General features: G+C 34.9%; 1 protein-coding gene across 1 annotated transcript; it reads right to left on the bottom strand.

The window, feature by feature from the left end:
• Positions 1-24,312: 24,312 nt before the first annotated feature.
• Positions 24,313-62,827, bottom strand: Trat1 (T cell receptor associated transmembrane adaptor 1). Its single transcript, XM_004835833.4, has 6 exons — positions 62,667-62,827; positions 49,847-49,957; positions 41,785-41,821; positions 36,805-36,866; positions 32,329-32,417; positions 24,313-24,943 (listed from the first exon to the last, which is right to left on the bottom strand). The coding sequence occupies exons 1-6, from the start codon at positions 62,671-62,673 to the stop codon at positions 24,686-24,688; spliced, it is 564 nt and encodes a 187-aa protein (XP_004835890.1). The 5' UTR covers positions 62,674-62,827; the 3' UTR covers positions 24,313-24,685.
• Positions 62,828-69,967: the final 7,140 nt, after the last annotated feature.

Genomic DNA, 69,967 nt, shown 5'->3' with positions numbered 1-69,967 from the left:
TTGACACCAGTTATAATTGCCTGGCCTCCAAAAAGCGGAGTCTTATGCTCAGGATTAATTTGACTGAGGGTTAAAAGAAATATAGTACTACTAATTTATACTGTACTTATCCTGAATTGGCAAAAAAGATCCTCATTAAATTGGAATTTTCTTTGACATTTATATGGTCCAAAATTATTGACTAAACATATAGTAAACTGGAATTGTTGATCATTTACAGAGGAAATTGACAAAATATTGTGATTATTTAATTCTTGGCTTCCATGTAGAAGATTCAGAAATCAATTCTAGCTCAAGGATACATAGCTATGTTGGTTGACACTTCTAATGTCTATTTTTTTCTAAATGAAAATAAATAACCTAGCATTAGACTTGGATATGAATTGTAAGTTGAATGGTAAACTAGTTCTTTTAATTATTACAACCATCCTTCCAATGATTATAGAACTGGCTTTTTATTTTATGTTTATGCCATAGTCTCTTGTACTTAGTGTACATTTTTCTGTTTCATTGAATAAAATTATTTTGCATTGAACTAAACAAAATAATTTGTGAATTTTTAGGTACAGATTTCACAGGACCTCCTGTGGAGATTTTGAGGAATTCTGGAATACTCAAAATACAAAATGTTTCTAAGACAGTGTAGCAGTATGTCTTGGAAGGTTAACAAATTAGTGTGTTAATTTAAAAAAATCTTTTTAGTAATAAAAGACTATACAAAATATTTACTAATTTAATGTAATAATCATTGACTTGTGATAATATATAAAGTGAGATTTCTCTCTAATTCAATGTGGCTTCTCTTAAATGGCCCATGGCAGTAAAATTTCACTGCAAAAAAATCACTTTAATAATTGTAATTACCATAAGAACTAAGTTTTAAAACATTATCAACTAAAGTTAAATTTGAAGAAATAATTGTTGAAATTCCAGGACTTATTTTATATTATACTTTAAAACATTATGAAATCAGAGGTTAAATATCAAGTGAAAAATTCATAAAAATCAGAAAAAAAGACAAGCAAACAAATGGAAAAATGTACAAAGTTTGAAACACAATAAAAACATATATGAAAAGATACCCTTTCTAGCAATCAGAAAAAAAATACAAAATAAAACAATAATCGTTTTATTGTCATATCAGGCAAAAATACAAGGTAATAATATCAAGGTGAGACTCTAGGCTGGATGAGGATAAAGACACCCCCTTCTATCTTTCTGCCTTGCCTTAACTCTTGCTTCCATCCCTCTGGTCAAAGGAAGCTCCTCACCTCCAAGCCATCACAACTGTGTTCCAAAGGGAAGGAGGAAGGACCTGGATATTCATGACAGCTGAATTGGTGGCATTTAAAGAGCTTTCTTAAAAGCTGCACATAAAAGACCTTTGCTTCCATATCTTGGCCAGAATTGAGACATGTCACCACCCCCACACAAGGAACTGTGGAAAATGTAACATTTTATTTGGGCACATTGCTACCCTAGGATGCAAAATTTCACGTAGGAACCAATAGAGCTTCAGTGTTATACTGACATCAATCCCTGACTCATTACAAATAAAAGACATGAAAGCAATAAGACTGATAATGTTAGATTTTTTTGAAAAGAAAATTCTATTTGCATATTAACTCTATTAAGATTTTTAAAATATATTAATATGGAAGAGGAATACTAGTGAAAGGGAAACCAAGTATAAGGAAAATATTTTGATTCAAACTTGGAATAACAGTCATAGTACAATTCCTTCAAGTTTCTAAGTCTCTTTGTACAGTGATCCCTGTTGTTGGAATCGCTCATCTCTCCATAATTAATGTTATTTGTAGGTTTACTGATCAGCCATCAACTGAATTAGTCTTACCTACTGCAGTGGTCTGAATGTATCACATCCAAACTTGAGGTGCTGCCAATATGATAATAGTAAGAGATAGGGCCTTTAAGAGGTGGTTAGGCCATGAAAGCTGCTATCTCAATAATGGGGTGAAGCCCTGTATAAAACAAGATTTGTGGAAACTTCTACTGATCTTCCCTTCTGCTTCATATCATACAAGGAGCAAGCAAGAATGCCTTCATCAGACCAAATGCCTGTGCAGTGGTCTCAGACTTCCCAGACTCCAGAACTGGAAAAGATTAAATGTCTTTTTATAATAAAGTCTATGGTTTTCTGTGATAGCACAAAAACAGGTCAAGACACCCACTCTTCTCATACTCTCAGTTCACTTGGAGAATAATTTTGTTCTAGGCAGAGGGAGGATTCTATTCTATTGGGCTTCCCAAAATTGTTCTCTGGTATCCCATATTGCAAAACATGATTAAAGGCAACAATTAGGCACCAGCAGAAATAACCTTGATTTGAAGAAAACAAACAAACAAACAAACAAAAACTTTGAATTCTTTCCTCACAATGTAGCCTCACAGGTAAAATGAAATAATGATTGTAAAATAGCAAGATCAATGAGTGCCACTTTCTGTGATGCCTAATAAACACCAGCCTGTACTCCTGAAATTCCAACCTCACCAAATATGTTCCTATTTTAATTTCTACTGGATGTTCTCATGCTTCCTTCACTAGTATTTTAACTACTTGACAAAAATATTTAAAAGAGTAGAAAGACATCAGGGACCAACCAGATGTGGTTATGGAGATGTGTGTGCCTGCTTTGGGGATGTGTTTTAGTTGAAATGTTTCTGACAGCTAAGCAAAGAGGCAGGGGACAGCTTGCCACTTTTCTCTGATTTAAAGTGACTACTGTCAGTTTCAAAGAGGATCATGGTCAGGCTGTTCTACTCTGATGAGCAGTTTATTAGCTTTGAGATGCCTGTGAGAACTAGGCTATGACTTTGGTGAAAACTTTATATAAAACAAAGAGCATCCTTGTCTAGTTTTGACAGCTAGATGGTATTCACTGGGAGTATTAAGTGGATCAGACTGTGTGTCTTTGTTGTTACTTAGTTCTACATATTTATACTTTAAATGTATTTTGCTCTCAGGTAATTTTTCATCTTTTATGGGGAATAGATTTCTGTTTTAGATAGTGAACAAAGTTCTGCTTTCGCACTACCAGTCTTATATTCACAGGTGTCTCAAAAAGTCAGTATACTTGAAAAGCCACCACTGTGGGATGCTATGAAATCTGAGGAGCAGATGTGTGTAACTCTCAGCTCACACAGTTGGTGAGTAGGGAATAAAACATTATTCCCCATAACTGAAGTTAAATTCTATCTTGAGGTATGATGGTTAATCTTGATTGTCAACTGGCTCAGCTTGAAAGAGTCCCAAGAGTCCAGTAAAGGACACTTCTAAGTATGTCTTTGTGGGCCATGGGGGCATGACCTTGAGGGCTATATCTGGTCCTGGCCTCTCCCTCTCTGGTTCTCTGATGCCACAAGTTGAGCAACTTTCCTCCACCATACCTTCTGCCATGATGTTTTTGCCTTGGAACAGCTGACCAAAACCTCTGAAACCATGCATGAAAACAAATTTTTACTCCTTTAACTTGTGGGTGTTGAGTATTTTGTCCATGCAACAAAAAACTGACCAGTACATTAGTTTACCATTCTCCTGGGAAATGCAAGTATCATTCATTTCAGGAACTCTTTTCCCATTTTGTATTTTTACTTTCCTAAGGAATTTATCAAATACCAGTGTTAGAATCTGGTATTGCTTGCTATATATCCAGATGACTTCAGTTGTGATCAAGGGTAATTATCAAAATACACTTTTGAAGTGTCTAAAAATAAAATAGCATAGGCAGGGACAATCAGAACAGATGTCTGTAATAACTAATTAGCTCAAGTGAACAACAGATACTGAAGTATGGTCTTCAGCTGTTGGTCCCAAGCTTTAACTGTATCTTTTTTTCCTCATCAAGCAACTTTTTCAAATTTCTATGCTATATCCAAGTAATTCTCTAATGTATTAATTACATTATGTTACTCATATCTAACTACTGGCTATGGAAACTGTCTTCTACCCAACCGCTCCTTAGAACTTAGGTAAAATTATCTAAACATCTACCTTGATTCTACTCAGGAATCTGGGGGTAGAATGTATCAGAGTTGTGAGCTCTTCAGTTCCCCATTCTTGTCAACATTTAGGATGGGTTTACACCAGGTTAAAGGAAAGAGTTAGAAACTAAAAAAGTAAAAATACAGATAACTTTCAGAATTACATCCCAGTTTATATTCAACTTTCTCCTCATTCCCCAGTTTAAAGACTCATTATGTAATAGAAGGTATTGTAGGCTGACATTTCCTATATATTCTCAAAGCTATTGTTTAAGGGCAAAGTTTTTGTGGTCTGAGTCCTTTCAGTCTTTTAGGCTTTGGCTATTCAAAATTGACAGTCATTTTTTAATTCTTATGTTGTTTCCTATTTAGCAAAGCAACAAATGCTGCTACTAAAGATGAGAATATTTAAAGCATAGTGAAGAATGACACAGTATATTTCAATATTTATCCACCTTACCTGCACAAGCACCTGACCCATCTCTCAAGCCTATGTACAAGCATTTCAAGCTCAAAATGTGTCTTCCTCCTGGAAAGCCCACCCAGTCTTTGAATCACGCTATGAGGAACTTCTTTGTTACAGTAGTGTGAACTCTCTGCATGACTTCCACAAGTACAGACTCATTTCCGGAGAATATTAAACTAAAGATCTAAACTATCACTTTCCTCTAGGACACCTCAGATGTCATCTTTTGTTCCCCATCTAACACCCCAAACACAGAACTCCACACCAGTATGTAAAATGAAATGTTGACTGTTTGGAAACACAGTGTTTTCTGTAGATTTTCTGGCATCCAACATGTGGGCAACATACTTTTAATCAGTGATATGGTTTAGATCTATAATACCCCCCAAAAGTGAATATATTCAGAGGTGAGGCTTTTGGAAGTTGATTGGATCATGGGGCACTATAGTTATCAATGGATCGATCAATAGTTAATATGTCGTTAAGAGATGGAGACTGATTGAAAGAGTGTGTCACTGGGCTGTGCCTTAGAGGGTAAATCTCCTTCTCCAGCTCCTCCCTTCTTTTTTTTTTTTTTTTTTTTTGGTACCAGGGATTGAACTTGGGATCTTGTGCTTGTGAGGCAGGTGCCAGAACAACTGAGCTAAATCCCTGGCCCTCATCCCTTCTTTTGCTTTCTGGTTTCCATGAGGTGAGCAGCTTTCCTCCACCATGTCCTCCTACTATACTATTTTGTCTTGGAACCTTCTGACCATGGACTGAGTCTCCTGAAACATGAGTCAAATCAAACATTTTCTCCTTTAAATTGTGGATGTTGTGCATTTTGTCCCAGTGACAGTGAAGCTCATTACTACAGTAATGTTTATCTTCCAATGAAGAGAATTGGGCCAAATGGCGCATGTGTGAGGGAGGTAGTGTATGGGTCAGTACAATTCAAAACTCTACATGGGACCATAGAACAACGTTCTACAGGCTCCATGCAGCCTGGCTTTGCCATGTCTCCAGCCTCAGCTCACATTGAACTTTCCTGTGCTTTTTCTGTCCTAAATATGTCACCCATCTTAAATTTCCCTTTGTCGTGCTTCCTCTTAACATAGGGTATTTGGTCTGCTGTATCAAATCACAGAAATGATTTTTCTTCTCTTTGTCAAAATTATTTTCCTTCAGTTTTTGCTTCAAATAATATGTCCTTGGGGAAATTTCCTCAAGTTCCTTCACAAGATCATTTGCCTCTCTTTTTCCAGAGTCACTGATTTTCACTTCTTTGTATGATCACTTATTTCTCCCATTCTATCCCTAGGGCTTACAGACAGTTGGCAATTGATGGGCACTGCACAAATAATTATTGAATATATGATTGACAAACTCATGCCTGTACATAAAGTGAGACCCAAGCCCTCTTACTCAACATGATCCTCCATTCACTCCTGTTTTATTGCTACATGTTTCTTTTTCCTTCTTAATTACAATGCCTGCTTGTAGCAAGCACTAGAATCAAATAGATGGATAAATGCATGTAGTTTTCCTTTTTCTTCCTTAAGGCCAATTACAGGCTGTGGTGGTGATTATCCTGTAGAGTCACCCATAACTTGTTTAATGAGCAACATGAATCTGTAGGGAAATAATGTTTTCCAGGATTGAGGCCAAAGATTGCAAAGATGGGCTTCAAAACAAAACAACAACAACAAAATCACAAAACTCAGGTGACAATTTTTCCCCAAATGTCATGTTTTCTGCTTTGTGGTATTTACAGTATGTCTTGTCAATGTAGTAGCACACCAATTAATGAGGAATGGCAATTTCCTCTGAAATAATATAGCATTTAAGTTGACTAGATATTCTCAGAAGTTTATAATTACAGAGTTTTCTTTTGATTATGTTTTCTGACTGAAATGTAGCTTATCTTCAGGTTAGATGTCATTATAGATCCTTTGTCATACATCTTCCCTTCAGATGCTGTATCATAGTTTATTTGTAACTGAGCAAAAACAAATAAGACATTTTATTTATGATGTAGACATTTTGCTTATAACATAATCTGTGTTGCCAAGAACTCTTATATGAGTATGAATATGGAAAACTCTCTTGCAAATAATTCAGTTACCCAAAAATGAATCGAAAAGGCATATAATCATTATTCAAATTATTAATCATTTTAATCTTTTTCCAATACTGTACATTTGGAGGGAAAATCTCTTTTGATGGTTTCTATTTTGCTCAACAAAATGTATAAAACTTATTATGTAAAAAGAAATGGCAATTGGTTCAGTGATCTTTTTCAGTGATAATTTAAGAAGGATACTATTGCAAACAAAATAGATTGTTCAATGTATGATTTCTGCTATTTAGATTTTCCCAAAGTAATCTCTAAAGGCCAATTGTGATCCAATCATAAATTTTGAGGGTCTAAATCTTACAAATTTTTAATTGGTTCTCTAATATGGGGTGGGTTAGGACAGGTGGTCTAAATTAAGACCAGAAATAAGAGGGTATGGGGAGGTGAAAAACAGCAGAGCATCTAGAGGATATGCAATTAGAAACTCTAAATTGCTGTTGTTTGCTCACAAAATCTTTTGCAAAAATATGAAATGTGTGCACTACCATTAAATGTCCAACGTAATTAACATATTGTAGATAGTTCAATAACCTGTGTGTGAAATAATTAATGTCTACATAAATAAAAATGAATAGTCTACGTTGCCCTCCATTCTAATTAAAGTTAGGAAAAAATTTTTTCCATAGGACAAGGTTGTCCATTAAAAATATTGTTTGATTCCGGCTGTTAAAATTGTTCAGTACTTTCAATTACATTCTTTCATGCAGAAATTTCAGATATAGGCACATATTTTAACAAGCTAATGTTTTCATCATAGCTAATACATCTTGTATACTAACTGAATAACAACTTAAAACTCTAAGGTCACATTAAGTGAGAAAAAGAGAATGTATGACTTGTTTTGGATCATAAAACACTAAAATGCAGGTACTAACTACATAGAAGAGCAGGTATTTTCTTTATATTTGTCATCCTGATTTTTTTGTCTGAAGAAGTCATAAAGAATACCAAACTAATGGACTTGCAGCTCAAACAAAAAGAAGTCTTCAGTCAAATCTAAATTATATAAATTTGGGTACAAAATTATTTTCCACAATTCCATTATTTCCAACTCACTTGATACCAAGTAGGATTTTCCCCCCTTTGCTTCAACTGTTAGCCATTCCTAACATGAATAGATGATATTAGAAGCATCCCCTTCCCAACAGAACTGGATACCCCTTAACGTTAAAAACTGGAATAGAGAAGGAAAGAGGCCACCACAGCCTTCTGCCCATAGAGCTCCTACCTACTGAGTTCTCTATACAGAAAGATAAAACTACGAGGTTCTATCCTACTACAACAGCAGAACTAGTGAAGTGGCCAAGGACAGACAGAGTCATTTGTGAATTTATTATTTAATTCATAAAGTATGAATCACAGATTTCTATGCATCAGACTCTGAGATAGACCATAAAGAAATAAATAAAAGCAGACATGGACCATGCTCTTTTGGAGTTTACAAGCCAGTAGGAGTTATTAATCAGTTACTTTGCCTTTAAAATTTAGAATACACTTGTTTTTAAAATAAAATCTTGCAGGGATTTTGGCATTCCTTATGAATATAGATGTAAGAACCTCATAAATATATCACAGAATTCAGCAATATATTAAAAGAATTACATCACCACCAAGTGTAGTTTATTCTAGGAATTTGCAGCTGGCCCAATATTTGGAAATCTTTATAATATATCATATTAAAAGACCAAAGAAGAAAAATCACACAATTATATCAATCAATACAAAGAAAGTAGTTGACAAAATTCAATACATATTGAAGACATAAATGACTTTCAGTTGATCCTGTTTCTAGTTTGATCAGTTTCTTAAGTATGAAAGTTTATGTCTCTTGCCAAATTTGAGGAGTTTCTAGCTATTATTTCTTTGAATATTTTTCAGCCTTATTCTATTATTCATCTGCTCTCCTTTGGTAATACAAGTGATATAAATGTTAGCCCCTCTGTTACAATCTCACAGATCCACAACTCTGTTCATTTTTTCCAGTCAATTTTCTCTCTTTTTTCACATGGAGTAATTTTTATATTATTAAATCTTCTGAATCACTAATATTCTTGTCTTCTACATATTATTATTGGGCCTGAGATTTAGGTTACTATTATTTTTATTTTAGCTCTAAAATTTTCCTTTGATCCTTCTTTATATATTATATCTATTTACTGAAGCTTTCTACTTTTTCATATGTTTCAAGCATATTCATAATTGTTCATCTAAGTATTTTTATCATGGTGGTTATAAAATCTTTTTCAGGTCATTGATATGTCTCTATTATGTTAGTATTGACAATTATTGATTGTCCTATTTTCATTCACTTAAAATCATCCTGGTTCTTGTTATGATGTGATTTCTTATTTAGACCTGGACATTTTTATATTATGTTATAAGCCTCTGGATTTTATTTCTACCTTCTGTTTTAACTGGTTTCCTCTGCCTGAGCATTGAAAAAAGTAAGAGGGGCACTTTCTTGTTACTGCTAAGGTGGAGGTGTAAGTTTTGGTTCTCCATTCAGCCTCCAAGGGCTCTGAGAATGGGTGGGAAGTCCTTGTTACTGTTGGGTTGGGTGGGAGTTTCTGCTCCTTAAGGAGCCTCCACTGATACTAGGGTGAGAATGTTGTCATTATTACTGGATGATGCTGAGTGTCCACTAGGCCTCCTCTGATCCCTCACCTTAGTCACATTCCTGCAAGGTGATGGGTGGAAGTTCAGGTTCACTCTTTGATCTCCACTGACCTCACTGGGATGGATGGTGGGAACTCATGACTTGCTGGAGTAGTGGTGGGATGAAAGTCTTGTCTTGCTACTTGCCTGTGGTGGGTACCCTAGTGGGGATTTGGGGAGACCTCATTATAGCTTAGCAAGTGTGGATATTTAGGATCTCTCATTGGCCTTGTTTGCATAGGTAAAACTACAGCAACTGTTTTCTCTATGGTATTTGACTGTAGTAAAGAAGATATTGTCTAAAAATTTTCTGTCTTGCTAGCCTTCCCCTTTCCTAGTCCTTCAGTTAGAGGTAGTAGGGTTTTTTTATTGTTTGTTTGTTTCTTTGTTTTCCTATAGTTTTGTTTTTGTCTGTGCTTATTGGCATTTTCAGATTGCTGGCTTCTTCAGTTCCAAATATGGGATATTTGTTACAAAAAGAAAAGGAATTCACTGCTTTGTTGTTTTTGTAGTTTCTAGTTTCCTAGCTGGTTCTCTGTCCACCTCTCAAATCTTCTTCTGCATAGTGCCCAATATTTTAATTGTATTTAGCATAAAGAAAAGGGCAGATAATTTTAGTTAACTTCTTAGGAGTAGAAGTTTGTCAATATATTTTTTGATTAATGCATTGTTATTCAACATATGCTCTTTTCTTGAGTTCAGTAAATAAATGATTAAATATTTCAGAAACATGAACATATTCAAAATACATATCTATAACCTAAACACTTTCCACTTTAATCGCTGCTGCTTGGGTCGAAGCCACCACCCGCCTCTCATCTGAATCAGTGTGATAATCTTACAATTGCCCCCTCCCTTGAAGCTTCCTGTCTATGTTCATTACATAATCCAGAGATACCCTGCTACAAGTTTATGCTTATCACTATTGAAAATCTTTCCAGGACTCCCATGACCTTCAGAATAAAAACAAAAAAATCCATGCATTCTCCACATATCCATCTCTCTGACCTCATTTTCTGTCCTGTTTCTCTCACATTAGGCACATCCCCACATCAGGTCCCTTGTACTTGCTCTTTCCTTTCTCTAGGTATTCACATGAATATCTTCATTACACCCTGCAGATATGTGTTCAAAAGTTACCTTCTTGGGCCTTCCTAATTCCCATGTTTAACACTAGAACCACCTGTTATTCCTGTGCATCTCACACAACTTCCCCTTACTTTTCATCCACAGCAACTTCTCTTTCTAATATACCATATAGTTTACTAATTTATTTTGTTTATTTTCCACCTCTCTTCATTAAAATATAAGCTCATGTTTAGCAACACTAAGAACTATAAGTGCTTACTGGACTTACAGCAAGGGCTTAAATATATGCCTGCTGAATGAATAAAAGACCTACATACTTAGGGTTCATTGGGCAAGAAATATTTTATGATACAGTAATACCAACTTTTGTGGCCTAAAATGAACTCTATTACATGTTTCTTTGGAAACACTGATATATGGATTTCTGTTTTAAAGTTATACTAGTGCATTTATAAAAAGTCTGTCTTCCTATTTCTTTCTACCTTTCCCATTCTAGACTCACTACTAACTATATTGTTTTCTCAGTAGTTTCCAGATTTTTAAAAACTGGAATCTGTTAAGTCCATTGAATTATCATCAGGCCTTGTCTTGATAAAATTCTCATAATATCCCAACTCTCTGAGAGCCTGAGGTAGAAGAATCACAAGTTCAAGCCCAGCTTGGGCAATTTAGTGTCTTCAAAAAAGAAAATATATTTTTAAATATCTGGGATGTAGCTCAGTGAAAAGGTCCTGAGTTTAGTTCCCAGTATCACCACAAAGTAGAAAGACTCTTGTAACAAGTTACCGTATAGGTCAGCAATCATGGATCCTTGTTCATGGATCAAGCATTACATGATCATCCCTGCTAGACAAAATTGCCTAGGACAATTTTCTCAACAGCAGCAATAGACAAGGCAGATTGCCAAAGGGGAATAGATTCTGCTATAATATGCTAAACAACTCTGGAGATCTTTAAAAAGTTTTATGCATTTAAAAATTGGGATGGTTGATTGATTGTGTTAATTTGAGTAAGCAATGCCCAACTAAATTGGTTCAGCATAGTTCTGGGTGTGGAAGACCAACCCAGGGAGGATTATCACCAGAATGTTATAAAAAGGAAATGAAGAAGGATGGATTGTTTCTGTTTTCTTCAGATGAGCTCCAGTCTTTGATTTCACCTTGAACGTAATCTGCTGGCTTCTAGCACAGATTCTTCAGCCTTCCGGGGCAGACCCTTCAGTCTTCTGATATGGACTCAAACAGAGTTCAGGCCTTCGACTGAATTCTTTGGATCCGCCGTGTGCAGACAACCGTGTGCAGACAGACCTGCTGCACTCTTCCACACCTGACTCTGTAGGCAGTCATTGTAAGCCAATCTGTAAATTCTTATATATTTGTATATGTTGTATTATATCTGTTTCTCTTGAAAACATTGATTGATACAAAAATAAAATCTTGAAATCCTTCCTTTATCTATTCTATCTGTATACAAGCTACTTATTTGGGACACACCTTAGAAAATAGAATCAATCATGTTTCAACACTTATCAACCATGACCTCATAGACATTTTGGCAAGGAAGGGACTTTGTTCCCTAAGATGTTAAGAATCTATTCAATAGGTATCTAAGAGTTTGATTCCACTCAACTTCTACTTCTGAAATGAAACTGAACATGCAGAAAGCTTTCCTCTAGGGTTTAACATGTCAGAAAAGTGACAAAGCCCTTTGCTTTGAAGCATATCCTGGAGGGAACTTATAAGACCCCCTTGAGAGTTCTTGGGAGTGGGGGATTCAATCTCAGATATTATGGCTCCACTACAGTGCTTTGCTGAACTCCCTTGGAAGTTTACAAAAACAAAAGGAAAATGCCAGACCAACTGCTGCCTAGCTTGACAGGTAAGTGACACAGTTCACAGTTGGTGTGGATTTAAGATTTTTGGTAAGCATTCTGTTCTTGTCCCTACTCATAGGAAAATGCACACAACACATGGGGTAAAATCAAGCTCATAGTTTAATCTCTCATTTTTTATGTAACATGATAAACATATCCTAAACTTCAGTGACAAGAAACTTTCAAAACACAACCAAAATGCTGAGAAAAATAACATTAAGCAAATTTTCTTCCCTAGAAAATCTCTAATGCATCCAACAGCTATTTGTCATTAGGTTGTTTGGTGGGCTTTTCCCCTATATGTAGAGATGAAAGTAAAAAGCCATTATGAATGAGCCATGATAAAATTACTGAGCCCAACATAACAGGAGGATGATTTAATATGGGTATATTTAATTTTGAACAAGTGGGATCAATTTTAAATTTCACCAGAACCTTTTGTTTTCTTCAGATTTCTCTTTTCCTTATGAGATGATTTTTCAGGAAACCTTTACTTTTCATTGCACAATTCCAAAAGTAGAGTGAAAGTTTGTCTTATGTTGGAGACACATCAGCAGGTGCTATTAGGCGAAAGGGACATACAAATAGTTAAATTTTCTCTGTTCTTATACCTCATAGAATATTTTTTCTAATTGACTAAGCTTTTAATTCCCATGATTAGAGTACAACATTACCTAAATTGAAAGGAAGTAGATTAAATGGTAGCATATCTGAACTAGATGAATTATCTGCTGATGAGAATAGAATGACAAGCAATTACCATGCTTTTTTAATCTTTATTTGCCCAATTATCTTTACTTGTTTAATTATTTTAGATAGAAAATGAGGCCAATAAAATTTCCAAGACAGAAATTTGCATCATTTTAGTACAGCTAATGATAAACAGCAGCTAAGTAAAATAACCAAGAAGCAATGTCTACATTTAAAAAGTCAATTTTATAATATCTTTTTGCTAATATTTGATCCACTTACTGTCAGAGCCATATGAACTATGGTGAATCTAGGGCAATCATTAATCAAAAGACCTGAAAGGGCTTGTGCCCTATATTTTTATTTTCCTCCTTCACTCTGACCGCAATAACACATTGGGGCTATAAATTTCTGAGAAATGAAATGCCAAGTTGCCCAGCTGCCAACATCAGAGACTAATCCAGCTCTGTCAGTTGCTGCTAAAGAAGGACCCAAGACTTCTTTGACATAATGCAGCAATGCCCAGCAGATGGGTCTGTACTGAATCTAGGCCTTCTTGAAGTCAATGCTGTTCCTTTTTTTTCCATCATAAGTCTAGTGTCTAAACTATAGGCAGAAAATTAAGTTTTGGCAAAAGTAAATACATGTAGGAATTAATTTTTTTCCACTGCACATTGTAACATCCTGTCTTTCCTTCTGCTGTCTTCCAGAAAAGAAGGGTTTATTTTACATATATACTCTAGTATAAAACTGGAGTTTGGAAAGCCACACTGTTAAGGAAACACATGCTGCTATTTATTTCTGTAAGGGAGACCATGTTCATATGGGACAGTGTTTCTAAGCAGACCTGACAGTATAAATGTCGATCTTTGCAGGTAGCAGGTACTAACCATGTGATTTTGCATAAAATACTAGCTGATCTCATTTTTAAGTTTATTTGCACACTAAATGCTAGCCTTTAAATAAGATAATGTAAAATCAAGCAATTATTGAAAACATTAATTTACCATTGTCGTATAATAGTAGATATGAATTGTTCTGTCATGCTTTAGTACAAGAAACTTTACACTGCTTCATTTGTGTTAATCAAATTAATTCTGTGTCATGTCCTAACTTGTAAAATTTGCATGAGATTCAATTATGAATGTGCTTTAAGAGGCCCCTCTGACACCTTGGAAGCAGTCTTTTATGTTAACCAGAAAGTGAATCCTGTCACTATATATTCTCTGTGTTGCTGTTGATCTGAGGATCACTGGAATCCTCCCCGAGTTTCTGCTGCAGAGATCTTTGACCCAGCTCCCAAAACATCCATGCTGAAAGGCCTGCCTTAATGGACATTTCACAAACAACATCCAAGGTGGGGTACCAAGTGTATGTGGGGTGCACATATCCCCCCTTACATGTACCCACCGATAACCACTATCTGCCCAAGGTGGAAAAAGCGGGTGGGTTTCCTCTTTTGTCTCTGCCATCCTACCTTTTCACTTCTCTGTCAAGATTTGCTTCTTCAGCTCTTAGCACCAACTTCTTTTTTCTTTGTCATATATAATTCAACTCCCAAACAATTGAAGACAAGGAAATGTTCTGGGATAGGGTTAAGAGGGACTGGAAATGTTTATTTTCAACTTTGAAGACCCAATGCTGTAAGCAAGCCTTGGAGACAAAGGAATCCAGACTCAAGAGAGAAGTGCTTGACTGCATTTTGGAATAACGGAGTACAAATACCTCCATACCTATAGGGAAAGGGTAGTGGGAGTTGCCAGAGACCCCTACAGTGGTCCTGCTCTCTTGCAAGCCAGTACAATATCCAAGAGATAGGAAAGTGGGAATTAAAAGAATCAGAAACAGAGACTTGAGAGAAACTGAGTCTTGGGCTGATCTAAGCTGCTCTGGACAGCAAAGACAAAGGACTCCCAGGACATCAAGTGTTTATTCATTACAAGTGTGGGAAAGGGGGAAACTGGGCAGGCCTTGGGACACCTGCTGATAACAAGTATCAAGCAGGCAGGACTGTAATATGAGAACATATCTTTGCTGAAGAGAACAAACGGTTAATTCAGAGAGGAAGAATTTAGCTAGAGTCAGTTGACCCTGACTGGGAGTGAACTCAGGAAGCTCTGCTTCTTCCAATGTAACAGATGAATTATGGAGGGACAAGAAGCTTGTGCCACTACAGCCTGCTAACACTGGACAAAGGTGTCTGCTACATATTCCTACTACAGTAGCAACAGCCAAACACTTGTATTTTAATAAATTGTGTAGGCATATAAACTATTGTTTCTGTTGGGACCTCAGCTGGTTTCTTGTTTAGGGTTTCCCCAAAGGAGTCCCACTGTCTGTCCATAAAGAAGATTCTTATCACAGCATGGCCTTCCTGGTAATTTCGCAGTGATGACTCAGAGCCTAATCCTTCTCTGCAGTCACAGCCTGGATGCTAATCCATGCTACAGATACCAAAGATTCTAATTAAAAAAGCAAAATGTCCATCAATTAATTTTAAATCAGAAATTAAAGTGGCAACCGGACCAGATACTTACTTGAATAGACTAATAAATTCACTCCCTCTAAATAGCTTTCACAAGAGATCAAAAGAGGACATCACCTGATGACGATGAAGTTAGATCAGTGAGTCCAGTGGATTTCTTCACCATACACATCAGTTTTAGAAACAGGGAAGTGCAGCCCAGAACCTGGGCCTATGTTAGGATATTACTGGCCACTCTCCATGATCCACCTTTGCCTCTTAGGCTTCAGTGCTAATCTACCTTCTTTTTTCATTTACAGTTATAGTCTTCATCCACTTAGAACTGATTTTTCTGTAGCATCTAAGGGAGGCTTTGCATTTTGTTTTGTTTTGTTCTTTTTCTGTATGGCTAAGCAATTATGCCAATACAACTTATTTAACTATCCATAATGTCACTATTGATCTTCAGCACTGCCCCCTTGACCCAATGCTGTTCTAGATCTCTTCCAGGCTCTCTCTCCCTCTATGCTGTGTCACTGCCATGGTGTCCTTGTACATCTAAGGTGAGAAGGGCCAGTCTCCCCAACTCTGTTCCTTTCCTTCAAGAGTTATTTTGGCTGCCCTTGGCTCTCTATCCTTCTGTGTAAATTTAAGAATCCATTTTTCAGCTTCCATGGGAGAGCCTCTTGGGATTTAGACTGAATTAATTTGAGCCTATAAATGAATGTGGAAACAATACCATTAGAATATTGGGTCTTCTTATCCACAAGCATGACATTTCTCACTATTTATTTAAATCAACTTTTTAAAAAATTAAGTTTGCACATCTTTGCTTGATTGTCATCATGACACCATTTGTTTATTTATGTTATAAATGGTAACTATTTTAAATTGCACTCTAAATTGCAAAAAATGCAGTTTCCTTTTATGTATTGATTTTTACATTTGACAACCTTACACAGTCTTTAATTCTAATAGTTCTGTAATTTGGGGGGGACTTTTGAATAGATTCTAATATTATCTGAGTAATTATAGTTTTGTTTCCTCAATTTTTTATAGTTCTGACCAAAAACCTATAGAATCTTGTTGAATAAAAGCAATGGTAATATGTATCTCCCTCTTGCTGTTGATTTCATGTTCTTGCTTTTAATATTTCACCTTTATGTATCATGTGTGCAGTAGGTTTTGCTTTGTTTGTGATTTTGTAGTTTTGGGGGATAATTTTTCTGCTCTTAAGAAAGCTCTTTTTTAAGATTCAGTTTCTTTAAAGGTTTTGGTTTTGTTATTTGTTTTTGATGAATAAATGTTGACTTTTCTTGATTGCATTTTTCATCTGTTCAGATCTATAGTGTGGTCAAGCATTGGATACCTCTGGAATGCAAATTTTAGACTAGTTTTGTGAATGTCTTTCCTGGAATTTTTAAAGTCTGTATTCTTGATTGGATTGGCTGTATGTTCCTTATTTTCTTATGCCATTGTTTTCAGTTGTTTTTGTTATTGAAATTATCATATCTTCATAAAATGAGTAAGGGAGATCTTTCTCTTCTCTGGTTGAAGGGTTTTCAGAACCCAATATACCCACCAATCCATTTGACTTTTTGAATGTACTGATTTTTCTTTACACAAATACAGAAAGATACATATATTCTTATTTCTCTACCCCTTCCATTCTTGCATAAAATCAGCCTTTTTTTCCCTTTCCCTTTCTTTCTTTCTTTTTTGGTACCAGGGATCAAACTCAGGACCTTGCGCTTGCGAGGCAGGTACAGTGCCACTGAGCTAAATCCTCGGCCCCAAATCACTCTTTTATTATACACTATTTTGCATGTTTTTCTTAAAATTTTAACATATATCCTAGAAACCTTTTCTCATCAGTATGTAGGGTGATCTCATTCTTCTTTATAGTTATATAATATTTCATTAAATAACTATTAATCAGATTTCAATTCTTTTTAAACTTTTGCGGTTACAAATAATACTGCAATATATGCTATGTTAAAATATTTTATATGGGTACAAATATATCTACAAAATGAATTCCTAAAAATGAAAGCACTATGTCAGAAAGTAAATGAGCTTGTTAGTTTTGTAAATATGCCAAGTTGCTTTCTGTGTATATACTATATTACCCTTTTTACCAGCAGGATCTATTTCTGTAGCAAGATTTTTAAACTATTGAGTCAATTTCTTTCATGGTTTTCAGCTTTCTGTTTCTTCTTGATTTACTTTTGACAAGCTTCCAGGAAAAGATATTTTTCCAGGAATTTTTCCATTTCATTCATTTTTGTATAAAATTGTTAATAATATTCTTCTTTTTGATCTCTGCTTGCAGGCATGGCTTCGTTTCTTCATAATTATTGACTTGTGGATAGTGTCTGTTCCGGATTCACCTGCCTAGACAAGATTTCTCAACTTTGTCATCATGGATCATGTGATTCTGTGTTGCAGGGGCTTCCTTGTGCTCTGTAGAATGGTTAGCAGCATCCTGCCCTCTACTCACTAGGTGACATGGCCCTCCCACAGATTGCATCTCTAGGCACAAGACTTCTCCAGAGATTCACGCTTATCCCCTGGGAAAGAGAGATGAAGGATTGTGACTATGCTGGAGGGGTGAGCGGAGACTGCCCTCAGTTTCTAACTACTGATCTAGAAGTTTGACAGTAGTCTTCAGTCTTCTTGAAAAATTAACTTTAACACTGTTAAGCATGTCTTTCTATTTAATTCATTATTCTTTTTTTGTTTATTTTCATATGTTGGCATTTTGGTGCTTATTTCCTAACTTTTAATGATTGATTTTACCCATTTCCCAAGTATCACTTAACTATGACCTAAAAGTAAATGGTATTGTAATTTGGTTTTAACTTTCATTTTTAATTTTAATTATTTCTTACTTATTCATGGGTTAGTTAGAAATATATTTTTATAGCTCCCAAATCAATGGGCTTTTACTTACCTTTTAAAAACTGATTTCTAATTTAATTATCAAGGACTGTGTCCACATAGTTCTGACTCCTTTACGAATATTAAGTTTAATTTATGATTTAGAAGATGGTCAGTAATATTCATAAATTTTCTATGTATGCTTGAAAATAATGTCCAGTTGTTTAATACAGTCTATTATATCAGTTCTTTTCAAACATTTTTGTATCACTCCATACTAGGGTAAATGATGAGGCTCCTTCTGGTCACATGATCTGACGTGTAAGGCTGATGACCCCAGCTTACTTTTAGTGATCCCCGTGATGAAGGGAATTAAAATTAGAACAGACTTCTAACCTTTTAACAGTATAGTAGTTTGCCAGAGCATGGCAGGTTATAAGCTTTGCACTGAGTCAAAATGAATCATTAATCACACTTTCTAAATATTCCAAACACTTATTAATTTCTATCAATCTATTAATTATAGGCCTTGGTCTCTTAATTCAACAAGAGGAAAGGGTACAGGATAAGGAAGATGGGTGAGTAAATTTCCCAAGTATTTTCTGTTTGTTTTTTGTCTCACATAGTCTCAGTATTGGTTTCATTGTTAAACTAGTAACAAGATGGCTTGAACAGTTCTCGGTGTAACATCCGGGGCAAAAATGCTCTCCAGAGTAAGAGAAACTGCTTCTTCCAATGGCTCTGTTATAGTATTGCTAAACTGATTGTGTCCTTCCTTGATTTCTTTTCCTCATCTGGGAAAAGACTCAATTTCCCATAAAGCATATGGCTGAAGGAGGTCATGAAGTACAATCATAAGCAAAATCAGGGTGCTGATTTCTTGAAAACAAGAAGAGCTTTCTACTGGTTGGTCATTGCACTAGAAGAATGACTAGTGCAAAACAAGGCATACAGAAATATCTGTGGGGACAATGTCTTAGAGGGTCATTTTGAAAAAATCAGCTCTTCACACTTTACATAATGCTCACTTCTACTTTTTATTGCCTCTATTGCTTCTTATAATAGCTCTGTAAGGTAGATTTTAAAAGATATTATTCTTGATAAATTAGCAACAAGTAATAGACTTTTCATCTCTTTGTTAAAACAAAAAAATTGGTAGCCATAAGCTTTAACTTTTCCCAGCATGCCTATGAGAGAAAAGTGCCAATGAGTCTTTTTCTGTTATGAGCTAGTAATCTTCTAAGTATTTATATTCTTTCACAACACTGAAGTGCCAATTATAATACTACCAGGTCAAGTAAGATAACCAACCTGAATTGCAGATTTCCTGGGGTTATTTTTGCAGAGCATGGCAACAATCTTTAAAGTCTTTAAAATGTTAAAGACTTTCATTTTCTTTAAGACCAGACTGAGGATCTTCATTACTTAGCATAAAAAGTGAAAAACAGGCCCAAGATTTCATTTTTATTTGTAGAAATGGCATAAGACATGAATGAGATTTTACTCATTAATACTGAAAGGAGGTACATACAGCATTAATCTTTCCCATTCTGATTTTGCAAATGAGGGATGTGTTATTGTCACAAAAGTGGCAAAATTGACACAAACACATAAAAAAGGCATCAACAAGCATAGGAAAAATATTTCTTTCTGAGATATTTGAGATTTAGAAATCTAGGAGATGGAACACATGGCACTCCCACCAAAGGGGCGATTTTCTCTGCTTTCCAAAGGCCCCTAAGATGCTGCGGCTCTTTTCCCCTTCCCCATATCTAACCTGTACACAGAGTTAACTCTGCAACCCACATGATTACACACCTTTGTTGCAATCTTATCTTCCAGGGTCTGCTAATGTTGAGTGAATTAGGTAGAAATGCTAGCAAGTTGACAACTAAATATCCAGTAAGTGATACTGTCCTCAAAAATTTGATGGTAAAATTTAGTGAATGAAGTAATCAAGAGATTAATTGTTGAACTTTTAGAAACAGATTAATATTTACTTAAAATATCTGCAAATGTCTTACTAATATTTTCTTCGAAGGGATGTACTTAAAGTGCAATTTTTTATTCTTTGGATTTCTTCTGAACATGTGAATATTATATTAATTGTTTACAAACTTGATTTTCACTGTTATGTATAATATGTTCTAAAAGTCAATGGAAAAAAATAATTTTATGTATTTATGATAAATTTTAATATTTATCTTATAGAAGACTGCTTTTATCTCGAAGAAAATTCTAAATGTTATGGAACAGTTTTTCAGTCCATACAAAACACCAACAGGTCTCAATTCTACCAGCTCCTAATTTTTGTGTGGTATCAGGTTAGTTATTCATTATCAGTCTTGGTTTCTTCATCATTAAGATTAGGACTATAAGATCCATGTTTTAGGATGACGTGTGATTAAGTTTGGTATGCAGGTAAGCACTTATTCTGTCTTGTGCTTAGCAAGGTCTTAATAAATATTAGTTGTCATTGATATCTGGTTAGTTTAATTACTTATGGAGTTGTAAACCTCATTCTCTCCCTTCTTGTGCTTTTTCTTAGTTTCTGTTCCATGTAATTGTGCCTCGCTTTCCAAAAATTTTATCTTATGGTATCTTCTGGTATCCTTTTGGCTTTTTCCTCAATGATCGCTGTCCAGTCTATTACAAATATATTGCTCAAAAAATGAATTTATATTCTTGATTCAGGTACTCACCCATGATTCAAGCTTCCCTGACTTTCTAGGTAGTAGGAGATTTGAGTAAGTGGATGGTTTTCCTCAGAAGAGGTTAAGGCAATGACAAACATCGTGCCCCTGTTTAATTTATATTCTTTCTCCCTTCTCTAAATTTTTATTTTCTCTTTTTTTCTGTCTTACTATAAATTGTCTGTTCTGTTAATCAAATGAAGACAAAACCTACTCTACCAGAAATAAGCCATATAAATTATATAAATAAATGATAAAGGGAAATGAATCATTGTTCCTATTCTTGCTGAGTTGAACTTTTTGAGACTTTAAGATATTCTAAGACAAGCTCAAGATTTTGGAATTCATCTGTTTTCTAGTCATAAAGTTTCTCTTTAATTTCTTCTCTACATTTTTTTCAGCTGAAATTGGAAGGTTATAAAGATATTCATGCTGGAGCATAAGCCCTGAGAACTGCCACAGTTAAAGTACACATATTCTTTTAATCACTTACATAATGGTCAGTAATTCATAGCTTATTAGCATTCCAAAGTTCTAGCTCATAGATTTACACTAAATTGAACTAAAAATATGTTGTAGAATTGTACTACGGTGCTATGAGTATTTTAGACTTCTAATTCTGGTCAAGATGAAATAACATCTGGGACTTAACCATCTATTTGGATATACTCTCCTACCTGAAACAACTAAAGACCACACAAAATTTATGAAACAATGAAACTCAAGGTATTGAACATGAAGCAATGAAGGACAATGGTCCCTAAAAGATGCAAAATAAATAATATGGACCCTCCTACTGCCTTATTGTATGTCTGGAGAGTTTCCAGGCCTTGGCATAGGTAGAGGGAGCCCATATATATTCCACTGGTCTCCTTATTTGAGGAAATGGAAGTACAGGTCTGGAGAGGCAAAGAAGAAAGAGTAGTAGACAGGAGAATGCTTGAATGAGAGAGGAAATAACAGAGACACATAGATGGCACCCCTCAGGTATTCAGTTGAACGCAAATTGGTGCGTGGAAGTAACAAAACTACCCAAACTTGGGGAAAGATCCCCCTGAGAAAGGTAGAGAAATAGTGCTGGAGCACACACAATGATGAGAATAGTGCCCATTTCCAACAGCCAGAATGGAAAACCTTGTAATTCATTGGTGTTGGTGTTAAGTACTAAAAAGGGTCCTGCCTCAGTAGGAGGCTAAAAAAAATCAAATTTTATCCGAATAACTAGACACTGTTAAAGGTCAAAATTTTTATAGGAATACACAAATATCAACCACCTAAAAAGTAAAATTCACAATATCTTTGTCAGTCAAAAATTAGTAGCATTAAAAGAAGCAGAAAAATAAAACCCAAAATGGGGAAATCAGTTGAAAATCAGAATGACAGAAATTATACAATTCATTATAAAAGCATTTAAATTTTTGTTATAACTACATTCCATATGTTCAAGAAGTTAAGAAGAAAGATCAAGTATGTTTGATAAAGACATGAATGAAAGGGTAAAAGACTCAAATTGAATTTATAGACATAAAAACTAAATTTTCTGAAATTTAAAAAATACCCCATTTGAGGCTATGGTATACTACTCATTTTTTTCAAAAAGAAAAATCAGTGAATTTGAAGATACAGACATATATCATCAAAATTAAATACAGAAAAAAGATGGAAATAAAATAGATTAGATAAATATGGGATAATTTGAAAGTCTTTTTGAGGCTATGGTATACTACTCATTTTTTTCAAAAAGAAAAATCAGTGAATTTGAAGATACAGACATATATCATCAAAATTAAATACAGAAAAAAGATGGAAATAAAATAGATTAGATAAATATGGGATAATTTGAAAGTCACTGAATAAAAATGAAGTAGGGTACAGAAAAATATTTTTTTAAATATTGATCTTTTTTTTCTATGTTAGAAGAAACTGTGAACACAGATCCAAAACAATCACCAAATTCCTAATTTAAGGCAGGTGAAACACACACATGCATACACACACGCACACACACATATCCCTAAACACATTATAATAAAATTAAAACCAGTGGTAAGGGAAATTTTAAGACAATCAGAGAAAAATAATGTATAACACACAGAGGGGCACAGATAAGTTTGATAGTGGATTTTTCATCAGAAACAATGCAAGTGGAGCAGTATCTTTAAGTTATTCAAAGAAACATTATTACATGCAAGTGAAACATTGTCAGCTCAATCCTGTAATTTTTTTACCCAATGTAAATATCTTTCACAAGCGAATACAATTTCTTCAGATGTAAAAGTTCATCACTATTTGACCTGAGCTACAGTAAATATATTAAGAAAGTCCTCTAACCACAAAGATAATGATACTAGCCAGAAACCTCCACCTAACAGAGGATTGTAGAGATATAAAATTGCTATCTACATGGATGAGTATGAAGACACATTTTAGTATTATCTTAATCTAGATATTTGATCATCTAGAAGAAACAATAACCATATGTAAAATATAAAATCCATAGCACTTGCCCAGAAAAGAAGAAATACAATCTCACTATTTAAAGGTTCGTATACCAAAGTAACATGTCATTTGAATAGAGATTGTGATCATATTAAAAATGTATATTATAAACCTCAATCAATTCTTCTTTCCCAATGGAAAAAAATGATAGACTTTTAAAAAATAACTTTTTGGAAGACAATTTTGAAGCATATTTTAAAGAATTTAAATTGCATACATATTTTGGTCTAACTCTTGATCTTTCAGAAATCTATCCAACACAGGCTCATAATATGAGTACCTTTTAATACAGAAATTCATCTTTTTAGGCATTCAGTCTAACAAAAATAGGCATATGGAGAAACATTCCTATTACAGAATATTTGTAAAAAAAGAAAAGTAAAACAAGTTGTAAATAAGCTTAGTTTCTTTCAAAATTATTTAAATAAATTCAGATTTAGTAATTAATGAGATGTCATGCAGACAATAAAAGTACGACATATAACTGTATTTTGATATAGTTCAATGTAATAGTGAAAATAATTCCACAATATATTGTTAAATGAAAAGAATTTAAATTATATGTATAGAATAATCCTTTGTCTCTTAAAAAAATAGAAATGATGCATCTTGGGTCCGCCCAGTAAAATAACTACAAGTATTTATAATAGTTGCTTGTAGTTATTATATCTGGTTAGTGGAATTTCTAAGTTCTTTATTGTTCCAAGGAACCTGGATTAATTTTATAATGATTTTTAAACAAATTGGGTAATTTGCATTTGCATAAAATATTTCTTAAGATTATGACTCTTCTCTTAGTAATGTATTTTAATATCTTCTACATCTTTCAATCAGAAATTTCTTATAATTAAGGGGTGTTTCACATTGATAAATTAGGAAAGATTCTTTTTAAATCATTGGTTTTATTTTTCTTTCAACATGTTACAGAATATATTTAAGCATTAAAGTATTTTTTATTTATCTCCCCGACTACTAGGTATTATTGAGGAATTTTGTCTTGGTATAAAACTTAACTTGCAAATTGTATTTTATTTTCCATTTATTACTTTGGTACTTTTTAGGTAAATTCATAAAACTGATGTTAATGGCATTGCATTTAGTGTGTATGGAAGACCTCTGAACAAGAGGTTAGACACCATTCCATCAACAAATGATCAGATCATCACCCTGCCAGGTCATTCTGTGTCATGTGGGGACTTTGCCTTTTTAACAATCATCTCTAATAACAGCATTATCAGTGAGCTAAGTCATAGTCCTGCTAGTCCATAGGTTCTCTCTTAGCACGAATCAACCCAAAGAGCCTGATGGGATCATCATGAATGTTTTCCTCTATTTCCTGGCTTTCTGGTAAGGAACTCTCTACCAAGTTGGATTTAGTCATGTTGTCATCCATCGCATACAACTGCTTCTCTCTCTCCTTGTCAGATGAATGAGTATTCTGTTTCCTGGGTTTTCTGTACTTCCCCTTGAAGCTATGATCAAGCGAGGCATAGCACATCTGCACTTCAGCAGGAATCTGAAAAGAAAGGTTTGTTAATTTTTCATTGTTCCTCTGTTCTGTAACTTTGTGACTTCTACAAATTTCCATGGCTTAAGAAAAGTAAATTGTTTTCTAGCTCCAGCTACCTCATTTTGCCAAATTTGTTAGTAGGATGATGGAATGAAAATCAATAATCAACTTAAGGCTTTTGAGTTGAAAAAGAATGTTTAGATGAAAATTTTCCTGGATTTTTATTTCTTTCTTACAACCAAAATGCCCATGAAGCTAGTCACAGTGTTTGTTATGGTTTAGATAAAAAGGGTCCCCAAAGCCTTATGTGATCAGACGTGGGACTTTTTGAAGGTGATTAGATCATCAGGGTGCTATCCTTATCAATGGATTAATACACTGATAAATCCATAGCTGAATGTTAGAAGGTGGGGCCTCGTTAAAAGATGAGGATTATTGGGGGTGTGATCTGGAATAGCATGTCTCCTTCTCCAGCTCCTGCCTTTGCTCTCTACTTCCTGACCACAGTGAGGTGAGCAGCTTTCCTCCACCTTACCCTTCAACCATACCCTTCCTGCTTTTGAGTCAGCCAACTATGTATAGAGACCTCTAAAAACTGTGAGCCAAAATAAACTTCTCCTCTTTAGTTCCAGATGTTTAGTATTGTATATAACTGATGAGAAATGACCAAGACAGATTTTGGTGCCAGAGAAGTGCAGCTGTTACTGAACCTGACCATGTGGTTTAGAGCCTTTGTAACTGGCTCACAGGAGTGTGGAAAGGTTTGGAGATGCTGGCTTGAGAATCCTTAGAATGCTTAAATTGACCTTGATGGGAGATTCTGATCAGAACTTAGAAACTTGAATGTTGATAAAAATGTGCATAGTAAAGGCCAGGCTCAGGAGGTTTCAGTTTGGAACAAGGTTTCCATTGGCAATTGGACTCAAGGCCACATGTGTTATGCTCCAGCAGAAAATTTGTCTTCATTTTTCTCATATGCTGAGACTTTGAGGGAGACTAAGATTAAGGATAGAAGGCTAATTAATCAAGCGGCGGAAACTTCAAAGCATACCACATTCAGACTGTGGCATGGATATTGCTTGCTGCTTTTAGCCAGGTTCATAGTGAGAATCAGGAGCAAAAGTTAGAGCCAAAGATGTAAAAAGTGTGCAGTTTCAACAAAATGGAAGTGCCTACAAATCTGTGGCCATGGAAAGCATGTTTGCTGAAGAGATTAGCATTAAAAAAGAGCTAAGTACTTTGCATCAGGACCATAGGAAAGATGTCTTGAGTGCATCTCAGGAATCAGCAACATCCCCATTTCATTGGCTCAAAGGTAAGAAAGAGTAAAAGGAAACTCCTTTGAAAAACTTTGCTTTAGGAAGAGAGCCCCATGGTAACTAGCTTGACAATGATCACTTAGGGAATTATTTCCCTAGGACTCAATTCATAGTAGCCATCAGAGGCTGCTGCAGCCATCATCCAAGGGGACCCAAGGACTGATCAAGCTGGTACAGACATTGGCATAATTCATGTGGTTCTGGTTTTTCAGAGATGCAGAATGCAAGAGTTATGGAAGAATATATGCTTCTACCCAGATTTCAGAAGAGCGTCTTGAAGGTGAGACAGGGTGCCCCGATAGACCAATGCATAAAGCTGTGAGGCTGAAAGTGCAGTGAAGTCTCTAGAAAGTTGGAGAAATCAGGAATGTGCAATGTCTCCTGAAGAAAGCCACAGGAAATGGACAAAGTGAGCCCAAGGCAGAGGCCAGGAGGTTTGCAATCAGCACATTGTAGAGGTGGGGCTGTCCAAGCCTTTTGGAGCATATATCTCACCACAGCTTGCCGTTGGTATTAGACATGGAACTACACAATTCAGTGTCTGCCCTGTTGGGTTTTAGTCTTACTCTTGTTTCATTTTCTTTCTATCTTCCTTTCTTCTTTTTGGAAGGGAAATGTTTATCCTGTGCCATTGTATGTTGTCAGCATTTAACTTTCTATTTGATTTTTATAGGGGCTCATAGCTAAGAATATGCCTTGACTGAGTCTCAGAGGAGACCTTGGATTTGGACTTTTGCCAATGCTGGAACTGTTAAAATTTGATAATTCTTAGAGATGGACTAAAATCATTTTTGCATTAAGAGATAAATATGAGTCTTTAAGAGGTGGTTTTTTGTCATATATTGTTCTTACCAATTTGTGGGAGATCACCTTATTGTTTATGCCCAAAGCAGGCTGTAAGCAGTACAAGCTGTAAAGGGTTAACCCTGAAAATGGCTTGTTTATAGAAGTGAGTCTGGCTGAAACCTACATGGCAAGGTCAGAGTGACTCTTACCCAAATTCTTTTCCCAGGGTTAAAACCTTCTTTACTAAAAAGACAAGGTTAATTATTAATCACAACCTATATTTTGTCTGTTCTATTCCTAATTCAAGAATGCTTTGTCTTTTCCTATACAAGCTTTTCCTGCATCGGCAATATATTCATAGCAACTCCATGTGGTCTCTTCACATAGCCCCTTTACTCCAATCTAACTGAGATGTCACCAATAAATATTGACAACTTTGGATGTTCAGGGCTTTTGCTTGTTCAAGCCTCTGACTGTTCAAGCCTGGTCATCCCAGTCTCCCCATATCTGTCTCTTTACCTCTGTCTCTATGTCTTTCTTCTCAGCATGCATCATAGTACTGAGCAGGAGGTTGGAACCTACTGTAGTGGGCTCTAACTCATTTAGGTGGGAACAAGCATGATAGGAAAGAATTTAGCAAATCCAAGATCAACTTTGCACATTCTTATTAGTTGATCATTTACTGGTACCTACAAAAGTTCTCATTTGCTTCCCTACAGTTTTATGTATAAAGTAGATGAAAATAACTCTATCCACTTAACTGACTGGCATCTGGCAAACAATTATTTTTTATCTTTCTTGTATATCTGTGCCTATGTCTTTAAAAAAAAAAATAGGACATTGCCATTTAGTCCCTTGCTGGTTTTGAACTTACTATGTCATCCAAGCTGCCTCAAACTAATGATCTTCCTGTTTCAGATTCCTGAGTGCTGGAATTATAAGGTGTGTAATGCAGGATCATCTTAGAGATCATTTTAGATTGATCTTGAAGGTATCCATCTACCTCCAAGAGGGTCTGGTGGTCCCCTCTAGCCTACAGATGGGTCAATACTAGGATAAGAGACTAGTGCAATGTGGCGGGAGAAATAGGCTAAAGTCAAGACCATAAATTGGGTATTGCAAAGACTAAGGTTGAATCCTAGCTCTACCATATACTGATCAAGGGATGTTCCCATACTTTTAAAGACTATATTGAACTTCAGTTTTCTTATTATCAAAATTAAAGTAGTAATATCCCTCTCAAAGTATTGTTATGAATAGTAAATAGAGATAATGCATATGGAATCTATTAACTACCATCTAAAACTAATGTAGTAATGTGGTTACTAGAACTTTGAGCTAAAACTTAAGCACAGCCATTAAATAAACGAAACAGTTCTGTATTCAGGAATTACCTTTAAATCTAAGCCAAAATTGTAACAACTTCTGGGACTCAAGGGTGAGGAAATAGCATTTGTATTAACAAAACCCTTAAGTGTATGGATAAGTACCCTGCTAGTATTCATTTTCATGCTAAGAGTAGAATGTCATGTTTTCTATCAGGCAGAAGAGATGGTTTCTTCGTCTGATTATTATTCATAGTATGATGATTATTCATAAAATAATCATAACTGAAAATTATAATCACTGCTGAAATGACATCCTTGCTCTTGTTTCTTCCCTCTACCATTTTTTCCAAATAATGCCCTCAAATTATCTTAGTAAGGCACAACTTTATATTTCACTATCTTGTTTTTAGTTCATCAACTAAGTCTGAATTTCATATCCTGAGTTTCAGGCAAATGGAACATTCAGTTTCCTGTGCACACACTGTTCTGTTGTCTGATTTGCCTCTGCCCAGGCAGATAAAACAACAACTACAACAAAAATGTTAGCAAAGTTTGAAAGATACTGAGTAACACAAAGGCTCTCTTTTTTTGGTCTGTCCAGCACCTTCTTTTATTCTCCTCTTTGGTGAAGACTTCCAGATCTGGATACCAAAAAGCTGGCAATTAACAGCTCTGTATCTGACACCCAGCAAAAAAAGTAAGCATGTGACTTAGGCTGGACCAATCATCATCTGCCTCTCAACCCTCTGGAAACAAAAGGTGACTCAGGAATGGGCATGTGACTTTCACCAGAGCCAATCAGATGACAGTTTTAAGATATATAACATATATGATGTCTATATTTGAAGTATATAATAGGTATCTTTTTCCTAGAGTTGAGAAGAAAAATAATCAGGGGCTTCCTAGATCAATTGCCCAGTCTCACTGGCCTCAAGTCTGTTGATACTAGAGGAGAATAAAAACAGTAACTTCATGAGAAAAATGGAGAGCACCTCCATATTCAATCATCTCAGAAACAATATACATCCTCAGATCTCTCATTCAGTTATAGGAGGCAATATTTTCCCTTATTCCAAAGTAGTTTGAATTTAGTTTCTGTACTTATTAGAAAACATTCCAAGTAATACAAATCTGGTCAAAACTTAAACAATTTTATCAAATACTGCAGAGTTGAAAGATGCAGGTCCTGAGGAAGGGCCACAAATTACACATTTAGTAGTCACTTGAGACTTCTGTAGTGCTGCTGCAGTTAGTGCATGGGTAGGATGCACATAGCTGGGAGTAAAGAAGTGTGTATCTATGGAGGGAAATGGAAGCAACTGAGGACAGTAAGAGTCAGTTCAGAAATTAGAGGGAAAAATGAGTTGAAAGTAAGGGTTTTTTTCTGTTTTGGTTTTAAAGACTGAGATTTGTGTGAATAGCTAGGCAAATAGTAATGGTTCAATAATGAAAAAGAGAAAATGAAAATAAATTAAATAATTGAAGGTATAATGCCCTGAAAAAGTTAGGAGAAATGATTAAAAGCATAAGTAAACATTTGACTTTGGAAAAGAGAGCGGTTATCTCTGCCATGGGAAAGAAGAGAGAGATTGATTCGAGATTTGGATATAAAGATAAAAGTTCACAACTGAGCCCTTGAATTTTGTTCAGTGTGAACTCTCTTGTGGACTCATTTTATTTCTAGGTTTTCTGATTAACTTTTTCTCATTGAGAGTAGACTGAAATATTGAAATTACAATCTCTGAACCATATATATCATTTTCAAAGGGCAAAGAGGTTATTTACATTTTCTCTCACACTTTCACCCTTAGGTTTTGTGTATAATATTGTAGATTCCTTATGCCTTTGGAATGGACCAGAATTACAAAGTATTATAGTAGCAAACTGAGTGGATCATGATTATTCTAATGAAATTGAATTGAGCATATATAAAGAGATTATTTTTAATACATAAAATTAAATTTATAAGAAGAATGTAATAGAATAAAGACTAATTTTCTGAGTAGGACCATATCTTTAAGTATATAATTTATAAAAGTGAAGGCTTAAAGACATTATAAGGCTTTGCATAATTTCCACTTGAGTAAAATCCAAATGCAGCTCAAAGCTGGCCTGTAAAATTCTTGTGTATTGAGTGGAAATTTCTATTCAGAATTCTCAGTACTTTTACAATTAAAGTACCATGAATCTCTGTACTTTACATGGTGTGGTTATATGTTAACCTTTTTAAGTAGGTTTTCCTTTACTATCATAGGTTTAGCAGATCATATTGTATCATGTAGTTTTTCATATTTTTCATCTAATACATATTTTAGAATTAACCGAACATCAGATGACATATTTGATGAATTTATATTTTTCTCAAACCTCTTCACATCATGGTTTCTTAGAAATGTCAAGAAATCTGATTTCTTAGGGGATTCATATAAAAAAATTACCCTAATGGGAAATTTCCAAGATGTGATCTATTTCAGGTGAGAGAATACTTTCCATTAGACAGATCTAAGTTTGGATTCTTTCTCCATAGTTCGTACTTAAGTAGTCTAGACAAGATTTCCATCCTTCATCCCACTTGTAAAATAGGAATACTAATTCTGCCCTCCTCATAGAAATCTAAGGAGATAATGCCTGTATAGCAGACAACATGAGGCCTGACACAGAACAACTGCTTAAGAAATGCTGTCCCTATTACTGTTGCTTGATACTAATGAGGATATAATTAAGAGACAGGTTTGGGAGAGAAGAAAGAAGACTTTCAACATAAATTTATGGCATTTCAGGAGCACATGGTAAGAATTTTGAATGGTATTTAATGAGGTGAGAATTAAGGCTGATGAAGTTGAATTGATTATGGAAAGAAAAGGAGAATCTTTCCATTTTTGGGTTTGCATATGTCTGCTTACGTTGCCCTGCCTGTCCCCATAAAAGGTGTGTGTGTATTTCACAATTTCATATCATACAAGCATGGCATAGCACTTGTATTAAAATTTATATACATTTGCCTTTTAGAGTAAAGCTATGATGTTTTATATCCAGCTAAGTTATAACTAAAGTCTCGCTCTCTCTCTCTCTCTCTCTCTCTCTCCCCTGCCCCCCTGGTACCTGGGTCTATGAACATTATACATTTCTCACATTTTAAGGAAAAGCTTAATTATTTAGGAATAACCCCGTTTTTGCTTTCAAATCCCTTGCCTTTTTAATTATACATAATTTTGGCTCTGGGTTAGATTTGAGTTCTGTTCATTGTCCTCTGAATTTTCCCATAGAGGTCAGGTCCTGCAAGGGACCACAATATTGATTATGCCCAAAGCAGGCTGTTAACCCCACAATTGGCTTCTTTTGAGAAGTGAGTCTGGCTGAAGCCTACATGCTGAGGTCAGAGTAACTCACCCGAATTCCATTCAAAACAATTAAAACTTTCTTAACTAGAAGGACAGTGATCTAATTACAACCATATATTTTGTCTATTCTGTTCCTAATTCAAGAATGCTTTGTTTTGTCCTATTTAAGGCTTGTTTACATTAATTTCCATAGAAACTGCATGACTGTGTGTCCTTGCACATAATACCGCCCTTGTATATAGCTCACCTTTGCCCCAGTTGATTAACAACAAAAATCAGGGGCTTGGACTGACCAGCGCCTTTGTCAGTTGTATCACATTGGTCATCCTAACATCCTACTTTCTGTCTCTCTGTCTTTCTGTCTGGCATCCCTCTTCTGTGTTTTAGTTTTTTTCCTCAGGCCTGCGTCATACATTTGGCAGGAGACTGGAGTCAACTGCAGAGGTTTCCAGTAATGTTTTAGAAGTCCCCAGAAAGTTCCTAAAACTTGACATTTGGTTCAGGGTACAATATTTCTAACAATGTATATCAGAATGTACCTATCCTACACTCTGGAAATATCCCATGTGCTTCAACTTAGACTGAACTTGACCTTGGGTACAGAAATCAAAACTCACCTGTGCAGAGGGAGTGGCTTCTTGCAAATTATTTATAGATCTTTCTGGCCGGGCTTTCATTTGTTCATAGCAGTCTTCATCTATCGGTTCTTGAGATTTGAAAAGATTGTGATTTACAATGGCATGAATAAAAGTACACAATCCAAATAACATTTAGTTGTAAATAAGAATCCCTTATGATCATGCTAGTCTTATTGGTAGAGATATTGATGAGGTTATGGAAGCACAAACTGTTACCTTCAGATCTGACATTGAAGTCTTTCTCTTCACAGGATTAATAATACAAAAAGAAATCCTTAGGATAAGGATAGAGCATATTAAGTTTTTTACACTGTTGCAGAATATGATAGTCCCATTTTAAACTACCATTTAGAAGCCCTGAGTTACAGGATTTCCATATTCTTTGCTATTTAGGTATGATTGCAAACAGCGCATGGTGGAATAAAGCACAATGATAATATAACAGTGGCAACAATTTTGTAATTTCTATGATGAAAGAAGTTTTACTAGGAAGCATTTAAAACTCAACATTCTAAGTTCAAAAATTAAGGTTTAAATTATGATTTTTGCATCATCAATCAGTGACAGAACAGATCACCTAGGCTATCTTAAGGGACTGTAAAATGCTGGTCCCAGCATTTGGAGCTTTTGTACGTTATCTAGAAGCCAGCAAACCTGCAATCATCTCATCCTGTGGGGATATGTTTATTGAATCATTCATACTTTTCTTCCCCTAGATATGTCCCTAGATAGGCTCAGTTAGAATGGCTGGTAAGCTGACCGAAATATGGAATACACGAACTTGACCTCAGAGAGAGAAAAAAATATTATTTTTAATAACAAAAGGTGCCTAAATAATCTTTTAATCCTTTTGGTAAAGCAGCTTTTTCTTTTTCTTTTGGGATATAGAAAATCTGCATCACAGAAGATCATCAAGAAGATCATACACCCAGATCAAGTGGGATTCATCCCAGGGATGTAGGGATGGTTCAATATATGAAAATCATTCAATGTAATACACTATATCAATAGAGCCAAGGACAAAAACCATATGATTATCTCCATAGATGTAGAAAAAGCATTTGACAAAATCCAACATGCATTTATGATAAAAACCCTACAAAAAATTGGAATAGATGGTCTCTACCTCAAACTGATAGAAGCCATCTATGAAAACCCAACAGCCAGTATTATACTAAATTGTCAAAAACTGAAATCCTTCACACTCAAATCAGGAACAAGACAAGGATGTCCACTATCACCACTCTTGTTCAATATAGTTCTGGAAACATTAACCATGGCAATTAGACAAGAGAAAGAAAGAAAAAGAATAAAGATAGGTAATGAAGAAGTCAAATTGTCATTATTTGCAGATGACATGATACTCTATATAGAAGACCCCAAGAACTCCACCAAAAGTCTTCTACACTTAATAACCAAATTCAGTCAAGTAGCTGGTTACGAGGTCAACACACAAAAATCAATAGCTTTCCTCTACACCAATGACAGACTCACTGAGAGAGAAATAGGGCAAATAATTCCTTTCACAATAACATCCAAAAAACTGAAACACCTAGGAATCATCCTAACAAAAGAAATCAAAGACCTCTTCTCTGAAAACTATGGCACTCTGAAAGGAGAGATTGAAGATGATATCTGAAAATGGACAGACATCCCCTGCTCCTGGATAGGAAGGATTAATGTAGTGAAAATGCCATACTTCCAAAACTGCTATATAGATTTAATGCAATTCCAATTGAGATCCCAGCAGCATACTTCATAGACCTTGAGAAAACAATCCAAAAATTCATTTGGAACAAGAAGAGACCCAGAATACCAAAAGCAATTCTAGGTAATGGAGACATGGCAGGGGGTATCACAATCCCCAACCTGCAACTATACTACAAAGCTACTGTGATAAAAACAGCATGGTACTGGCAAAGAAACAGACTTGAGGACCAGTGGAACAGATTAGAAGATGCAAAAACAACGCCAGACAAACTCAGCCATGTCCTCTTCAATAAAGGAGCCAAACACCCTCACTGGAGGAAAAATAGCCTCTTTAATAAATGGTGCTGGAAAAATTGGGCTTCAATTTGCCAAAGATTAAAACTAGACCTGTATCTCTCACCATGCACTAAACTAAAATCAAAATGGATTAAAGACCTAAATATTAAAATAGAATCGCTGAACCAGTTGGAACAGAGGTTAAGTAGAACCCTTGAAGACATCGGTGTAAGAAAAGATTTTATGAACAAAACCTCAGTTGCCCGTGAACTAGCACAAACAATCAACAAGGGGGATCTCTTCTTATCAAAAGGCTTCTTCACAGCAAGAGAAACCACCAGCAGTGTGAAGAGACAACCCACAATGTGGGAAAAAAATCTTCAGTCTGGAAGTCCCATTTGACCCCAGTATTCCACTGCTGGGGATCTTCCCCAAAGAATTAAAAGCATCATACCACAGTGATATATGTGCACCCATGTTCATAGCAGCACAGTTTGTAATAGCTAAAACTTGGAAACAGCCCAAATGCCCATCAACTGGGGACTGGTTAAAGAAAATGTGTTTTTTTAATAAAATGGAGGACTACTCGGCCATAAAAAAATGAGAAATTAGAGACATTTATAGCTAAGTGGATGCACATTGAGGTGATACTCTTAAGTGAAATAAACAGGTCACACATGAATAAATACCTAATAGTTTCTCTGGTGTGAGAAACTGAAAGTGTAAATAAGGACTAAATGTATAATAGGTCATGTGAAATAGGAAGAAAAGGGGCAAAGGGGAAGGAAGTGGGAGGAATAGGGGAAAGGATAGAAGGGAATGAGATTAATATGAGAAAATGGAAAAATAGGAACAAAATCTTTTTAAATAGGGAGGGCTGGAGGGGTTGAAGGGAGGGCTGGGCAAGGGTGAAAAATAAGAACCAAGAGAGACTATGTAAAGGTGCAATTTTCCATCGATGAATGTCATTATATTATATACCTAAAATGTACCATTGATTAGAATGAATAATCAATAATGCAAAATAGGAAGAAAAGGTCCAAAGGGGTAAGGGTAGTGGGAGGGGCAGGGGAAAGGAAAGAGGGAAAGGAAAAATGCTGAGAAATGGAAAAATGGAAATAAAGTCTTTGTAAATAGGGAAGGGTGGAGGGTGTGAAGGGAGGGCTAGGAATGGGGAAAAAATAAGAACCAAGATGCATTATGTAAAGGTACAATTTCCAATGAGAAATGTAATTGTGTTGTATATCTACAATGTACCAATAAAAGAATTTAATAAAAAAAAGAGAAAATCTGCATCAGCATCACCTGTTGATTTATAAATAATAGATTCCTAAACTCAATCTAGGAGCAAGTAACTCAATATAACCTCATAGTTTATTAAGTAGCATATTCCTAAGCCCCATCTAGGACATACAAACACAAAAATCACCCATTTATTTGTATAGTAGAAGATTCCTAAACCTCAGTATTTGGGGAAGTAACACCTAGGTGCACTTAATGAAAATTACAGATATGGAACATATTGAGCTACCAGACTACATAATGTAAGCCTCAAATGTTACAGGTGGGCATCACAGTTCTGTAAAGTGAAACAGGAGGGTGAATTATTTTAACAGTATAATCCTGAAAAATAGATGCAGAGATTAAAGGACAGTTTTAAATGGAAGGAAAGACATAATTAGATAAATTACTGGAACCTATAAAATTACCATATACCTAACTTTGGGAGGATTCCATACTGTTTGATACATAGATAGTCAGATACATTTAGTATATTATAGGAAATCTCTGTGTTTGAGATGCAGAATGCAGACATGATGACTCCAGACTCTCTGCTCATGAATTATTTGAAGGCTTGTAGGGGAAGAGTGGTAGCTTCTCTCATTAGCTCTGGGATCAGAACAAGTTTTTCCTGTTTGGAAGAATTTAGAGTGATTTGTTGTTAAGGTGGTTGGGATGGTTAGAGGAATATGGGATAGGAGGACTTGCAAGAACAAAAAATGTATGATGATTTAGTTCTTCTTCTCCCACTTGCCATCAATGCAGCCTCAGGTTCTCCACTTAAAAAGATCCAATTAGAACACAGGAAACAAGAGAGAGGGTTCATTGTTTCTGATTATTCACTGTGGATTTGCTTTTGTACACAGAACACAAGTACTGTTCTAGAAATAGCTGTATTTCATGGAATGCTTTGTGTGTCAAAATTCATGATCACAGACTCTTCCTTTAGTCTCATTATTACTAGAGTAAAATGAAGATAATATAGAAAAGCAGGATAGTGATTTACAATAAATATCATAATATAATTTACAATATAAACCTTTGGAAGCAAATCTTAAACAATATACTAAATATATTTGAATTTATATTTACTATATATTTAAATATGATTGTGTTTTAAAAATAGCCACCTCAAATGGAATTATTTAATCTATTGATACATTTAACTTATGAAAGAATAAAACTTACCTGGGATTACCTTATCTAAATTACCATAAATTGGTGTGTCTTCAATATCACATTCATCAACCCTATAACCAAAAAAACCATTTATCTAATTAGAGTTCACTTTACACATAGTTCATAACTAATATTTAGCTAAATTTAGTATTGAGATCAAACCATTGCATGTTCTTATCCAGTTGCAACTAAGCAAGGTTAAATGTGTTCATGAGCAAGGACGTCGGTGAACGCATGTAGGTGTGTATATGCATGTGTGTGCAGGTGTGTAAATTTAAATAGTTGGGCTTGCAGATTTTTTTAGGTAATAATAGTAAATGATTATTTAGCAATGATTGTGTATCAGATTCTACTCTTAGTGTGTTTCATGACTTTTTTCATTTAGTTCTCATAAAAATTCCAATGGGCAGACACTATATCATCCCCATGTTACAGATAAGTAATATGAGGCACATCAGAATGTCATCCCCCCAGTGTCATCCTACCACTGACAGTGGTCCAAGTAACCAGCTTTGACAATGGCAGCCTGGGAACAGAACACAGGTGGTGAGAGTGGCATTTTATAAAATAGTACCAAGTACTTTTACATTGAGATTATGTCACTGTGAGATGGAGGGAATTGTATCAAAAGATAAAAGAACTCTTATCTCATACCATGACACCCATGTTACTTCTCAGCTTCTGAAAGAGGAGAGAATATATGTAAACAGTAGGTGTCAGTCCTTAAAAAAATAATAGCTCAAATGATGCCTGCATGAAATGGTATGAAGGGTTCAGGAGTAGCATGTATTTTGCTTATCTGATAACAATAGAACTCATCCGTAACCTTTGTTTCCATCCAGTAATGTAATACAGCTTAATATTGGGGTATGTGGTGGTCCTTGTTCATGGCTTTTCTCTGGCTACTCGGAGAATATTATAGTAAAAGGTGAAGAATTTCTAATAAGACAATCCATCCATTTTCCTAGCCCACATAGCAGATAAAACCAGCAAATGATAAATCATGTCTAAAAAAGGAATATCATTTCATTCTCTATGAATGAAAATGAGATGTGATTTATATTACAGGGTCCTGTGTCTACAAGCAGGTCTCAGATGATTAATCTCTCAAATAAACGATTATTCAGGAGCAGTTGCCTAACAAACAAATTAAAAAATGCATTTTTTACTTGGCAATGCCACATAGCTCTAGTTTATTACAGACATGTAATTTAACTTTAACAACAAACATTTAGCAGTGTTTTATGTGGAAGATTACTGTAATTATTTTTCAAAATAAATTTATAAAAAAGCCCATAGCTGAGAGGATAAAAGCTCTCTGTGGATTTAAATAACTCAATTCAATTTAAAAATAATTATTTCTTCCTAGATGCTTCTGGACCTCAATTTTCTAAGTTTCAATTGCTTTATTCATAAATCAAGAATATTAAACTTGATCTCTATTATTCTTTTAAGTTCCAAAATTCTGTGGTATAAATATTAGGTTCTAACATTCAAATAAAAATGGCATTTCTACAAAACTAAATAAAGTTGGTTTATGGAGGTGAGAGGTTGTCAGATTGCAGAAGGAGCAAGCCTAGGAGTCTATCAGAAATTGGTTTTGGCAAATGTTAACTTGATTTGCTCAGCAGCCATCTCTTTAAATAGGTAAAGATATAAGTTTGGGTTCCATCAACACAGAAATGTTATTTAGTCATGAAAGACTATGAAATCATTTGTGAAATAAGTATAAGTAGAGGAAAAGTTCACTAGAGGAGCCCTGGGTTCTCTGATGTTGAAGGTTCAGGAGCCAGCAAAGAAAAAGGAACTGCTAGAAAGAAAAAAGTAAAAGGGTGTTGGTGGTGGCCTCGAATATAGAGGAGCAAGTGTCTCAAGTAGACAGTGTCAGTGTGTCAGATGCTACAGATGGACCCAGTTAGATGAAACTAAGATTCATTGGTGACTTTGATGGGAGCTGAGCCAGTGCAGCAAAGAGGACTGAAGAAGACCAGTTAGGTTCAAGATAGAATAGGAGAAGAAACAGATCATTTCCTTTTATGGTTATTTGTGTGTTAAAACATACAGGAAGCTGGAAACCTTAGAGGTACTTTGGGACCATGTGAGGCAGCGTCATAGGAAGGGCCTCACCTGTGTACCCACTTAGGAGTCCTTATGTCATGAAGGACACCCAGGAATTCTCTTGGTTTAAGGACTTTCAATCCTGAGAACAGTAGGTCAAGAGGAGAGTTGAGATTAGTTACATATAGGGCACTATTTATATTTTGTTAGATCTGCCTTCTTGCAGATCTAGACATCCAAGAAATCACTATACAGTAGAAAAGTGGCTGAGATAAAATAACACTGTGTGATAAAAGCACCTCTAGTGCTACCCAAGAACAGACCACGAGAACCTAGTGGGAGCATGTACCAAGCTCTGTGAGAGGCTGAAATCTGAAGGGCCAAAATAGCTTAAAGTAATTGTAAGCCAGAGCTGCCTTCCTAAACTAGGGTGAACAAGCTGCATGCAGGCAGAATTTTCTTAAATCTTAATTTTCATCCAGTTACACAGCAACTTTTTCATCAACTGATTTCTGTAATTAAAATATATTATCATCAGTATTTTTCAGATGTTAAAAATGAATTTCACCAATGTTAAATCTCTTCCCAATACAAATATACCATTCCAAGAATTTGATTAAAATTCTAAATTGTCTGGATCCCAAATACCTGGTATGCCCACTATATTAACTTCTTTACACAAATAAAAAGACAATAATTATGTAGAATTGCACTTTAGGGGAAAAATAAATTGGACCAAGGGTCAATATCATGAAACACATCTCTAACTATATGTTAGATTTAGATGCTATGCCCTTAAATTGGCTGTAATTCTCACCTACTAGTACAGGAAGGGCAGAGATTTGGAGAAGGAAGCAAATAAAGATCAGAGAAAAATTTGTCTTCCCTCTAGCATAGCGTCTCAGCTAAACAGGTGTTATATAGAGTGTAATGGGGAACTCATTGTGATGGAAGCGCCTTCCTTCTACCTGGCTGTGAGCCATTTTGGAACCAAAGAATCACCTGTAACTCTAACTCCACCTTGAAAAGATAGATTTATTTCCACTTGCTTTGTTTTAAGGCTTTAAATTTAATGACTGAAAATAATTTCATATTTGTTGTTGGAGAGTCAATGTCCCTCTGAAAAAGCGATTTTGGATCTCAAATCACATAATCAAGAGAAGCAGACAAGTTAAGAAGTATAAACAAAATTTGTAAATATGACTTTATGGATAACATCTGTATCTTACATTCAAATGTTGCCTAAATAGAGATCTATTACTATAGACTATTGTCTGCTGAAATAGACAATAAATGAGCTATTCTTCATACAGTGGGAGTCCACCCTTGGAACTGGCAGCCAGTGAACTTGTTTTACAATTGTCTAGTACACTGTTTTTTTTATTGAATGAATATTTATTGGATGAACATTATAAAAGAACCAGCCTCTTTCCCACATTTGCCTACAGCTAAGGACCTGCTTACATAGAGATGGATATTTTACCAATTTTCCCATCCAAGTCTTCCTGTGCTAATCCCCAAACCATCAACTTTGTCTTTAGCTAAATGATCAAATCACAAGACTTTCTATCACATTGCATCTTAATTGTCCTTGAAATGACAAGTATCAAATCAATCATCAAAAAGATTAGTGTCTACTTTGTGTTTTAGGATCTTCTTTGTCTTGTTTATTGTAACAAACAAAAAAGTGATCAGCAAATAATTCTTGACATGAATTGATGACTTGAAAATGACCTCATGCTGAAGCATCCAATATTAATAGTGATCCTAAAAATAAAAATTTTATGTGGGACAGCCTGAAGCCCAGATCTTAAATGAACCAGAGACTTTTTAACATGAAGAATTTTTTTTTAAAAAAGACCTTTTAGAGTCTGGTGTGGTGCACACATTTGTAATCCCAACACTCCAGGGGCTGACACAGAAGAATCGCTGTGAGTTCAAGGCCAGCCTGGGCTACATAGTGAGTTCAAGCCCAGCCTGAACTACATAGTGAGACTCTGTCTCAAAAAACCAAATAAAAAAAAATAAAAAGAATTTTTAGAGGTGAAAAAGGCATGATCTTTTCCTATCCAGTTAGAAAGCTCAGTATTTTCCAAAGATCCTTCTGCCTACCATTTCAGAAGATCTGAAAGGACACTAGAAAATTCTCTTTATTTAGATTGTTTTCTTACCTGAAATGGACTCTCCAATATGATGACACATTTGGGTAGCATATACTATCTAAAAATAATTTTTTACTAGGTTTATTCCATAAATATTCTTTTAAAACATATCATAATGCACATATACAAATTCTGCAACTACATTAATATATTAAAGAGAACCAGTATTAAAAAGAATCTATATTATTTATATTATATATTATTTTGGAGCATATTATTTTAGAGTTGAGACTCTATAGTGTATATATTGAATATTATTTTAGAGTATAGACTCATTGGATCTCCATGTTTATTGTCATTACCCCTAAATATGCACTAAGCATATTTGTACATATGTGTATACATGCATATATGTGCATGTGTGTATATCTTAAATTTTTAAAGTATTGCCAGATTTCTTCCTTCACTAGACTCTGAAGTGCAGTATAATTTTATATAAAATTGTACTGTACTCTTAAAATTTTATCTGAATAATAATCTAGGATATCTGCTTCTGAAATAAATGAAATTCTACAGATGCTAAGTTTAGAGTTTCATTTCATTCTTCTCCCAACTCTTTGCTTGACAGAGGACATGTTAATAACTAGGGCAGATAATAATGTTACACCTGCTTATCTTCAAATAAGTATAAAATTAATCAAAATTATTTTTTATTTTATTTTAACCCAAGTACAACAACCCTGAGCTAAATCTATAAATAAATACTACAGCATTTGTTACTGTCTCTTATTAGTTGGAAGTCATAATAAATGACTCAATTTCAACATACCTGGGAATGTAGTTATCAGAATATCTGTACATTTTATCTGAAAGATATTCAAAACATACAAATTAAAAAAAACTTTGACATACATTTGTTAAGTCTCCCACCGTGTTCTGGGGGAGCTTAGCATCAATGTAAGTAAACATATTTGACTACACTCCTGAGCCTGACTATACTCCACCAATGATTGGACTAGAGATGTGATGGTTTGGGTATACCCCAGGAGTCCTTGTGTTGAAGGCTTGGTCCCCAGGATGGTGGTATCAGTAGGTGCTATTGAACTGTCAAGAGGGGTGGGTGCTCAGTGGGAAGATCTTGGGTCATTGAGTATGTTGCCCTCCATGAGGTTAAGTGTTTTCTCATAGCATCCCTTGGTAGTTCCCTTTCTGTCTCTGCTTCCTGGCTGGAGATATGATTGTTTACTTCAACCTGTGCTCCTGCTGTTGCTATCTGCCATAGGTGATGTAGTCGTGGGGAGGCTTTCTCTACAGAAACTGTCTGGACTTTAAACTTCCAGAACTATAAGCTAAACAAATTTCTGCCCTTTAAATATTGAGCCACCTTAGGTATTTTTGTTGTAGTAATATAAAGCTGACTAATACAAAGATAAAGACCTTCTCCTGTATGGGCCAATCAGATTCTGTCTTGGCAATTTGAGGTGGAAACAAGCAAGTTCAAAATTATATAGAACCCAGATGCATGGCCAATTAATGCACAAGAAACACAAGGCAGTGAAAGCCAGGACCACTACTCATGCCTCCCTTATGGTTCCTGTCCATTGTGGAGTGTGGATGTGCTTTTTGCCTTTGAGTTCTGTGGGTCTTTCTGCATTCTTCTGTTAATTTCCTCCTTTGCTCATATTGGTTTGAATATTCTTTTCCTTCTTATATAACAATCCCTAAGAGCTCTCTCTCTCTCTCTCTCTCTCTCTCTCTCTCTCTCTCTCTCTCTCTCTCTCTCTCATCTCTCCTCAAAGTGTTAACATTTCTTGGCTTCTAAGCAACAATATAAAGCAATGTTAAGGAAGTAGCTCAGGCCATAACTCCATTTATCCATATGGTGCAAACAATAGTAAGTGGTGGAAATAATCTTAGGGAGAAGAGACTGGGAAAATATTGGAACTCAGTCCCTAAAATTAGTCAAAACAGTAGTATGGCTTTAAAGAGAAACATTTCTCTTTGGTTTGCAAAGACAAGACTGACCAGGAATATAATTTATGACAATAAAACCAAAAAAATTATGTCCAAATCTCATTATGTTACCTACCATTGAACCTTGTTGGTAGCTCAAAGCCAAATTACTTCTAGTTAAATATGTATATGAAAGAATTTGGAAAACTACAACTTTAAGAGTTTTCAGTAGTGAAGGTAATAGAATCATAATGAGTTATTGAAATAAATTAAGAAATATTCAGAATATAGCTTTGATCATTAAAATTAATATTATACAGAAATCTATTTTATCCATTCATAAATCAATTTTCTTTGACTTGAATGGATATATATAACATGTTATTTATTCTATTTGAATTGCTTATTATGTAACCAGACATTAAACAAAGTTAAAGCCTTCCAGAAGATATTACTTAGAAATAAAGATCAGTATTAGCTAAATCTCTGGCAATGACCCAGAGATAACACTTACCAATCTTTCAACTTTAACATATGAAAAACACAATTTTGGTAAGGAACTAACAGTAACATTTTAAAATAATTGAGTAAGTCATAAAACAACTATGAAGATTATTTTTAGTTAAATTTATATGTGACAATGTTGAGTTATTCTCCAGAGAGGTTATGAACTGCTAAAGAAACATTAGTGGGGAAATTTATGGAGGATGAAATGGTCATGGAACCCAAACTGATGAAAATAATCCTGTCAGAAATACACTTGTTCCAGCCCACAAGAAATGTCCTACCACAAACCTCATATAAAAGATGCAGTTGTTTTCAACTACTTTCACATTAGTCTTGTGAATATGCATGCACACGAAGGCTGGGGGAAACCTAGAGAGGTCTTAAGAAAGTTTCACAGTACACACAACTGAATAGAATTCTGGCAAAAACAGAAAAACTGAGAAATATAGATATAAGCATAAGGAAAATTAGTTAATGTAGACCAGAATATTGTAAACTGGAAAATGAAGGATATACAGTATATTTTTATTTCTTTCTATTTGGGAGAAGATGTTTATACTCAGGCCATCATTATTCAGTTTTGTTTAGAATTAAAGTGAATGCATAAGAAGTTGGTCAAATCATAGCCTGATGTAGCATGGAACAAATCCAGGTTAGGAATCAGAAAATATTTGATTTGGTTCCAGTTTTGCAATACATTTGCTCTGTGATAACATGGAAATTATAGAAAACTATGATTATCAATTTGTTTACAAAGTAAGAATAATATTACCATATTATGAAGCAGATATGGAAAATGAGATAATTTCTGTAAAAACAATTATAAAATGGCAGTTACTTATTGATAGAATACATTCTGAATCTGTATCATATAACAAGCCTTACTCCAATTATGCTCATTTCAGTTGGGAAGTTTCTTCATTAAATGAGTTAACGGAAAGAAAGCTCATGTTATTAAGATGGTATTTTAAAGTTAAAATATAAGTAAAGCTTAAGTTAGAATGAAATTACTAAAATTTCACCTTTGATAAGAGAATTGTCACCAGATGAGTGATGGTTTGAACTATTATTATTTTTTTTTTTTTTTGGTACTGGGGATTGCACTTGGGACCTGGGCTTGTGAGGTAGGCAGTGGAACCACTGAGCTAAATCCCTGGCCCCTGAAATTTTAAAAAAAGAATTTGAAAACAAAAATTTTTAATGCCACTATTTAATAAGAAATGATAGATGTAGAATACAAATATTTCTCCAAACCAACTAATCTTTTTATAATATAATATGGACCTTTCAAATGGAAGTGCTTAAAATATAAACATCAGTACCTGGAAAGTATACTCATGTGTGTGTAAAAGAATAAACTATAAAGAAGAGAAATGTAATTGGATGTATTATCAATAGAAAAAAGAAAAATAAAAGTAAGACCAAAAAGCTTTGTAGGGAAAAGGGTACAGAAGCAACGGTATAAAGGACACAATATAATAATATATATTGCTTAAATGGGAGAAAAAGGGGACTAAAAATGTGGGAAGGAAGAAAATAAATAATAGGTAAGGGAGATTATATATCAAGACCAACTGTATTGAAATATACCCTGAAAGAGGACTTAAAAGGTTCAAGGGCACCATATTCCATGCTCTTTGTAGAATGAACATGTGGAACCTGGAGCTGGGCCATCAGTGCTTGGGTGATTTTAGTTTGACAGTTCCTCCTCAGAAGGTTAGTAGCATGTGATCACTTTAAATGAATAGCAATAATGAAAAGTTCCAAAGCTAGAGTTAAGAATGAAGATCAGCGTGCCTCGGCTTCTGAAAAGAACTCGCTCCGTCATGAGTGCTCCCCAGTTTATTTAAAAATAAATGACATGATTCAAATGCCTCCTAGTCTTTTCAAGGACATTTAGCAAAACTAAAAACTATGTGCTTTGATATAAATCAGCTAAGTGTGGACGATTGCATATGAGAATGCTTGTATGCTAGATGAGTTTTTATAATCCTCTCCTATGATTCAGATGCAAAACTTGCGGTCAGGTATATAGTTCAGAGGGTGTATTACAAATGTATTTGCTTTCATGCTTTCCCCTTTTTGAGTGTTCACTTTTCTGTACACAATATGCTATAGCAAGAAACAACAGCACATTGTTTAAATGCTATAGTGGAATCTCTCTGATTTATTTTCAATGTGAAATATGAAAAATGTGACACAACTTTCTACTGAATAGGAGATACACGATAAGACTGATATATTCACAAATTATGCTTGCATTTATCCTTTTCAAGGCAGAGAGGATGAGTTGGATAAATAATGTTCTTTGGATTTTAAAGAAAAGAAAACCTAATGCATTCCACTCAGCAAAAGAAATATAATCCTCCTAAAGAACAGATTTGGACAAAAATCACATAAAAATGGAAGATTTATTTTAAGAAGAAAACAGAACTTCATTTCAAATCTTCTACCTGGCTGCTACAGAAAACATCAAGAAAAAGGCTTATCTTTTGTATCTGATTGAATGTGTAGATACTGTTGCTGGCATGGAGATTTTCTTTTGTAAACTATTTAATACACCAGCAAAACTTACTCAAGACTGTTGACCAAGGTGGAGTCAGACCTTGCAAGCTTCTTAGCCACAAAGAGTAGCACAAAGATGCAAACATAAAAAGTTATGTGAGGCCGGATGCAGGAGCATTGCACTCACAGACTGAGTGGAAGAAAAACTGCCATATATGACAGAATCTCTTCTAGTTTCTCTGCAGGAGGAATGAGGCAGAGGGGAGTCTGCAGGACACTGGGGCTGCTTGAAGAGGGAATCCCAAATCTATCTGATATCTCTGGATGAGAAAGAAAGTGCTATGTGTTCATATGAAATGGAAAGGATGGCATAGTTATTACTCATCCTTGGGAAAAGCTGTCAGGAGGAGTTGGGCAGGTGAAAAAGTGTTGTGGAGAGAAAGAGTGGGACGAGAACAAAGCATAACAATGAATGCTGCACCAAGGCTAATAATCTTGGGTTTATACACCAATAAAGTGCAAGGGCTAGGGCTGTGCATGCCAACTAAGGAGGATATGTGAATGCTCAAATGAAATGATTGTAGTTGGCTAATAGTAAGAACTAATTTCACAGAAGCTTACAGAAAGCTCACTGGAATGGATCTGAATATGACTTACACAAACACAACAGCTACTGCTAAACCTTAGGGCATTGTAAGATTTGTTAAATAATACTGAGATGAGGGCAAGAAGTGGAGTGGAAATTGGAGTGGAGCGTAAGCATGGTGAGAGCACCAAAGAGACCAGAAGAACTAACATTCACTGAAATAACCAATGTCAAAGCTTGGTGGGAAAAAATGCAGCCATGGTAGGCCCTTAAGATTCGTGGAAAGTGTAGAGGTCTTTTACTTCCTTTGTTAGGTTGATTCCTAGATATTTCATTTTTTTAGATGCTACTGTAAAAGGAATTATTTCCCAAATTTCTCTCTCAATGGGTCTGCTATTTGCATATAAGAAGGCTATTGTCTTTTGAGTGTTGACCTAATATCCAGCTACTCTACTGAATCTGTCAATTAGGTCTAGAAGGCTTTTGACCAAGTTTTTTGGGTCTTCTATGTAAAGTATCATATCATCAGCAAATAATGACAGTTTCACTTCTTCCTTTCCTATCTTTATTCCTTTTATTTCTTTCTCTTGTCTAATTGCTATGGCTTCTCCATTGTTGGTGGGAGTGCAGACTGATGCAACCACTGTAGAAATCAGTATGGAGACACGTCAAAGAACTAGGACTACAGCTCCCATTTGACCCAGCTATTCCCCTACTGGGAATCTTCCCCAAAGAATTAAAAGAATCATACCACAGTGATATATGTGCACCAATGTTTATAGTGGCACAGTTTGTAATAGCTAAGGTTTGGAAACAGCCCAAGTGCCCATCAACTGGAAACTGGATAAAGAAAATGTGTTTTTTTTTAATAAAATGGAGTACTACTCAGCCATAAAAAATGAGAAACTAGAGTTATTTATAGCTAAATGGATGCATATTGTGGCCATACTCTTAAGTGAAATAAATAGGACACACATGTGTAAATACCGAATAATATCTGTAGTGTGAGAAACTGAAAGTGTAAATAAGGATGAAAATGATTAAAACTAATAATTGATAATTTGAAATAGGAAAAGGTCCAAAGGTGGAGGGGTGGTGAGAGGGGAAGGGGAAAGGGAGGAAAGGAAAGGAAAAATTATGAGAAAGAAAAAAAAATGGAAACAAAGTCTATGTAAATAGGGAAGGGTGGTGGGGGTGAAGGGCACATAGGTAATGGGGAAAAAAATAAGAACTAAGATACATCATGTACAGGTACAAACACCCTATGATAAATGTAAATGTATTGTATACCTAAAATGTAGCAATTAATATATTAAGAAAAAAAAAAAAAGATTTGTGGAAAGAAGGGAGTGAGCACCAGAGCCACCAGGTACAGGATGTGGGCTGTACAGATCCTACTAAGTCCCCAGAACTCTGCTAAGAATATATATTATATATACATTTATAGAATATATCATGAGGGGCCAGGGATTTAGCTCAGTGGTTTCGCTGCCTGCTGTGCAAGCTCAAGGACCCGAGTTCGATCTCCGGCACCAAAAAAAAAAAAAAAAGAATATATCATGAGGAAATTAAAGTATAGTCAGTTTAAATTATCTTATAAGGTAAAGTCAACTCTTAGCTCATTTTTTCTATAAAAGGAGGGAATTTTGTAAAAAGCGTCTGATGATGAGTCATTTATAAAACTTGTTTGTATGCAAATATGCTGTATTTGATTTTAGAATAATTACTGAAAGTAATGCTTACTTGGAATTTCACTTCAGCTGTAGAATTGATATAATAGAGATCCTAAAAGAATGTTGGGCTTCTGACTGAAATATTCATCAGCAATATAAAGGTACATGCACTGGTAGAAACCATTCTGGTCAGAGAATGAGGAAATGTGGGCCCTTTAGCCCTGACTTTGCTGCTATTGGTGGATATGTAATCTCAGTTATGTCACTTCATCATGCCTCTCACATTTCTTTTTAAAAATTTGCATGACAGTTCTTTTCTTTCCATATTTTATATTGGCATCACAAATACTTACGATGCTTCTGTTATGAGGATCAAGGACAATCACTGCAAACTGACCATTGTTCTAAATTGGATTCGTGCAATTTTTTTTGAACACATGTTTTACTTAATTTTTTAATCTTAGTTTTATTTCATCTTTTAAAAGAAAACACTTTAACTCTTTCTTTTCTATTATTTTATGACCGCTTACATATCCTGCTCCAAAGAGTTTCTTGACTTCAGAATACTAAGACACCTCCCAGAAATAAGTGTGCTTAGCTTGGCAAGGGTAGCAAAGGCCTATAGTCCCATATACTTGGGAAGCTGAAACAAGAGGATCTCACATTTGAGAACAGCCTGGACAACTTAGCAAAAGCTTAACTCAAAATAAAATTTTAAAAAGGGCTAAAGATATAACTCAATGGTAGAGTGTTTGCCTAGCATGTGTGACCCTCTGGGTTTGATCCCAAGAAAGAAAGAAAGAAAGAAAGAAAGAAAGAAAGAAAGAAAGAAAGAAAGAAAGAAAGAAAGAAAGAAAGAAAGAAAGAAAGGAAGGAAGGAAGGAAGGAAGGAAGGAAGGAAGGAAGGAAGGAAGGAAAGAAGGAAAGAAAGAAGGAAAGAAGGAAGAAGGGAGGGAAGAAAGAAGGAAAGAAAGGAAAGAAAGGAAGAAAGAAATGAGATTTTATCCTTTTATCCATCCACCTGTCTATATATCAATTTGTGTATGTTAAAGACCCCAGTACAAAGTATTTCAGTTGCTGCACTTTATGCTGTTTCCATCATGGCATATGCAAGTAAAAGCCACCTGGCTAAAACCACTGTCCAGCCTGTTGAAAGTGAAAAGCTGCCATGGTAGATCCTCCTGGCTATACTCCTAGACTTTATCTAGACCCATGGCTCAGTGTGTTGCTTTGCCAGTCCTATTCTGAGTCCGCTTCAGTCTGGGGCCCTGTCCAGAGCCTGACTGATCTTGAGAAGACTGAGAAGGGATGAACCTTGAAAAGCTACTTTTCACTTTTCTCATCATGCATCAGAAAGGACCTTTGCAGCTATCATTTCATAGGTTGTTCTATCAGAGGAGGAAAAGTGCATTTATCAGGATAATCCCTTCTAACCCTATACCTGAGGCAGAGACAAAGCTAAATTTGGTGTTTTTTTCATATGTCTAATATGATCATATTCTTAAATTAAGAGAACCCTTAGGGTAAAAAAATCAAATAGATTTTCTACAGATGAAATATCCTACTAGATGACATTTCATAAAATTGCTTACTTCTGTCAGTTTTCCAGTGACTTCATAGTCTTCATTCAACCAGGTTCCATACAGTTATTTATTAAAATGTCTTACCTTGTCGCTGCTTTTCTATATAGTGGGAAATATTGAAGATCAGCGATATAATTAGAGCCAAACCCAACAAGGCTAGAAGTCCCCAGAGGAAAAAGGGGCATTCAGTGCTTCCTGGAAACAAAAATAAAGATATGGATGATATAGTTAGTAGCTCACCACCCATTTGCTTGAATCAGGTTAGTTTCACAATTAAAACCATTGCATTTATTCTGCCAGGACATTAATCAACACCAACAAGCAAAGACGGATTTCAAAGTGGGTGTTGGTGATTAAGTCCTCGAGTTCAGCATGGGCAAAATGAAACCAGTTTCCTACATTCCTTAGACAAAAGAGAAGATATTTTCAGTCCATTAAAAGATGAAAAGTGGCGACTGATTATAAAAACTATGGTTCAAAATCAAGAATATCCTAACTAGTAAGAATCATAATTTGCTGTACTTTTCCTTTACTTTAACCTTCAGACTAAAAATCACATATATTTTCATTATTCACAGAAAACCACTTTTTCCTTTCCAAAATTCCTGCAATATAAGATACTATGTGTGGGGATATAATAATTCTGGAATCATAGCAACCCAGTTTTGTTAGTGCCATGAATGAGCACCAGAGTTTATTATGGTTCTCTTTCTCCTTGTGAAGGCCCCATTTGTCATTTTATTCTTGAGCATGAAGAGAGTTTTGTGGCATGTTGCTTGTCAGTTGCTCTTGATAATTTATAGCTATCTTTACTCACACAGAGTTCACCGAAAAATGTATACACCCTTCAGGAAAAAAAATAGTATGATGTTTTTTAACAGAAGGTGTTACCCTCAAATGGGTGCCCTATAGGATGTTGTATAACATAAAAAACTCACTACTCTGCTGGCCCTTAGAGAAGAAATTGAAAATGCATATGTAGCAGTCTCAATGGCCAAGATTACTCAAGGAGCAATTTGCCATACTAATAAATGTATGGAAGCTAATGGCCACCATTTTCAGCACCTTTTGTAATTGTAGAGGCCAAAGGTGATTTGTAGTAACCTCGTGATATCTCAATAAATTTAGTATTAAAATATTTATATATGCTTTTCTTTTTCCTGAAGTGTGTATACATTTTTTTGGTAGATTCTGAATGACAACTAAAATAATTTGCTTGATTTGATGTATCTTAGTAGTCTGATCTCCATATGACCCATGTGATAGGCTGATCTCAGGACAGTAACTTATAATTCTATATCATATTTATTTATTCAACCAGTATCAATTAGACAGAGCTTCTGAATCAGGAGCTAGGAAACCAAAGATAAAGACAATACAAAATAAAACAAGCCATAATCCTCACTCTCAAGAAACTCTGTTTAGATGGGGACATAAATGTTAAATGCATAATTAGAAATGCAGTGTGAAGATAGCCACAATGGGGATCATATTTCTTCACAGTCCCAACTCTCTGGGTATAAGACTATTTAAAATCAATGACCATTTTAGGCCTTTCAAAGAAATTACAATACCAGTATATTAAACAGTAAACAAAACATACAATCTCTTAACAGGGGGTAAATTAGCTTTGCTTCTCTAGTCTGCTTTTAAAGTATCAAATAAAAATTCTCTAAACCAAAATATGTGTTATGCTGCTCTACATTACTTATTTTTTATATCTCACATTTAGCACTTGAATTGTGATTTTTTCTTCAACTTGTCATTGACATTTCAGTGGTTGTTCAGCTGCTCTCAGTGGTCCTGTGTATTTGAGCTGGCCTCACTGATTTTTAAATGTTCACAGGCAGGCATATGAAGGATTAAGTATAGAAAATGTGTATTATTTGATTATTATATAGTTTTGTATATATAAATGCATATAATTTGCATATTGCTTGTTACATATATACACTGCTTTAGTCTGAACTAATTTGAATCTCTTTTGATGCCAAAAAATTGTGTTTATTATTTCCTCTTTAATAAAGTACCATGTTATTTCTAGATGTTCAAAATACCTTAAAGTCTACTTAGAATAGTGCTATTTATGCATTTTATTCTGCAAACCCATAGAATGTATGCTTTGTAAGTTTTTTCAAGAATTAATTAATAAATTGAAAATATTAACTGATAATGGTAGTGAAATGTGTGACTTTATTTTCCTTAGGAGAATTTGAGAAGGCTTAAATAGTCCTTTGCCCTCTAAAAATTAATTTGATTAAAACCACTATTTTTACAAGGTAAAAGGTCTGGTTTATTTCTCATGAACATAAGCCTACTAAATATTTATGAGAATGGTGCTGCATAATAACTATTAACTATATTAGATATGTTAGAAATTCTGTGTATCACATGATACTGCCTATATTCCTAAAATTGATTTTTAGATATTTAGCTGTACACTTAATAAATGATAATAAATTTTTAAAATTCCAAATGCCAAAATATAGAATAACATATAACATAACATGCTATGTTTCTCTACTGAAATCTAAATGGGGCATATTATACTAATTAGCCTTTTTAAACTAGTAGTGTTTGGGAAATTTTTTATCATGTCTGTGTGTTATTTTTAGTGTCTGCCTAGAGTTCTACAGTGTTGTTGAGATATAATTCATCTAGCTGTTTTGCTAGGATGGACAAGTTAATTTTTAAAAACATTTTTCCCATTCAAGAAATTATGCAGAAAACATCACTGGGTGTTTTGTGCATATGTGGACTTCATCTGTACAAGAGGTGGTCGCTGGAAGTAGAATTTCTAGCCCCTAGAGCATGTTGAGAGTTTTTCAAGGTTTTGGAGATTGCTCCCCACTCCCCTCTCCTCCTCCTTACCCATCATGGATAATAATCCTTTTCAAGTGGCTGATGTAACTGTATTGCACAAAAGGAGGCCAGCAATCTGTCTCACTTGCCAAATGAGTCTGAGTTCCTTTCTTTGCTACTGAAGTACAGGGCCAAAGGGGCAATTTCTGTTTTTAAAGACCTTCACTCTTGTTTTCTTCTTATGCATTCATTTAAATACCGATAATCTAGGTGCAGTTCTAGGGGTTTCTTTTGAGATTTGTGACAATTTGAAAAACTTATAGATGAACCATATAGCCTAGAAATGTTGAAAAATTAAGAAAAAAGATATGAATCAATAAAATGTATGTAGCTAATAGTCTATTTTATAATTTACTACTATAAAATACACATAAGTCTTCTGTAAAGAGCTGAAAATTATTAAAATGTGTGCACACAAACACTTATAGGCCATCTAGCCATCCATTTATAGTCAAGAAAATGTAAACAAAGTAAAGATGCAACCTGAAAATCAGAACTGTTTTGTTTTTTGGGTTTTTTTTTTTTTTTTTTTTTGGTACTGGGGATTGAACTCAGGACCTTGCACTTGGGAGGCAGGCGCGGGGCCACTGACCTAAATCCCCAGCCCCTGAACTCAGAACTGTATGAAATTACCCATAGTAGTACTAAACTACAATTTCTTGTTGCTACTGTGGTGAGTTCAAATATTCCAAGTGTCCTTTTCAAACACCTTATGATGTTCACCATCTTCTTGTGACTTCATCTTTCCAGTAAACTGCATATGGCAGTAAAAAGTGGTCTTGTGGTTCTTGCCTATTTTTAATCATATATAATTTATATGATATACAAAAGATACATTAATCAACTATATTATCATTAAAACTTCTGATCAACAACATTAAAGTGGCAGGTAGGTTTTGATGAGAGTCAGAAATCACATGCAGGACCGGGGATTAGCTCAGTGGTCCTACCACCTGCCTCACAAGCACAAGGTCCTGAGTTCGATCCGTGGTACCAAAATAAAAGAAATCACATGCAAATTCATGACTGGGGGATCAGTGCCTCCTCTCCAAGTTGCTCAAGGATCCACTGTACTTCCAAACTTATTTTTTCTGTTTAGAAATTGCTATGCACAGGGACCTGGGATTTAATTGTACCAACTAGACTGTTAACTATTTTCCCCTTAATAACTCTATGGTGCTCTTTTCCTGTGAACCAAACATGCTTCCATTTCTTTTGGTTGCCCAATATTCCATTGTTTGGATTTTGCATAACTTATTTAAGCAATAGTTTATTACTAGATATTAAAGGTATTTCTAATTTTTTAGTTACTATAATCTATATGGTGATGAATGTCTTTATAGTTAAAACTATATACACAGACTTGATTTTGTTTTAGGTTATGTTTTTGAAGATCTATTACTGGATGAAAGGATATACATAATTTAAAGGACTCTGATATCTTGACAATTCAAGGTTTTATAAGTAAAGTAGTACATACATGCTTCTCAGGTGAGTCTGGCTCTGTTTCTATTTGTTCAATTGGCACTGGTTTTATGTTTACTGGTGTTTCCATTCATCCACACTGCACTAACCACTACTTCTTACCATCAAGTGTCTTCCTGTCCCCAAATGCTCCAGTCCTGTACAGTCTCTGGAGAAAGATGTCCCTTTTTACTTCTCTTTAGCTTGTGACATAGGTTCATTAGGACAAAATGTCTGATCCTATATCTGCACTGAACATAGAGGTTATCACACTTTTCTTTCATTATCATAAACTATATCCCCAAAATGTTACTTCAATTTCCTGCCTTGGGAAATCTTCCACAAGTCCTGTGACTTATCTGCCTTAACCTCCCAGTCATATATGGTGCTACACTCATCCTGAAGCGCTTGTAATTTTCAATACAAAATACTTACCGTGTCCTGTTTCTATGTGTCTGTATAGTTGCCCCTTTGCCTGACATTCCTTTTCTCTCAGCCATCTAAAAACTAACTAGATATCTTTTATGATCACCCTCTCTTTGAAGATTTCCCTCAATGCTGTCTGCACTCAACCATGTGACATGCTATGCTTTCCTTTACACTATAACAAATATTACAGTAGTTATTTATGCATAAAGCTCTCCAACTAAACTCTGAACTTTCCAAAGGGCAAAAACTGTCTCATTTATCTTTGTCTTCATGCCTTAGTTTCCTTGTTTGTGAAAAGGTAGTGATAATAAATTCATATTCCTATGAGGATTGAGTTAAGACATATAATGAGATTTTTTGAATAGTGTTGTTCACTACTAAAAGATTCAATAAATGTTAGCTATGTTGTTATCTTTATTATTAATATCTTACTGCTAGTGAGATTCCTCCTTATTTCTACAATATTCAGTACAAAGTAGCTGCTTATCAAACATGTGTCAGGTCACTAAATGAAGAGTGGTATGAAAAGGGATAGTGTAATGGCTGAGGGCCAACAAAAAGGTTTTGATCAAGTACATAGACATGACCACAGCCGAAGAAGTCTAGACAGGTCCACAAGCTAAAAAAAAGACAGTTTGAAGATTCTGTGCCATTTATCTCTAGCACCATTGAAGGGAAAGTGCCTACCTTCCAATAGCTAGGAAATAAATCCCTGGGAAAAGAAGAGTAATTTATTAGGCCACTATGGCTTTGGCAAAAATGGTCAATAGTGCCCTAATTCTGTTTGCTCTACTTGTAATCTATGTTTACCAGGAATCTGTTTTTTATTAATTTGTTTCTCAGGAATCTTGAACCAAGGAACTTGATGCTAATACTAGCAATTAGTTAGATTTACAAAGGTATTTGCTACTATAAATGTAAAAGTTTATTTTCTTTTGAGAGTTTAATTAGTATTAGTAAAATTTCTAGATAAAATAATTTGGAAACCACTACTGGTTGAGCTAAGCTCTATGAGCCCAATCATAAATATATGTTTGCAAAAAACCAGAATGTTTATCTTATAACTTTTTTTTTTTTTTGGTACTGGGGATTGAACTCAGGTCCTTGCGCTTGCAAGGCAGGCAGCAGAACCACTGAGCTAAATCCCCAGCCCCTTATAAGTATCATTGTAAGAAGAAATAATCTTTTGACATAATAATTTGGGGAAGCATAAAATGAAGATATACTTGCCTTCTTTTCTCTTTTCAGCTTTTACCTTAAATATCTAAAAGAAAATGGACATTTTTTGTATGTTGATAACTTCATTTTTCACCGGAGCCTCATAAAAGTTATTCTTTCTACTTGTTGATAGAGAAATAAATGGCTAAAAAATAACAATTAATTCTTAAATTATTTTTTACAGGTGACCATCATTTAAAAAATTGTAAGCCTAGCAATTAAATAGGACAGCAACAATTATTTAGTATACTATCTTATAGTATAACTTTCCTACTAACATATTTTGCAACTTATTTATTATAAAGTTTACAAAAACATTTTGTTGCTTGAAAGTAAGTATTTAATGAATATATTAGCAATTTATCTTTGACTACATTGGACTTGTAACTCTAACTCTGCTTAAAATATGCCCTAGTCTAGAATTATTGTATCAAATCTCTATACTATATGTGTTGGAATCTTGATTATTCACTAATCATATACTAAAAAGATATAAAATTGATTGTGGAAAGTAATTTTAACCCTACCTGAATGAAACTACATGAATCTACCCCTGAATGGAAGTAGAAGAGGCTTTGATAGCTTTCTACTCTACATATCCCAGTTATGTTTCCAAACTTTAGTAAGAGAATGTTAACACTGCATCCGTCTGACCATTAAAGCATATGATCTGCCCTAAATTGGTAAATTAGAGTTAAACTTCAGATTGTCATAAAATAAAGCCTAAAATTCTCATTATTCTCTTCCATTTTGCATATTTTCTGACTTTATTATTATTATTACTATTATTTTGTTACCGGGGATCGAACTCAGGACCTTGTGTTTGTGAGGCAGGTGCAGTGCCACTGAGCTAAATCTCCAGCCCCTGACTTTATTATTAAGGAAAATAAGACATTCTTTAAGAAAATGTACTGGGCAGAGTACATTAATTATTATATTAATTATAAGGATACTGTATTAGTCCTTTATCATCACTAGAACAAAATACTCAAAGGAGGAGAGGCTTAATTTAGCTCACAGTTTCAGTAGATCCAGTCCATGGTCACTAGGTGCCAAGGCAGCACCTACATGGCAGAGAAAAGCTGCTGAAGTCATGGCATGAGGAAGCAAAGAGGCAGAGTGGAAAGAGGAGCTGATGACAAGAATACTGTCTGATAGGTGAAGCCACCTATGACCAGTCTCTAACTAGGCCAGAGGATTGGCCATTGGAACAGTAGCTTAACCCACTGATGAGTATAGTGACCCCATGATCAATCACCTTTCCAAAGTCCCACCTCTGAACACTAGACTTTTAGGGCCATTTTAGATGATATAAACCATAACATACCATGGACTAGAAGATATTATTTACTTATTTGTTTATTTATTTTTGGTATCGGGGGTCGAACTTGGGTCCTTGCGCTTGCGCAGCAGGCGGCAAAACTACTGAGCTAAATCCCTGGCCCTAGAACATATTATTTAATACATAATTTAGTGGCTCAAGTACAAGAACCCGTGATTTTCCTCAAAAGCTGGTACACTTTTACTTTTACAGCCCATGTGAATACTCTAGTTGATGATTTGTCTTTAACACACAATTTCCCTTAAGCAAATCTCTAGGATTATACAATACTTATGTTTATGACCTGTGTACCTTTGTCCTTATTTTCCCTTCTTCCCTAATTTATTTGGTTATCTTTTCTTCTAATGTTTCTACTTCTATATGGGGGAGGGACAAATAAATATAAAGATATAAAAATATAATGACAAACCTTTAGCATTTACCACCCACAGGAGAACTAGTAAAATCAATCTTTCTGCTTAGTGCTTTCTTTATTTCCATTGCCCACAGTACCTACTATTTTGTATACACTCAAACAACTGTGGTTTGGGTAAATAAAATATAGTACAATATATAAAGTCATGCTTCAAGAAAGTAAGCAGAAAGCTCTAATTTTGTTTTTAAAACTACTCTAAATGTACCATTCTATCATATGTCCAAAATTATAAGTCAAACAGAAATTTTGCTTTCCCTTTCCAGTTATGGGAAGAATTGAAATAGTTACATTACTCTATTAATTGCTACAAGAAGACAATTTTGCTCTCAGCTACAAAGAAACAACCAAATCAATACCATAGACCTACATTTTCCACTAAAATCTCTAAGATAAGTCCTTTTAATGTTCATGATATATGTCAACATTATTAAGGCAAGAACTTGAACCACATTGTGCATTCCTTTAGGGTTGTGTTTTATCATTAAGTAACACAATGAATTTGTTTCATATAAACAATTGGAGACATTTTAAAACACAAGCTTAAATCCAGTATGTAGGAAGTGATTTAGGCATGTGGAGGGGTAGTTTAGCATGGTCTTGAAGTGTTTTTTTCTGATTTTAGAAGTCTAGAATTCCTAACATTTATGCTTTCCAAGATTTTTTTTCCCTTTAGTAGTGTGATCTGAGTTCTAAGTAGGATTTCATTTAGAAGCTTTGTCTTCCATGATATTCTTGATATCTGTCACACTCTTTTGATTGCCAACAATAAATACACAATGAAAAACAAAACACATGAGAAGAGTAGATATTGGTGGAAATTTTCAACAGATCTGAATAAATGTTCACACACAAACACACACACACACACACACACATACACAGAAATTTAACACCTCCCCTTGCCTAGTAATTCTCTGAACCCAGTGTAAATGTCTCTTTATCCCTGTGGGTAGCTACTTAGTACAGGCAGTGACTCTTACGATATTGGATGCAAAAAGTACTTAAAAATTCTTACCCAACAAGTGCAATCTTCAGTATCATTATTCATTAATTGTAATTATTTTCATTTATATAGCTTTTATCAATTCAAAATGAACTCCCACACAATTTTAATTTAGCTATTTACACTATTAAAAAGCAAAAGGTCTTGAGAAATTATTAGTAAGGAAATGAGAGCTAGAAAAATCAGGATTTAAGCTTCTATCTAGTTTTCAACTGCCAAGGGCTAATCATAGTGGGTTTAATTATAAGACCTCTGACTCCCTTAATGCCAACAGTAATTGGCAGGCACTATATTTGGAACCCAGCTAAGCAAATGTAATGTCTTTCTGCAGCAGTTTTGATTTATACAGGAACAATTAATAATAAAAAGCATAACTATAATGTTTTATTGTCTCTATTTCAGATTTTTAACTAAGTGTATGAGTTTACAGTATATAGTTTATAATACATAGGTTCTCTTAATGGATTCCTTTGGTTTATAAACCCTATCACAGCAGTGAATATCTCTTTGCATTCCACAAATGCAAATATTTATTTTAGGTACCCAGAAGTTTTAAAGAAAATTACTGACATTTTGATCCCCATGGGTCTACTTATCAAATGAGCTTTTTTTTTTTTTTAACATGGTGATGGTTTGGTGCTGAACAATGTACATTCTAATGATTTTGTGGACAAAAGGAACAAAGCCCACACTTCCAACTACTACTATACAGCTGTACCATCTCCATCAATAAAAGTCATTAGAATCATAGATATTAGCACAAGATAGGGCTTTCCAATCATTTCTGGCCTTTCAAGTAAATAACATACCATTCTAATTTAAAATCTCAAACCCACCAACCTTAGGTCAACGTGCACTACAAACAGATGGTTATTTGAGATGTGAACAGTATAGGTCTCAGAGTGCTCTGTGATGGGGAGAAGGAAAACAGGAATATCAGCTTTGGAATGCCTGTTTTTCAAACTGAGCAAGAAACTGAGAGTGGTCACTTACTAGTTGTGTGACTGGTTGTGTGCAAATCACTGAACTTCACTAAGCCAACTGTATAACCAGAGTTCCTATTCTCACCTGTATGACATCAAGGCCACCTCTTTCTAACACATAAGGAAGTTTCTCAATCAATACTTACTAAATTTAACTTTTAAAAAGTCCAGATATGGGAGTGAGGGGGAAGGTATATTTTAAGAGAGCATGTTAAGATTTCTCTAGGATAGATGCCTTGAAAACTTTAGAAATCCTTTGGAGATTGAAGTGCTGCCCAAATCCCTGCTGTAGACAAACCTCTCTCTATCTAGATTTAGTCACTCCATTTTGTATATGTCCTTAACTGTTTCTTATTAGAGAAGCACACTGAAAAGACTCAGAAGGCAGTGTGGTTGTGTGGGAAGCTTCATTTCACAAAATACTATGTGTCTTTTAATGTTTCAAGAAACTCTTCTAATTTTTTCTTCTATTTTTAATTTAGGAATGTTGAGATAATTAAATGAAATTTTACAATGTCTGAAAATTTTCCAATAATGAGATCTACTATCTACTAGCACTTTTGTGGGCATACATTCTGAGAGCTATGACCTGCAAGTGACAATATTTCCTGGATTAACTTTTTTTTAAATCACTGCCAAATATTACTTAAATCTTATGATGCAATGTTGTCTGTGACCCATCTTTAAGAATATCTGAGATTATAGGCCAGGGATTTAGCTCAGCAATGCCTCCGCCTGCCTTGCAAGCACAAGGTCCTGAGTTCGATTCCCGGTACAAAAAACCAAAAAAATTTTTAAAAAATTTTTTAAAAAAGGGCCGGGGATTTAGCTCAGTGGTTCTTCCACCTGCCTCACAAGCTCAAGGACCCGAGTTTAATCCCCAGTACAAAAAAAAAGAATATCTGAGATTAAAAGATGATTCATGAATTAGTCCGACCTAGTCTCTAAAAGAAAGAGTTTCATTCTACTCAGAAAGATGATTGAAGTTCATGAGAAGAAAAAACTGAGTAAAGAAAATGAGACACTTAAAACATAACAATGTGTAAACTAAATTATTAATTTTTTTAAAAACTAAATTAACAATAGCCCAAAGGATTTATTTTCACCATTTGATTTAGCTAGTGTTGATTTTTTTTAATGAATACAGAAACTACATAAGAATTATGATACCAGCACATTTCCTGTGACTTGATGACTACATGATTCTAGGTAGAAATAAAGATTTGAGTTTTTTGCTTCTTCTTTTTTTTTGCTTAACTATGAGTAATTGTGCTTTTGTGTGTGTTTTCAAATTTATTTTCTTTTTTCACCTATCTAAATATCAAAAATACTACCATCTGGTTCTCTTCTATATTAAGTTTCTGTTTTGTTTTGGCACTTAAGGCCTGAAGTTTGAAGGACAAACAGTGTATTTGTATCTTTTCTGTGGACTTGTAAAATTTCTAAAGTGACAGTGGAGGAGCTCCTATATTAAACCTGACAGGGAAATCTGAGCTATAAATGTTGGGGACATTTATCATATCCCTTCTAAATTTAGGATTAATTAGTTATGGAAATAGTTGAATGCCATATTCACTGCCATGAGCCTTCTCACTTCCCACACTTCCCAAGTTCCCCATCATCATCTGCTCAAGGAAACTGCATATAGTAATGCCATGTCCAGTTGTTGCTGTATACTAGTCAAACTAGAACAATTCTTTTGATTCTTTGGTCACCTATGAACTAGGAAAGCAAAAGAGAAGCATGAAAGTCATATGTTAGCAGATGTCCCATGTGTGATTCATCCAATTGATTTTAAGATCCAGCAAACAAAATACTGGGAAAGAAATTCACAAAAATTGTAAAATATATCTTCACTTGGTAATTGCGCCCATATGAATTGATATTAAAAGTATTATGAGCACAATAATTAAGCAAAAGATATAATGAGAATTAACAAATGATAGAATTATAAACAGTTTAAAAATCCATACAAAATGCTCAATGTTCAATCTCATTATCATCAAAGTAATGCATATTAAACAATGAGTAGAATATTAAATTTAAGAAATTTTTTAAATGAAACCTGTCTATTAAAGAGAAGCATTGTTAGAATGAGAGTAAATTGGCATCACCCTTGGAAAAGTAATTTGGCAATAATGAGGCTTAAAATGTTCATAATCTCTTACTAATTCCAATTCTAAATATCTTTCCTAAAAATTACACATAGAAGAGGCTATAGAACTGTTCATTTTTCTTTCATTATGAAATTTAAAACTGGATACAATGTAAATGTCCTACCATAAACAAATGACTAAATAAATGATAATTAATGCAACAGACATCATTTTGTGCATTCATTTAAAATGATTAGGCAGAAATTACAATAAAAGGAAAATAGTTATTTTATTATAGGAGTGAAAAAAGCTGATATATGACTTAAACTACAAATTAATATTTCACATATGAAAATAAAACTAGAATATACAGAAATAACAATTGGAAGGAAATAAAACAATATTTTGTGGTTTTCAGGTGATAGGAAATACTTAAGATTTTTCCTTTTGTGTATATTTCACAGTGCTTCTACTTTACCTAACCTGGATTATTCTTTTACAAGCAAAAGATGTTGGTTAATGAAAAAGAAAGTACATAAACAGTGCAAGAGGAATGAACCATCAGTGTAGACTAATAATAGCAAATCGATGTGGATCGAACTCAAGATTCATTGCATGAGCAACTGAATTTTCACTGGGCTTTTCAAAACTGTCATCTCTCTGAAGGTTACAAATGGATTGATTACTGAGAAGACACTCTCACGCCTAATTTTTAGTGTTAGAATGCATTTACTCCCATCTTGCTTTATATCTAAAGTAAACGAAAGAGGACTGAGCATGGTCAACAAAAGCTTCCTTAAAAATAACAAGTATTTTGCATGGCATAGTTGCCAATAAACACTTACTGAACAGCTACAACTAGCTTTGTGCTAAATACAGTCCAACTTTTTTTGCTTTGAAGAGAAAATAGTCAATTTGTACTGGTTAATGAATTTCAAAATACTAGTTATACTGAAGGGTGTTGCACATTTAAAAAAATAATTGTGCTAGCTGATTTACTCTTCAAATATTAAGTGTCTTTTAATTACCACTTGGAAATTATTAAGTGAATCTTTAGAATATAATGTAAAAAGTATTAAAAATTCCACTTACCTGACATGCTTCTTTTTTTAGAAAATTCCTTATGTAGCCATAAAGCAAATGGATGGATTAAAAATGCTCCCACAAACTTTTCCCTCCACTAATGTTGCCCTCTTATATTAGGAGCAGCATGGTCCTAAAATTGGTCTTTATCAGTGGCTCAGGTTGCTTTTCTGTTTCTTAAAATCTTTTGTGTGTAATTTGTTCAGTTACAAACAGGAAATGTGGTGATGGAGGTTTCTAGAGCTGAGATCTGAAACCAGTAGACTTACATTGTTGTGTAACGTGGGAAGAAAAATCTCCACTCTGCTTCTCCACTCTGGTATTTAAATTTTTATCAATAACTGGATCTAATTTAAAAATAAATAATTAAAGAAAGAGGCATCTTTTCTATCTCTGGAAAGAGTTCAGGTATCTATCTCATAAGAAAAGAAAATAAAGAATAAAAACTAACCCCTCACTATGCTAAGCTGTTGTGTTTTCTTTAAGACACAATGGCAGAAAAAGAATTAATAGTTTTGAGCATTTACTATGGACCAGGTGCTTTCTGGACATTTTGTCATCAGGAGTAGAGGTGTGTACATTACCTTCTGCCAGCTCTCTCCCCAGCCAGCCAGAGCCTAAGCCAGAGCCACCTGGAAAGCAAGCTCAACTGCCATCCCTGAGTCTCAATGCTAGAATTTCTTAAGTGTTACTGTACATAAGTATGCTACATGGTATCCGTTTAAAATGCAATAATTTAAAATCATGGGCCTACTAAATTAGAATATTTAAGGTGAGTCCCTGGAATATGAATTTTAACAAGGTCCCTCTCTTTTTAAAAAATGTTTAATTAACATATAATATATGTACACATTTATGAGATATTGTGTAATTCAGTACATTTATACAATATGTAATGAGCAGATCAGAGTAATTAGCATTTTCATCTCCTCCAACATTTATCTTTTCTATGTGTTGGTAAACTTTGGACTCTTCTAGTTATTTTGAAATATATCATAAATTGGTAGAGACTGTGGTTACCCTACTGTGCTATAGGGCACTAGAATTAATTCTGATCCAAATGTATTTTGGTAGCTGTTTTCTAATCTCTCATTATCTTTCCTCTCCGTTACCTTTCCTATCCTCTAGGAACCACTATTCTTATTCTCACTTCTATAAATCAACCTTCTTGACTTCTACAAATGAGTGAGCATATGTTTTTCTATATCTAGTCTATTTCATTTAACATGAAGTCATTCAGCTGCACCTATGGTGCTGCAAATGACAGAATTTTATTTTTCAATGGCTGAAAAATATTACATTGTCTATATACACCATATATTCTTATCCATTCATCTATTATTGAACACTTTGTTTCCATACCCTTGATTATTAAAATATATATGTGCTCAGGATGATGCTTTGAAAAACTCATACATTTGAGAATTGATCTTACTCATCATTAGAACTCCACAACCCAAAATTATATGTAGCACATTGTAGGTATTAATAAACATCCTCACACTGATTGAAAAATAAGACAATGGCAGAATCTTTGTTCCACTGTAGAAATAAATCTCTACTAATCAAAATGTAGTGTTTCCTTATTCTTTGGATGGGGTTAGCTAAGTACTAACAGATTTTTCTACTTCATTCACTTTCCCCAGAATATTTCCTGTAAATCATTGAATCAGTCTATAAACATAACTGAAATCACAAGATTTCCTAGTGTAATCTTCTGTGAAAAGCACTTTCAAATATAGTCCATGGAATCCTAGTCCTTAAAAAATTTTAGAAAACAAATGCTTCTAATATAAGTACATTTGGAAAACTCAAATATCATTTTCATCAGTATAGATGCATGTTTGTATATTAAAGGGTATTTAAATTGTGCAAAAAGGAAAGCAAAACGATCCTTTTATCAGAATCTTCTAAACTTGTTTTTCCAGAGGTGTCTACCAGCCACCCATTAGCAGGGTGACAGGTTCTATGAAGCTAGCCCAGATGCCCACAGACCAAGGCTTCTTAGGAACGGCAGTTTCAGTTTCATGTAGGGACCAGAGGACAACAAAGAATCAGAAGATTCCATCCTAGAATCTGAAGACTTCTGAAGTGATGATTCCCATGCAGGTTTGGATATTGGAAACATCAGTTCAAAAGGAGACCCCAACATGGCGAGGCCTTGAGGAGTTCAGCTTTGGTCCTACAAGAAGACTTGCAGGAGGACAAAAGCACCAGGCTCAAGAGAGATCAGCACAGGCTACTTAAGAATTTGCAACATTGGCTAAGCCCATATCCACTTATCCACTAGGACATGCAGGGAACATTGGAGAGAGAAAAGGTCTCAGGGTTGGGAATTTAGGTGCAAGCTTACTCTTGCTAAAGAATAAAATATTGTATGTTGATTTTCTAAAATGAGGGGAAAAGTGTTCCTTCTTTTTTCTGCTTTGCTTGATATAATTTATCAGTTAAAATGTTTATGAGCCTGCTGTTGTCATATAGGTAGGTTTTCAACCTAGGAATATACTTTCTTTAATAGGTGCTATTCAAATTTTATATTTCCTCCAGAGTTAGTTTCATTAATTTGTCTTCCAAGCTACTTCTTAGAAGTTGTCAAATTTATTCCAAAAAAGATTTTTGTAATATGCTTTCTATATCCTTTTAAATTCTGTAAAATCTGTGGTAATGTCTCCTAGATCTTGATACTGTAATTTAAAAAATGTATAATTGATATTGTGTAACAGGAAGAAAAGGTCTAAAGGAGCAGGGGAAGTGGGAGGGTTAGGGGAAAGGAAAAAAGGGGAAAGAAAAAATATGAGAAAAGGAAAAAAATGGAAACAAAGTCTTTGCAAATAGGAAAGGGTGGAGGGGGTGAAGGGAGGGCAGGGGAAGGGTAAAAAAAAATAAGAGCCAAGATACTCATGTAATAGTACAAGATCCCAATGATGAATGTAACTGTATTTTATACCGAAAGTGTACCAATAAACTTAATGGAGAAAAAAAAAAACATTGTAGAGAATGGAGAAAGAAGGAAGGTGCTTCCAACCTGGCTGATCCATAAAATGTAATTCCAGAAACAAGAATAGTGTTAAGCAGCCAGATATCAATGCAGAGAAGGCCAAACTCAGCAAGAATGACACAGGTAAAAATACAGGAATTATTTAGGTAGCCCAGGCAGTTTAACTGTCAGGACAGTTCAGCCAAGAGAGATCCAAACAAAACCCACCTGGGAGCAATGGCTGCCGAAGGGATTCCCTGCCTCAAATTTGTGAATTTTTATACACAAAACTGTAGGGAACTAGAAAGGCAAGATTAGAGGAGACAGACAAGGACCCAGGAAGTGTGTGTCCTACTTCCTAATGGCTTTAAAGAGTTATGTAAATCCTAAATGCATGATTAAGTCTCCAAAATAGTAAAAACTTAGGCTAAGAAATTTATTTTTTTTTCCTTGAATTCTTTTATTGATACATTTTAGGTATCCAATACATTTACATTTCTCATTGGGAACTTGTACTTTTACATGATGTATCTTGGTTCTTATTTTTTCCCCATTACCTGTGCACCCTTCACCTGCTCCACCCTTCCCTATTTACATAGACTTTGTTTCCATTTTTTCCATTTCTCATCATTTTTCCTTTCCCTTCTTTCCTTTCCCCGAACCCTCCCACTTCTCCTACCCTTTTGGACCTTTTCTTCCTATTTCACATTATCAATTATTCATTTTAATCACTAGTACATTTTAGTTATACAATGTAATGACATTCATCATTGGAATTTTGCACATAATCACTCTTGGTTCTTATTTGTCCCCCTAAACCTGCCCTCCCTTCCACCCCTCCAGCTCTCCCTATTTACAAAGACTTTGTTTCCATTTTTTTCATTTTCTCATATTAATTACATACCCTTCTTTCCTTTCCCCTACCTTCTCAAATCCCCTTCCCCTTTGCCCCTTCTCTTCCTATTTCACATTATCTATTATACTTTTTAGTCCTTATTTACACTTTCACTTTCTCACACTAGAGAAACTATTCAGTATTTACACATCTGTGTCCTATTTATTTCACTTAAGATTATTGCCTCAATGGGCATCCATTTAGCAATAAATGTCTCTAATTTTTCATTTTTTATGGCTGAGTAGTATTCTATTTCATTAAAAAAACCCCACATTTTCTTTATCTAGTCTCCAGTTGATGGGCAATTGGGCTGCTTCCAAGTTTTAGCTATTACAAATTGTGCTGCTATGAACATGGGTGCATATGTATCACTGTGGTATGATTCTTTTAATTCTTTGGAGAAGATACCCAGCAGGGGAACAGCTGAGTCAAATGGAAATTCCAGTCCTAGTTCTTTGAGGTATTGCCATACAGATTTTCACAGTGGTTGCACCAGTCTAAACTCCCACCAGCAGTGGAAGAGGGTTCCTCTTTCCCCACAGCCCCACCAGCATTTGTTATTGGTTGATTTCATGATAGCAGCCATTCTTTCTGGAGTGAAGTGGAATCTCAGCTTTGTTTTCATTTGCATCTCTCGAATGACCTGTGATGTTGAACATTTTTTCATGTATTTATTTGCTATTTCTACTTCTTTGTGTGAGAAATGTCTGTTCATTTCAGATGCCCATTTTTGGATTGGGTCTTTAAATTTGGGAGGTCTCATCTTTTTAAGTTCTTTATAGATTCAAGATAGTAGACCTTTGTCTGAGGAAGAGCAGGTGAAGATTTTTTCCCACATTGTGGGTTGTCTCTTCACACTGCTGGTGGTTTCTCTTGCTGTGCAGAAGCCTTTTAATAAGAAGAGATCCCACCTGTTGATTGTTTGCACTAGTTCAAGGGCAACTGAGGTTTTGTTCATAAAATCTTTTCCTACACCGATGTCTTCAAGGGTTCTACCTAACCTCTGTTCCAACTGGCTCAGAGTTTCTATTTTAATATTTAGATAGTTAATCCATTTTGATTTTAGTTTAGTGCATGGCAAGAGATATAGGTCTAGTTTTAATCTTCGGCAAGTTGAAGACCAATTTTTCCAGCACCATTTATTAAAGAGGCTATCTTTCCTCCAGTGAGGGTGTTTGGTTTCTTTATTGAAGAGGACATGGCTGAGTGTGTCTGAAGTTGTTTTTGCATCTTCTAACCTGTTCCACTGGTCGTCAGGTCTGTTTCTTTGACAGTGCCATGTTGTTTTTATCACAGTAGCTTTGTAGTATAGTTTCAAGTTGGGGATTGTGATACCCCTGCCATGTCTCTGTTACCTAGAATTGCTTTTGCTATTCTGGGTCTCTTCCTGTCCCAAATGAATTTTTGGATTGTTTTCTCAAGGTTCGTGAAGTGTGCTGCTGGGATTTCAATTGGCATTGCATTGAATCTATATAGCAGTTTCAGAAGTATGGCCATTTTCACTATATTGATCCTTCCTACCCAGGATCAGGGGATGTCTTTCCATTTTCTGATATCATCTTCAATCTCTCTTTTCAGAGAGCTATAGCTTGCAGAGAAGAAGTCTTTGATTTCTTTCGTTAGGTTGATTCCTAGGTATGAGATTTTTGGATGCTATTGTAAAAGGAATTGTTTGCCTTATTTCTGTCTCAGTGAGTCTCCTGTTTGTGTAGAGAAAAGCTATTGATTTTTGTGTGTTGACCTTGTATCCAGCTACTCTACTGCATTTGGTTATTAAGCCTAGAAAACTTCTGGTGGCGTTCTTGGTGTTTTCTAGATAGAGGATCATGTCATCTGCAAATACTGACAACTTGACTTCTTCATTTCCTGTCTTTATTCTTTTTATTTCTTTCTCTTGTCTACTTGCCCTGGATAATGTTTCCAAAACTATATTGAACAAGAGTGGTGATAGTGGACATCCTTGTCTTGTTCCTGATTTGAGTGTGAAGGATTTCAGTTTTTGACCATTTAGTATGATACTGTCTGTTGGTTTTTCATACATGCTTTTATCTAGGGTATAACTGATTCAAACATTTAAGACCAATTTATTTGCTCTAGCTTTAGTTTATTAATATGCAATCTCTGCTCAAGAGAAACATATGTGATGCAATATTTCTAAAAATATTGCTTTATGTAGGACTATTGTTTTGAAAGATGTATTTTAGGAACACCGGATCAAGCAATGCTTCAGTATAGTTAAATTGGTTTTTACTTTCTGGCCTTCTCCTCTTATATTCTGGGCCCCTTATTAGTGGTACAGGATAGCAATACTACCTTTAAAACCTGAATATGAAGTTTTATCATTACTGATGTTTTTCTAGAGATTAAATTGAAATGAGCTCTTAAAATTCAAATACCTTTGTATGGGTAACACAATTAGCAACTTCAGAATAGCTTATACAATGATTTTACTTCTAGTTGATCTTTCACTAAGACTTGCAGAAGATTAAGTTTTGATCAAAATCATGGAGAACAAAATCCAGCCTATGTGTATAAAATGGCAAGTTACAGTTGGAGAACCCAGGGACTAGGAACATGCAGAACTGATAAGCAGTCAGGGTCCTGGCTGGAAACAATGCTGACAGTCAGATAAGTATTGGAATAAGTTACATAAAGAGGCTGTCTACAAAGGTGCAGGCAGAGCTAACAGAAAGGAGAAGGAAAAGTGAAGCTCTTCTGAGTTAGAAGAGGCAGCTGATAACCAATCCAAGGCTTGAAAGTGTCAGAGGAGTAACAGTGACTTGAATGCAGTGAAGTACATAGCTATAGGGGTTGGATGTATAAAAGAAGTACATATTGTAGTAACAAATGAACAAAAAACCCCACACTTTCCCATTCTATGACCAGGCAAGGGAACACTGGAAAAAAGCAACTCAATTTTGTTCTTTTCTCTTCAAACATCCACTTAGTTTCCTCATTGGCCAAACACAGTAGTGAGAAGGAAAGACAGCCATAATGATGTAGTCCAGGGAAGTGAGCCTCCTGTGACTCAAAGAGGGGGCAAGGAAAGCAGAAAATCAAACTGAAGTCTCATACATGTGAGTAAGGGGTGGGTGCAGTGAAGGAACCTAATTTTAGATAGGTACTATCTCTCATGCCAAAGATGGAAAATTCATAATTTTGCAAAGAGATTATCTTCCAGAGAACAACAGATTAAATAAGAGCAATTTATTTTAAGATTTTCAACTAAATTCATCGGTTTTATTGACCCTAAAATAATACCTGACATGTCCTAAATCACATGAAGTTGCTTCTATATAGAAAAACAAAACAAAATAAAAATTAAAGATAAAATTTATCCAACAATTGTGTAAGAATGATGGAAAAGAAATATAATAAAGGGAGCTATACTGTACTTGAAAATTTCTCAGAGCTTAAGAAAGATACGTGTAAAATAAA

The sequence above is a fragment of the Heterocephalus glaber genome, unplaced genomic scaffold, assembly GCF_053883595.1.
Source record: "Heterocephalus glaber isolate CG9 unplaced genomic scaffold, H.glaber_assembly_v1.0 deba00000122, whole genome shotgun sequence".
Classification (NCBI taxonomy): Eukaryota; Metazoa; Chordata; class Mammalia; order Rodentia; family Bathyergidae; genus Heterocephalus; species Heterocephalus glaber.
Note: the sequence above shows the minus strand (reverse complement) of the source record. Positions and strands in the feature narration are given on the sequence as shown.

Bases quoted from the DNA above. Each gene is read 5' to 3' on its own strand.
- Trat1 (XM_004835833.4), bottom strand. The intron at 32,418-36,804 runs GTAAGTTTTATT...TCAAATCTCAAG, and splicing joins TTTAGATAAGGTAATCCCAG to AACCGATAGATGAAGACTGC. The intron at 24,944-32,328 runs GTGAGTTTTGAT...CTTTCTTTTCAG, and splicing joins AAGCCACTCCCTCTGCACAG to ATTCCTGCTGAAGTGCAGAT.